The 72,089-nt window shown below is 36.8% G+C and overlaps 1 protein-coding gene across 2 annotated transcripts; it reads right to left on the bottom strand.

Annotated features, from left to right (window-relative positions):
• Positions 1–6,073: 6,073 nt before the first annotated feature.
• On the bottom strand, positions 6,074–50,083 carry AGTR1 (angiotensin II receptor type 1). Of its 2 annotated transcripts, XM_042955104.1 has the most exons (4): positions 49,818–50,083; positions 40,580–40,664; positions 29,935–29,996; positions 6,074–8,166 (listed from the first exon to the last, which is right to left on the bottom strand). In XM_042955104.1, the coding sequence occupies exon 4, from the start codon at positions 8,118–8,120 to the stop codon at positions 7,032–7,034; it is 1,089 nt and encodes a 362-aa protein (XP_042811038.1). In that variant the 5' UTR covers positions 8,121–8,166; positions 29,935–29,996; positions 40,580–40,664; positions 49,818–50,083; the 3' UTR covers positions 6,074–7,031. The 2 variants fall into 2 exon arrangements, with proteins under 2 accessions (XP_042811038.1, XP_042811037.1); XM_042955103.1 differs by lacking the exon at positions 29,935–29,996.
• Positions 50,084–72,089: the final 22,006 nt, after the last annotated feature.

Consider the following 72,089-nt stretch of genomic DNA (forward strand, 5'->3'; position numbering starts at 1 on the left):
CTGTGGGAAGGGGCGGACACTGAGTGGAGATAGGGGGCTGTTTCTGGAAGAAGGTGGAACAGATAGGGGGACTCAAGGAACAGCCATAAAAGTGATATCAGTGGAAAGTTTCCTTCTTTCCTCCCTTCCTCCCTTCCTCCCTCTCTCTTTCCCTCCCTCTCTTTTTCTTTTCTTTTCTTTTCTTTTCTTTTCTTTTCTTTTCTTTTCTTTTCTCTTTTCTTTTCTCTTTCCTTTTCTTTCTTTCTTTCTTTCTTTCTTTCTTTCTTTCTTTCTTTCTTTCACTTGTTCTTTCTACTATCCACTTGCTACACGAATGAATGAAAAACACAGTTACTTATTTGTAAGGGCATCAGATTATGTATCTGGGGACTCTCTTCTTCTTTGTTGGTGCATATCTTCAATGATTGAAATTGAGATGCAGTTTTAAAGAAATGCTCACATGTCCTCTGGCTAATATACTTTGCTTTGTGTCCATTCAATACTCCTTAGAAATGTGGCTATAACAATAGCAGCCAGGAGAATGCCAGATCAAAGAGAATCCAGATCTGTGGTCTTTCCCATCCTACGGTGCTGGCTGATTCATAGCAACTCTGCCTAGGAGTCTGCATATATGATGTTCTCCTCTCTGTGGTGAACTCTATGAGGGCTTCTTTCTGTTGGTGAACCCCAGCATGCTTTCAATCTGCCATTTAGTAGAATTGAAGCTTATTTTGTGAAAATTATCATTTAGCAGCTGTGTATACTGATATGGTACAGCAGAACTTCGTCAGGCATAGAGGTTCTGTGAGATAGATCCCAACTCATTGGGAGGTTCAGCTAGGATTACTATTTGTCATTTTGTTCAGTTTTTCAAAGGAAGCTTACTAGGACATCGAAAGAATGAAGAAATGGGCTCAGAGGCATATATGGCTCCTTACCGTTTTGATATTTGAAGCAAAATAATTATAGTAGCAAACTGGCTTTTAATAGTTTCAAAATTAACATTCATCAAATTTACATCTCTTGTGCACATAGATAAGTATTTTTCAATCATTCTGCTTGAAGGGCAAAACTTAGGGTATTTAAACTCGTAGAGGGTTATTATGCAGAGCTTAGTTGTGTATGAGTGATTTAGAATTAAACACTATTAGAGCTGAATTCTCTTCTTCTAACTTACAGTCTTTTGAAAAAAAGATAGTAATCTAATTCTGGCTCTTTCTGATTGTGAAAATTTATTCCTTTGGACCTCATTTACCTTATTTCTCAAGTAAGTTAGATCAACTCACTGAACGAAGGTCTTGTCCATTCATTGGATTTAGGGTAGGAAGTGGTACTCAGAGGTTCGATGAGATTTAGAGAACATGCAGGTCATTTGAGCTCTCAGGTGATATGGGGTGCTCATTTCCTCTCTGTACTTACCATTTCACATGGTCTAGATCATATAATTGTTTTGGCAACACAAGAGTGTTTTATCAGTGTGCCGCCTCAGGGGGAGATCTCCATTTACAATAATGTATAATAGTAAGTACTATCAATAAGTACCCTTAGTTCCATCCAACTGCAAATCCTCCTATATCACCACACCTCTTTCCCTCTAACATACACACTACGCTGGATGTCCTGTCGCCACCCTGTCATGAGGAGACCTATGAAAGAGGGACAGCCCATATGACCCCTTACTTTTTAAAATGTTTTTAAAGTTTATAAATGTTTATAAATGTTTTTAAAGTCTGTTTATTTTGAGAGAGGGGGAGAGAGCAGGGGAGGGGCAGAGAGAGAGAGAGAGAGAGAGAGAGAGAGAGAGAATCGTAAGCAGACCCCACACTGTCAGCACAGAGCCCCACGTGGAGCTTGAACTCATAAACTATGAGATCGTGACCTGAGCCGAAATCAAGACCAGATGCTTAACCAACTGAGCCACCTAGGTGCCATATGACCCTTTAAGTTAGGGACCAAGAATATATTTTGGGACCTAGACTGGTATCATTCCTGCTGGATGGCAAATGAATGATGTCCTGGCTGCTACAAAAAAGAAAAAAATACATGTTTTTAATTAAGCATTTTTTTAATTTTTAAAATTTATTTGTTAATTGAAGTATAGTTGACACACAATGTTACGTTAGTTTCAAGTGTACAACATAGTGATTCAATAAGTCTATATGTTATACTGTGCTCACCACAAGTGTAGTTACCATCTGTTACCATACAACATTATTACAGTACCATTGACTATATTCCCTATGCTGTACCTTTTGTTCCTCGGACTTATTCCATCACTAGAAACCTGTATCTTCCACTCCACTTCACCCATTTTGCCCATCCCCCTACCTACCTCCCCTCTGGCAGCCATCAGTTTATTCTCTGTATTTATGGGTCTGTTTTTCCTTTTTGTTTGTTATTTTTTAGATTCCACATATAAGTGAAATCACATAGTATTTGTCTTTCTCTGTCTGACATATTTCTCTTCGCATAATACCCTCAAGGTTCATCCATGTTGTTGCAAATAGCAAGGTTCATTCTTTTATGGCTGAATAATATTCCATTGTGTGTGTGTGTGTGTGTGTGTGTGTGTGTACACACATATATCAAATCATCTTTATCCGTATCACTGGACACTTGGGTTGCTGCCATATCTTGGCTATTATAAATAATGCTGCTGTAAACATAGTGGTGCATATATCTTTTTGAATTAGTTTTTTTTTTATTCCTTTGGGTAAATTCCCAGGGGTTTAATTACTGGATCATTTGGTATTTCTATTTTTAACTTTCTGAGGAACCTCCCTGCTGTTTTCATCAGTGGCCACACCAATTCACATATCCATCAGTGGTACATGAGGGATCCTTGTTCTCCACATCCTTGTCAACACTTGTTATTTCTAGAATCAAAAAGATTCTAGCCATTCTGATAGGTTTAAGGTGATATCTCATTGTGGTTTTGATTTGCATTTTCCTAATAATGAGTGATGTTGAGTATCTTTTCATGTGTCTTCTTGGCCATCAGAGAGGAAATTCTTATTGGTCAAGCAGGAAGGAACACATATAGATATTAGCTATGCACGCTGGTTCTGAAGTATGACATGGGCATCAGACACAGGTAGAATCAAGGACTCAAGCATCTCAGGACTTTTTGTCTTTTCTGTTAACTTCACTCTCACTGGGGACATGGTTACTAATAGATTCCAAACTTAATTTCACAAGTTTCAGCAGTGGGGAAGGACCAACTGTTCATCAGTATCTGTTTGAAGGATTCTTAGGGAAAAATATATGTAATTGGTTCACTTCAAGCCTGGGCCAATAAATGGTGGTGGTCCTGTCCTTGGGTGAGGTGGGGAAATTCCTATGATAAAGGGTGAAGGCACCCTGTGTAGATAGTTGCACAGGTGTTCACTACACAAATATATCAGACAATGGTGAATATAGTTACAGAATCATATTTTAACTTTCAAATTTTTAAATTTTAAAAATCTGACTCTCTGACCACTAGCTCAAATATTCCACCTCTTCCATTTTCTTATTCCCATTACATTTATTTCTCAGTCTTATCAAAGCCTCCAGTCTGGTTCTAGAGAGGACCTTTTCCTTCCTAACATGCAGCCTGAAATAAATAAAAATCATACAGTTGAGTGTTGCCCCATACCATTGTCTACTGTTTATAACTTGCCTCCCTCCTTAATATTTAGGTCTCATCTTCTGGTTGGTCTGGGTCCGGGGGAGGATACAACATGGCTCTGGGGACCTAAACATTCCTATGCACCTCTTTTATGAGGGTTGCATCCTGACCATTGAGGCAGTGGGTGGCTGCCTCCAGACTTCTTTTCACTCCTCAGTGTCATCAGCTCCTGATTTATTTCCTTCTCTACCCTCAGGGAAATCACCTTTTGTTCCAATATCCAAAATTCCCTGGGACTCATTTGCTTCATTCACTTCACTTTTGTGATTTGTCTGAATCTGTTTTCTCTTGTCTGGTTCCCCATTTTGGCATGTTTTCTTGGGGGAAGAAAAGTGGCCCAGTGTATAGAGTTATAAAACTGAGACTGTGGTATCAGATCTCTGTGAGTCTTTCCATGGCTGCCAATCAGGGTACTTCACACTTGGCTCGATCTCATACTGCCCATGGAAGCTGATTGAAACGTTTGCTGTTGGACTGTACATGGGGATGGGTGGGCACCTGTCTTCTGCATAGTTTTATTCCTTTATGCTTAAATTTTAAAATATCCCAGAATATGTCCATGAAGCATAAATTATGGCATCTCATCCTAACATTTTGGTAAGTAGAGTCTCCACTTCAATATTAAGTTGTTCTTACTGAAGAAGCAAGATTAATCACTGAAGTTACCAATGTCCATTTCACAAAATGGGATTGGGAAAAAAATCACAATATAATTTGATGAAATTGAAGTGAAAATGAGGCTTGGAACATGTTATTCATGCCAGTTAATAAATACATGAGATAGAGGGTATCTAAATATAGTTATCTGCCAGAAATCTTATCAACTGTAATTTATCAAATGGTTCCGCAAGTTTGAAGTACTTGTAATCACTTAGTTTGGGATGACTATTGAATAAAAAAAATGAACAGTCATATGTTTGATTTGGAGGGAATTCAAAGAGGATAAGTTTACACTATAATTTGGGATGAGCTAGAATTTATTTTTTAGAGGTAATACTTTGTGAAAATAGTAACAGAACTTTGGAGAGTTAGCGGCTGGTATTATATTAATGAAATTAAAAACAATGTAAAGGGAAAATAATATGAGACATATGTAACCACACTTATTCTCAAAATAAATTCTCTGTCCTTTGGAATGTGAATGTAATAGGCTGCTTTGTGGAGATTCTGGCCGGCCCACTAAGGGCTCTCTGAATGCCCCCCCTTGCCTGTAGCTTCCATCAACTATTTCATACATCACCCCAGTCTTTTGATCACTGTTCATTGAGTCAGATAATCACATCAGCCTGTTCCAGGTGGACTCTAAAGCCAATGATGCCTCCAGTGAGAAAAAGTAGGCAGCTTCCCAAGGGGAGCAGAAATGTTACTGTACTTTCTTTAGGGCAGGTGCATCCCTGTTTGTGCATGTAGAATGTGGATCCTTACAGTAAATTTTACTTTTCTGTTTAAATCTAGTAAATATTTCATGCTTCTGGGACTGTGGTGAGATATGTTCAGACATATAACAATTGTAAATTGTTATAAGGTTTCTGGAAAATATTTGATAAAATGTATTAAGAGTATTAAAAATGTTCATAAAGTTGTACCACATCTAGAACAATATGAGGAATTTATCACGTTCATTACTTGAACATTTACCACAGTGCAATTTATAATACCGAAAAATCAGAAAAAGCTAAATGTCCCAATTTGAGGACTAGCTAACTGTATCAGAATGTGTCTTTCTCTATTTTGTAATGTTATGCAATTATTAAAATATCTTAGGAAAATATTTAACGGTGTAGCAAGCTACTATGCTATGACATTATGGGAAAAATCTGTATACAAAGTACATATTCTGACTCCAATATCATAATTTATGTATGGATATGTGTATAATGAATACAAAAATGTAGAAGAAAATGCACCCCAATGTTAAAGATCATAATTTTTAATAAGGAGAAGTAAATATAACTTATTATTTAATACTTTCCTTATATCTTGTACATTTCCTACAATGATCATGTATGTAATCAGAAAAGTCCTACTATTAAAAATATTATGTGGGGGTGCCTGGGTGGCTCAGTTGGTTAAGCGTCTGCCTTCAGCTCAGATCATGATCTGACAGTTCATGGGTTCGAGCCTTGTGTCAGGCTCTGTGCTGACAGCTTGAAGCCTGGAGCCTGCTTTGGATTGTTTCTCCCCTTCTCTCTTTCCCTCCCCCATTTGTGTTCTGTCTGTCTGTCTCTCTCTCTCAAAAATAAACATTAAAAAAATTAAAAATAATTATGTGTAAAATAATGTTTTATTTTAGTGTTATAAAAATTAATTTTTTCTTTGTTGTATGAAAAGCTTTGAAAAACTCAAAAGGGTATATTTATTCCATGCTGTGGATATAAAATCTATAAGCAATAGTATTAAACTATCTGTTGTATTAAAAATTTAAATGGAATTGGGTTCATAATTACACTTGTTTGAAAAATAAATCAGCATATATTTTAAGCATTGAAGATTAAACACATTACAATAACAGTATTTTAATGTAAATATAACTTTGCCAGATTTTAATCAAGTAGCAACAGTTTAGAGATATAGAATACATATACAAGTAGAACATATACTTTCTAAAACATAAGGCATACTTTACGGTATACAATCTTTTTTTTACCACAAAATATCTATACTTCTCTGATATGAAACAAAACTGATATGACTGGGAAGACACTACTGCCTGGGACCAGAGTAACACTTTTACAAGTAGTTTAACTTTAATACATGACTTTAGTAATATCCGTAGACAAATAGGCCAATTAGCTGGCGTGTTTCGGCCATGTGAATCTATAAGACACTAGCCGAATTTCGCAAAAGTGTCTGAAAGTTGACAAGTACTGCTTAGCAAGTCTCTGCACAAAAAGTGCAGTGGCATGTCCAGGTGGGCCACAGCTGCTAGTAACGCCATAGGCACAAAAAAGCTTTACTGCCCCTTGGAAACTGGGCAGAGCAATCTTAAGCTCTGACCTCCTGTCGCTCCTCTCAAGGTTGAACACATTCCAAATACCTTCATGTGGAAGAGTCAAAAATAACAGAACAGGAGTCGGCTGCGGAGACGGCATTTCTGCCAGTAAAATTTTCCCAGTGAACACATTCATCTAGCTTCTGACATCATTCTTTGAGTGGCCGTCGTCTGTCTGATGCAAAATGTGGCAAAATGTGGCTTCACTTTATGTTTTGTTGCACAGGGAAAGAAAAGGTTTTGTTCAGAGCTTTAGAAAGGTTTGTTGAGACCACATAACCTTTTTCTTCTTAAATTCTGGAAAGTAGCTAATGTTCCTTTGGTAGTGAGGTGCTGTAGAGGAATGTGTTTCTTGCTTCTCCTTTCACAGGATTACTTCACAGATAGGCTTCAAGTGTGTGACTCAACCTCAATACATGAGGCAGGCTTCTTGGCGGACGTGTTTCCATTATCTGAGGGGCGGTAGGAAAGTGTGCTCATTTTTGTTGATAGGTTTGAGTGGGACTTGGCCTTTGGAGGGATGTATTTCAGAAGCTGGAGAAAATATTTTTTAAATTTTTTCCCCAGAAAGCCATAAAAGAGAGGATTCAGGCAATTGTTGAAATAAGCTATGCAAATAGTGATGGGCATGGCGGTGTCCACAATATCTGCAATTTTACAGTCATGTATGATGCCCAGCTGAATCAATACATCCAGAAAAGTGAATATTTGGTGGGGAACCCAGGAAAAGAAAAAGAAAAGCACAATTGCCATAATTATCTTGAAAATATCATCATTTCTTGGCTTGTTCTTTTGAATCTCATAAGCCCTCTTCAGAGTCTTCCAAATAAGAGTGTAACTTGTAAGAATGATCAGAAAAGGAAACAAGAAACCCAGTATATTCTTAGTTAAGCCCAGCCCAATGGGGAGGGTTGAATTTTGGGATTCATAATGGAAAGCACAAACCGTGATATTGGTGTTCTCAACGAAAAACACGTTTCGGTGGATTATAGTTGGCAAACTGGCCAAGCCAGCCAACAGCCAAATAATGATGCAGGTGACTTTGGCCATAAGCATTGTGCGCCGAAGGCGGGCTTTCATTGGATGAACAATAGCCAGGTAACGGTCGATGCTTAGACATGTGAGTAGAAACACACTGGCATAGAGGTTGAAACTGACACTGGCTGAAGCGATCTTGCACAGGTAATTGCCAAAGGGCCAGCGATATTCCATGGCAGTGTAGACAGCCCACAGTGGTAAGGTTAGTAAAAAGCATAAGTCAGCCAGTGCTAAATTCAAAAGAAAAACACTGGCCACAGTCTTCAGTTTCATGTAAAAGTAAATGACAATCACTACCAAGCTGTTTCCAAATATTCCCACCACAAAAATGATACTGTATAAAGTAGGGATCATGACAAATATGTAATTGTGCCTTCCGGCTTTGGGACAGTCATCTTGGATTCTTTTAATACCATCTTCAGTGGAAGAGTTGAGGATCATTTTGATCTCCTGGGTTAATTAGTCTTAGACACTATGCCAGATGCACCTGGAGAAAATAAAAATGAAAAGGTAAAAAAAAAAAAAAAAGAACTTTCAGTTATAAACAAATAGTTTTATTTTTCAGTCATAAATACAGTAACTCCACTTTAGTCTTAGGAAAAAAAAATAGATAATATTTTCTGGAGAAAAACTGAACCGAGAAAGGGTAGGATTACACATTTAAATTAATTTTTAGAACATATTGCTTTTCTAGAAAGTAATAAATATCCTCCAGGTAAACAAATGGGGGTGCTATGTGAATAAACTTATCTAGGTTCTTTGCATTTTTTCTAGAAGTAAATCCTAGCTTCCACGTTGATTAAAAAAGCATAGTCTGAATCTCAGAAAATGCTACTGAATTAAATTAGTTATTCAGGAAGACTTGAGTTTTTCCAGAAGCTTCTGCAAATATTTGCTTCAATATTTTACATAATCAGTAAACAAGCTATTCACTTACATGATTTAGAAAATCAACATACTCTTCCCTAGCAGAGTCCATCAGAAAACCCTTGGGAGGGAGGCTGAGGATGCTGTGGGGGTAACATCACAGGATGAGGTACAGGCCTACTCTGAGGTAAAAACTCAGCGTATGCCATAGGCAAGTCTGTCTGGGCAGGGCACGGGTGCTGGGTAAAGATCCTCTTGCCACCCCAGGAGCAGGTCCCTAGATGAGCATGGCTGTGCATTCTTTTTGTAGGAAAGTGTCCCGGGCCACATGAGGAACAGGAGTAAGACTTCCCAGGATAGCTATGCTTGGCATCCAGGAGAGCTGCATGAACACACACACCTAAGGTAGTGTCCATCTTGGTGTAAAGTGGTGCTGTGAGAGGGATGAGACTCAGGCAGCCAGGTTTTAATGTTTCGAATAATCTCATTTACTAATGTAGGCCCCAGCCAATTCCAGGGGACAGATGATACACGTCTGAGGAATAAGACAGCCAATGGATGAATGAATGAGTAAATAGCATATAACTTCAAAGCTAGGAGTATAGCATAATGAGACTAGTTTCTGTGGGGCTAATAACACAGTTTACATTTTGCTCCTGAGAGGATCAAGATAGAAAATAGTCATTGTTAACCTAGGCTTCACCTTGGATTAAAAAATCGAAACCCAAACTAAGCAAAAAAAAAAAAAAAATCCTTGGTACTTTTAGAAATATGTGGTTTCTAAAACAGAAGATGAAAAGAGGGAATAATATAATGGAAACTAGGGCTAGGCTCTCAGGGAGATATGACCTATTTCTTTCTCACCCAGAAGGATTTCCCTACATTTTGCTGATTTTTCAGTTTATTTTATTATAGTTATTGAAATTATGCCAGTTTAGAAGTATAAATTCCTTTAGGTAAACAAATATTCTCTATTAAAAACTAAATACTTCATGAAAGGTTTATGTGCTAGCAGTCATTTACACCTTAATGTGTATTAATTTACTTATTCTTCTTCTAACATCTGGTTGATTTCAGTTGGATTTTGCCTAGGAAAAAAGTGGAAATGTCAAGGTTAAAGAATCTCAAAGATTAAAAAGTAGCCTGGGTGAACTGCATAACTGAAAACCAGGGCAGAGGTAAATATTTGTTTCAGCTTGGGCACAAGGACGCTACTAACAGATAGGAAGGGATAAACTTAATGCATTGGAATCCCTTTGGTGCCCTGAGCTTGAGTGCTTGAAAGCAGGGAGGAAATTCTCCTCTTTTTCTTCTTTTCTCTCTTGAGCCTAACTCTAAGACTATATATCTCAGGCCGGTTCCACTAATACTGTATCTGGAATGAGTAGAATTTTATTGACAAGGCAAGAATTGTAACCATCATTTATTAAAAAAAAAAATCCATGGGAAAAAGTTTGCATTTGAAAGGACCAAGTTTTAAACATAGTTTTGGACTCCAATTCCATCACAATCTGAGGTCAGTTTCTTCTTCAGTTCCCATTGATCCATATCGACTAATATGTAATACATAAAAGGTTGCTCTGAACATCTAGGGGAGCATCCCTGGAAATTTTAGTAAGGAATTTATTATTTAAATGAGAATATCACTGGAGAAACTCTGGACGTCACATTAAATATACTAATAATACTTTACACAAATGTTTATATAAGTAATGACCAAGACTTCCTGCCAGGAAAGGAAACAAATTCTCACATACTGGAGGGTAGAAGAAAGGGGAGAGGAATTTTAGGTTATAGGACCAGTGGGAACAAGCACAGGGAAGCATATAAATGAAAATAGTGCATCCAGTGGGCTGTCATCCATTTATCCCATATTCATTGAACATCTACTAGGTGCTGGAGTGAGGGATGCAAAGTGAAAAAGTTCACAGTCCTTCTCCTCCTTTGAGGCATTTGAGTCTAGTTGTGGGGGGACAAGAGCTTTAAAGGCAGAATTACCTCCAGTGTTGAATACTATACCATAACAGGGTCATGTGGAATGTTCTGTATTTATCATTGACCCAGTTTGTTGGTGGGGGACTTGGGTAGTGATCAGGGGCACTTCCCAAAGAAGATGGCATTTGGACTTTGGAGGATACATGGAAAACAAAGTGGTTAGAACTTAAAGGCAACAGCTGGCCAGCTGAGGTAGAGTAGAAATTGTCATCACTTGAACTTCTCTCTCCTTACAGATGTCTGCAGCATCAGCTATGGGAGGCTGCTCTTGTAAATTTACAGATATCGCACAACCCTGTTGGCAGTGGTGTGGGGAAAATGGAACCCTTGTGACTGGTAGGCACCTATGACTGATGCTAAGTGAGTGGGAAAGAGTAGGGTTCTTTTCCCTTTGAAGCTGAAAGGATGCTGTTTTGATGAGCTGAAGGAAAGAGATGTGATCTATTAGGAACAGCAAACTTATGAGTCCCAGAAAGCAGCTACATTTCATTCTTCTCTCAGTAGAGTTTTAGGCAGGGAGGATATACTGATCAAAAACACAGGAGGATCCACCTCTCCCTATTTTTGGGTCTCACCATAGCTTTTACATAAACTCTGTGGCTTATATGAATTCCATAGCACCATTTCTTCTTGGGGAAAAGAAGGTGGGATTTGGACTCAAAATACTTATAATAGACTCTTTCTTTGCCAATTACAAATATGTATGGCTCTGGGTAAATCACCCCATTTCTCTGAACATGAGCCTCAGTTTCCTTATCTGTAAGAAGTGGGAACAGTGATTTTTATTGCACATGATTGTTGTAGGAATTAAATGAGATAGTATGAAAGTATTGGGCATATCTTTCAAAAAGTAAGTGTTTAATTAGATGTGTTTTTTAAAAATCTCTATTATTTTTTGAATGCAAGTTAAACATTGACTTAGCCATGGCTTAAAAAAACATGAAAGATTTTTTTTTTAAGGTTTATCATTGGTAAGCTCCTTCTTGTGCCATTAAAAGGCTAAAAATACCAGGATGTTGTTCTTTCAAACTGTGAGTAAAAAAATCATCTTAAGCAGCTGAATACATTGGCCATGAGTCAGGTGGGAACTTTCAGTCTGCTGTAAACACAAGGTTGGCTCCTGGTGACTGCACTATTTATCCACAGATTGCTTTCATACCAGATACCTTGTATTTCTTGACAGCTTCCCTCATTCTTAAAAACAAGCCTAAGAAAGAAGATCCCTCCCTCCCTCCCTCCCTCCCTCCCTTCCTTCCTTCATCCATCCATCCATCCTTCCAAGAATATTTCGCCAAGACTTTTGATTAGAATATTAATACCTTCTTAAGCTTTTAGGCAAGCCAAAACCAATCTAATTAAATTGTTCATTACATGCTCCTTTTTTAATGAGTTTGCAATCTAAGGAAAAAAAATACCACATAGTTTCCTATGATAATAAAGAGAGAACTAAAAGACAAAGTAATTATATTTTAGAATAATCTTCTATCAAAGTATCTTTCTCAAATATCTAAAAGAGTAGACTAGTGTTTGTAGGTCATTTGCTTGTAGTGCTGGGCAGCGCAATAAACCATCCTGTTCAAAAGTCATTGTCTTTATTGCTTTTATTTTATAATTCAGACTTTAGAAAGCAAGTGTTTCTGTTCCTGTGTGTTTTTCCCCCTCAGTAATGAATGAGGCATTCTACAGGGAGCAACTGTTAGTATCCATTTGTGAATTCACTGAATCATAGAAGTTGGCAGTAAAATTTTTATGGTTTCTACTTGTTTCTTTTTCAAATTCACTTGTTCTTATTTCTTAACCTTCTGTTCTTATTTTATGGGGTCTATTTGTACCCTTTTCTCTTTAAACATGTTGAACATCTGTATGTTAAGAGCCCCTATCAATTGCTTTACTATTTGTAGGTTGTAGTTCTTGTATGAATTCTATTTGTTTCATCCGTGGACACTCCTTCTTGGCATTTGCTTTCATCTTGGGTTTTATAATCTTTGACTACGAGTTAATCTGTAGTGGGAATTAACTTCTTTAGGAGGCCTGGCATCTGGATGGTGGTGGCCTGTGAAATTTCTGCTTGGGCATACAACACTCACTTGATCTGGAAAAGTCTTTAATGCTAGTTCTCAGCCTAGTTTCCAATGCTGTATTTTTTCTTCAGATACTGCAAATGAGGCCCCCACCCATTCTCAAATTTATGTGGTCTGCAGAAATTATCTAGTCTTTGGTCACAATAGGCAGTGATTGTCCAGTTTCTGGCTTTAACCAAGAAAGCCAGTTTCATTTGTCTTCAGTATGCGCGTCTAATGATCTTGACTTCCATCCTGGTAGACTTGTTGAAATTTTATCTTGGCTGTGTAACTGGTATTGGTTCTTTTCTGGCCCATGTGGTCTCAATTCTTATTCAGAGCTGTGATTTTCTATTTTATGTGTTTCGAGAAAGAAGGGTAGTGTTCATTATGCTTACGTTTATTGTCTTCATCTTGACTGGAATTTGTCCTACACATTATTTGGAGATAATGGTTAAATTGCTTGGACCCCCAAATCTTTAGATTATAGTCTCGCCCCTATTCATGCCCACCCAACCCCCATCATGCCTTTCAATGAATAATCCAAGCCCTTCTGGTGGTACTCTCCTCCATGGTGGTAATCCTGGCAGCCATGAAGAAGAGAGCATGGCAGAGAGCTTGGCACCATGGGGTAAATGACCAGAACTGCTTTTAAATCAGATGCATGAGAAAATGGCTGGCAATCCCAACCTAACTTCTCTATGTTGTTTTATTTTTAATTATTTTTTCATGTTTACTTATTTTGAGAGAGACAGGCAGAGAGTCAGAGAGAGAGAGAGGGAGGGAGGGAGGGAGGGAGGAAGGGGCAGAATGAGAGGGAGAGAGAATCCCAAGCAAGCTCCACACTGTCAGCACAGAGCCCAATGAGGGGCTGGATCCCATGAACCTGAGCCGAAATCAAGAGTTGGACGCTTAACCGATTGAGCCACCCAGGCGCCCCTAATCTATGTTAAATACTTTTCTTGGAGCTGATTTTGCTCACCTGTGCAATTCCTAGGTGAATGTTTCTCTTAGCACACACAATATATTTGATTACAATTACTAATGCCATACTAAATAAGTACTCAAGATTCAGTGTCCTTAATGAATGGCTGCATGATATGTGTAAGTGGTAAACGGTGGTATCTGGCCCTCTTCCCAAGTCGACAGCATCCACTATGGCCTGCCCTCACAGGAAATGAAAACAGCACAAGCTGCCATCTTATTTCTACACACACCAATTGTAACCACCTGTGGTGATGGTGGTTCAATGTCCTGTCATCCTCAACTAGCCCTCCCCTTTGCTTTCCAAAATATCCCCCAAGAATAGGAAGAACTTAGCTTTATGAAAGGAAATTCAGTAGTTCCTTCCAAGTTAGGGTATACATTTCAAGGAAAGTAAATTGTGATCCTAAATTTTTGCTTGTTAGAAATTATTCAATACTTTAATATCTAGTAATGTAACACTAAATTACAATTAAATTTCTCTCTGCTTCAGAAGCTTCTACTTATCATAAGTTATAGTTTAAGCAACCTACTTGTCATGAATATCCCAAGCCCCCAAAGAGCTCCTTTCATTCCTATGATATTTCTTCCCATTCTTTTCTATTCTAAACTCTTGGCTGTTTTTGTTGTATGCTTTTTTTTTTTTTTTTTTTTTTTTTTTCCCAAAAAGAAAAGAGAAGCAGGCAGGGATGAGATATATGTCATTAACTCTAATCATATGCTAGAAATCTTCCTCTGACATATTGGTGTTAGTAGAAAATATTGTTATGTTCAACATAGAGGCCTATTGAAGGCTTTAGTGAGCCTCAAAAGAGCTGTGCTCTGCAGACTAGGAGAAAAATAAAATAAATATAACTTGGAAAAAAAGCTTGTATATAAATAAACTCTTGTCCTCTTATACTCCCAAATTCCTCAAACTTAGGGACTTGGAGAATTTCCTCAAGGGAATTATAACCACATTTTAAAGAATCAGCATCTCCGCCATTCATCAAAGGGGAGGAAACATAATTTTTAATAATATGGCTCTTGGAGACTGTTCACAAGCTTTTCTTTTTCAACAGATGAAAAAGGCAGCTTCTATGTGGGCATCTCAGTCAACAGCTGTTTTATCTGACTTGTGAGCAAAACCCACAATTTCATATGTTAAGCCACTGCATATTTGCTTCTCTGAGACTCTAGATCAGCAGCATAAACTGCTTATCTCATTTCAGATTCCACTTTAAGGGGTATGAGGGAAGTTACTGGGAAGGAGAGGAAGCACCAATTAATTTATATTTTTAAGAAATTATGAAATTTTTATAGAATTTCTATGTGTTATGAGCTTTATGTTAGAAATTACTGGCCACATGACAATTCATTTCAGATTAAAGTTTTTAACATTTTGGAGCCCCTGGGTGGCTCAGTCAGGTACGTGTCCGACTGTAGCTCAGGTCATGATCTCGTGGTTCATGAGTTCGAGCCTTGCGTCAGGCTCTGCTGACAGCTCAGAGCCTGGAGCCTGCTTCAGATTCTGTGTCTCTCTCTCTCTGCCCCTCCCCTGCTCATGCTCTCTCTCTCTCTCTCTGTCTCTCTCTCTCAAAAATAAACATTGAAAGAGTTTTAAAAAATAAAGTTTTTAACATTATAGAAATCACATAATAATAAATTTTAAGTGAAGCTAGAAGGATCAAATATTCCCTGTATTATACATGTTTCCCCCAATTGCCCAACGTTCAAATTGGTCCTACGCAATGTATAAGGAGACTAGGGTTCTAATTTTGGTTTTCTTATTCACTAGCAAGGTGACCTTGAACCAGTCACTTAGCTTTTCTACACCTCTGCATTCTCAGGGAGCTGACACATGGCTAAAGAAATCTCCTGAAACACTGAAATTTTATAATCTTTTTTTTGGAATAGGTATTTATCTTTTGAAGATAAAGGCAATGATGGCTTGACAAGTAGAAATGACCTGATAAATCATTAAATCAGCCAAAATCTATCGATTGATATAGATGTTATTAATGCCACAATGATTTAATAACATTCTCTAGTTAGATACAAGAAGTCTTTTTCTTAAAAACAAAGTGAATTTTACCTTTTACTGGGGATAAATAAATTCCACATAAGAGTCCACGTAAGAGTATTATATTACAGTGATATCCCCCCCCCCCCCATTTTTTAGATTATCTACTTAAAGAAATGTTTTCCCAGCACAGCATTTGGATAGCTGGTTGTGACCCTAGGTTATCGAGGTCAAGGTTATCGAGGTCAACTATCTAGACTAGCTAGATTAGTTTCTAGACTGTGAATCTCTCAGGCATCCCCTGTGTTATTCATTGGCAATTCCACCTGAAAAGGTAGAGACAGATTGTTTCATGGCTGCAAATCAAAATTAGAAGCAGGCCCTGCAGTTAGGGAGTCAGAATTATGTTATTTTATGAAGAAGGTGGCAGAATGTGTTATTGTTAAAATAACTCCTACAAAACAAACCTACTTTCAGGTAATTTTTTTTTTTTTGGTGGGGAAAATACAACTTTTTAAAGTTTAGTAAATAGTTAATGTGATTCATTTGCCCAAATAAAAACACACAGATGAGGACAGAGAATTATAAAAGAACCCACGGTAATATATTATTTAGAATAACATTTTCAAGTATTTTATTAGTCAATATTTTGAAGTGCTAAGTGAACTTTTGTCCTAAGAAAATGAATTCTGTAAGGTAATGTTTGATTTTATCATAGAGTTACTTTTTGTTTTTTGAAACACAGTTTTATATGCTTCATTTTTTTTTTTTAAACATTAAAATGCTATAAAAACTGAGAGCAGAATAGTCTGGCAGAGAAAGCACTGGACTAGAGTCCGGTCAAAGAGCCTGCTCTGTCAGTAACTAGTGACACAATCAGACACAGGTAATTTAATCTCTTACTTTGTTATCTCTTAAATATTACAAAATACTTAGAATGGAAATACTAACACTTGTTCTCACCTCTGTTTCATAGGTTGTTAAAGGTAAACAGTGAGGTCTTAGGAAAAGATGAAAGCACTTTGAAAATATAAATTTTATAATATCATTTATGTAATGCAAGGGTACGTAAAATTTAATGAAAGAAAGCTCAGAACTTCAAAAATAAATAGAATTATTTTCATTCAAAAATTCAGCAGAAGTATTTTTCATTATTTTCGTCTAATGCATTTATTTCAAGCATTATAATGAGGCACTTGATGAATGTGGAAAGAAAGGTAAAATGGTGGATCTTGCATGGCTTCCACAGTTAATAGTTGCGGCAACAAATGTTTAGGTACAAAGTGGAGCCCTAAGGTTAGATCTGACCAACACATATATTTTCCTTGGCCCCCCAAAAACTCTATAATATATCTTGTGGAATTTGAATTTTCTGTAGTTTACTAACCGCTGCCACTTTCTGTTTTCTGATTCTGTTGGTCAGTGCTGTCTAAAAGAAACTTGATGTGAACCACATACATAATTAAAAATTTCCTAGTAGCCACACTAAAAAAGTAAAATCAAACTCCTAAATAGTAGACTCCTGAAATACAGCTTGGGAATTATTCATTAGACTGTGGATTTCTTTCAAACATTCAGGACTGGTATAGTTAAAGGGTGCCCAGCAGGGTGTTATCTAGTAAAATACTCCTTGCGCTCATTCATAAATGTCTAGAATTTCTTTAACTGGGATTGGGTTGGCAATACCCACTTCCATGCCTCCAAGATCTACCTGAGGAAGGAGATACACTGACTCAGATGAAAGCCAGACTAGCAGTAGAAGGGCATGGTGATGGTAACCAAAAAATCTGAAGCCGTATGTGATTTACCTCTTCTGACCTATGGGGTCTTTTGCTTTTCTCTTAACCTGTGACTCGTTTTCTTCATCTGGAAAATTATAATAATAATAATGAAGTTAATGATTATGAAGTAAGAAAAATATCTGTCTTGTCAGGCTCACAACGTTGTTGGGTACATCATGAGGTGATACATGTGGAGATATCAAAAGATCCTGTAGATTTGAGACTTTTGTTAGTGTTCTTAACTTCATACTATGGTGTAAATGACTAACTTCCCCTGTACCAGCAAATCTGGATAAGGAGAATTGGGAAATTGCACTCAGTGCTGGAAGTGGAAGAAGAGGCTAATGTACCAGAAAGAGGTAGAGAGGCTCAGAGAGGGAGGCTGATGCACTGACAAGCTACTTGGATTGGACACCTCTGCTAGCTCTAATCCTTCTCTTCAATACCTATATGATTTTTAAGTATAAATTACAATGATACTACACCACTGATTATAATGAAAAGTTTAGACCATTCTGTCTGCTGTTATATTACCACTCCATTCATTTCTATGTGGGACTACTTGTGTTTTCTAACGAAACAGCCTGTGATGGGCGGCACAAATGCTGGGCCAATAAAAGGTAACAACGCTTTGCCAATTGAAAACTACGATGAGATACTGGTGACTGCTGCTTCCTGTGAAAACTTCATTAGCAATAAATGGGTTACCAGATGTCACATGTCAGATTTGAAATTAAAATATATTCCCAGTATTTGTGTGCAGTCTGAGCGGCGGGAAAAAAACGAACTCTTTCCAAGAGAGCTGCATAAGATACTGTACCACTTTTGCCTTTGATTGTTTGTTTCTCCTCGAAATGTAAAACGAAAGCATCCCTTGGTTTGTAAAGTGGAAATATAGCATTTCTGCATAGAGGGGCTATGTACTGAAGTGGCACATTACCCGTGCAGCAACAACTCTTTAAGGACAAGGAGAGTATTTTTGAATATTCTCTGCCGCACCAAGACCACCATCTCCTCTTGTTTTGCCATAGCAATTTCTCCTTTTCTTGGCTTCCCTCTCATCAAGCCATTTCTGCTTTTATTACTGACAACAAAACTGTTTAAGTCAGCAGCTGTCAACGTTGACTCCACTCTTCCTGAACCTGCTGTAACAACAATGCTTCCCCCCTTCGTGATAGTAAAACTCTCTTCTTGTTCTTCGAGCTAGCTAAGTCACTCTGTTCTGGTCCTCAAAGTTGCAAGCCTCCAATCCGAAATCAACTGTGGTTAGGGAGGGAACCCCAGAATTGGAAATAGGACAGCACAATTGCGCTTGAACCAGCAGAAATTTCAAATGCTAAGCCGGTGTGACAGAAGTATCTAACACCCTCTAGTTTTTATAAACAAGTATTTTTGGCTAAAGAGGGTCCATGTTCCTTTGCAATTTCAAAATCTCCAGTTATTCAGTTTCAGCTGAAGACCATGGCTGTTTGAAACTATTTATTGTTTTTTTCCCCTATTTATTTTTGTTCTGTCTTCTGTAAGATAGATGAAGCTTATAAATCAAATTAAGAGGGTAAAAGTGAATTATCACTCTTAAGCATCTTCTTGGAGAAATATTTACAGTACTCCTCCCTTATTTGTTGGGATACATTCCAAGACCCCCAGTAGATTCCTGAAACCACAGATAGTATCAAACCCTATATATAGTGTGTTTTTTCCTCTACAAAATTACTTATGTTTCCTCTACAAAATTACCAATTACCTATGATAAAGTTTATAAATTAGGCATAGTGAGAGATTTACAACAATAACTAAAAATAAAATAGAACAATGATAACAATATACTGTAATAAAAGTTATGTGAATGTGGTCTCTCTCTAAAATATCTTGTACTCTATTGACTTTTCTTCTAATGATGGGAGATGATCAAGTACCCATGTGGTAAGATGAAATGACGTGAATGACATAGGCATTGTGACCTAGCATCAGGCCACTCTTGACCTTCTGATGGTATGTCAGGAGGAGGATCACTTGCTTCTGAACCACGGCTGACTGCAGGTAACTGAACTGCAGAAAGCGAATCCACATGTAAAGGGGGAACTACTGTACCTAGAATTTCTTTACACACAGAAGTTCCCCAAAGTACTTACAACTTTGTGGAACATTAATTACTCATCAGATGCTGGGGATGCAAGAGCTACTGCCCTTTGACCTTCGCATAAAGGAAGACAGAGCACCCATTAAGTGATTAGCTATGTCGGTGGGGAAAATGTCAGTTTCAACTTTTCAGTTACATAACTTCAGCACAAAGTGACACACAAGAGTTCAAATAAGCTTATTTAATGTACAGTTGTTTTATGCTCCTCTAGGATTTTACTGGTATCTGTTTCACATAGAGGACTTATAAAAGTGGCTTAGTATTAACATTAGTAATATTTATGAGTTGTGATTAATTGAATGTTTATTATGTGCCAAGCATTGTGATAATTGCTTTCATATCTGCAAGAACCCTGTTATGGACTGGATTGTGTCCTTTCAAAAGCCATAGTACCCAATGCGACTGTAATAGGTATAGATGTAATTATGGGTAAATGAGGTCATGAGGTTGGGGCCCTAATCCAATGTGACAGGTGTCTTTATAAGAGGAAGAACACATCAGGAATGTGCTTGTACAGAGCAGAAGCTATGTGAGGTTAATGAGAAGGTGGCTATCTGCAAGGGAGGGAGAGAGGTCTCACCAGAAACCAACCCTGCCAGCACCTTGATCTTGAACTTTTAGCTTCCAGAACCATGAGAAAGTAAATTTCTGTAGTTGAAGCCACCCAATCTGTGGTATTTTATTAAGGTAAACATAACAAACTACCACAAGGCCTATGAGGATAAGCACAATTATTCCCATTCTTCAGATGAGGAAACTGAGGCTTAGAGAACAGGTCCTTTTTTATCAAAAATAGAATCTGTATTTTTGAGATTTTAAAGTTTCAAGGTTCAGTTATTTTTTTGAGGGGTAAGGTCATCATTTCATATTCTAGTTCAATGCTTCTCAATGGGGGATAATTTTTCCCTCCAGGGACATTTGGCAATGTCTGGAGACACTTTTGGTTCTTACAACAGGGGGGAGTTGGGAGAGGACAACGTTACTTGCATTTAGTAACTGCTTAGATGAGATACTGCTACTCATCTTACAAGGCACAACGCATTACCCCACAACAAAAAATTATCTGGTCTAAGATGTTAATTGTGCTGCTTGAGAAACCTTATTCTAGTCCCTACTTTTTTTTTTTTTTTTTTTTTTAATTCTTGATAATCTGTAGTTCCTGTCTTTCATGGCATAAGTTAACTGTATACTATATTGGTAGTGCTTTTTTCGTGTATTACATTCATATCATCCCAGGGAAACTACAGATCAAAAGATAAAATCCTCTTGAGTAACCTTCAGATATCCAAGACCATGTTGAGTACTTAGTAGGAGCTCTGAAACTGCGAGTTAACTAAATATTTGTTGTGTCAGATCATTCTAGAAATTACCCTCTCTAAGCATTTTCCAGAACTCTAGGATTCTGCACCAGAAAAGAGAATTTGAGCTTGGATTCATTATAAGGTCTTTAACGGGTTTGATGGCTATTGTAGCGGCCCCAAAGTTGCTTCTAGAAATAGGAAGCCACCATGTCCGGAAGTCAAACCCTGCCCTCTGGTGGCATCACTGCCATAGACACTACTGGGAATCTGACAGGGCCAGAGTCAATCTGCAGTGTTAGGTTCTAAACTGACTGCAATATTTAAATGGAAATTTAACTTTATATTCACATGAGGGCTTTTCTCCCCCCTGCAGAATCACATATTAAGTGTAGTCTGTCATTGAGGCTCTCATTAGAATAAAACCAAGTACACTCATTTTTGTGAGAGAGGATGAACATACCATTAGTTACAAGTCATAGTGTGCAAGTTTGGCAACCCGAGAGTTTCAGTTACTTAGTTTGTCTTTCTTACTTGCCTCCTCTATCCAACTGCTTTTCTGATCCATAAAGGCACTAAGTAATTGTTTTTGTAGCCAAAGAAGAACATTTCTGGAAAAAGGATTTCTAAAGGAGTAATATTGATAGAGTCCCATGACCAGAATTTTAAGTATTGGTTCATGTGGTATTGTCTCTACAAATTCCTTATAGGCTAGTTCTAGAAGACAAGTACCATTGTGTTTGAAATACCAGCTAAATCTGAGGAAATTATATTGCCCCCTTTGCCCATGAAGAGCTCTATTCTCTCACTAGGAAAACACCACTGTACTTCTTATCACAGAGTGCAGCCTTTTCTGTATACTGATGCCAAACGGGTAACATTTTAGTGAGGCATTTGAAGTTGTGATATGCAACTCCATGGGAGACAAACAAGGTCATTTAGAAGGTCTTTTCATTGAGAACATCAGAGCTTTAAAAAGATGTAGGCAGCCTTTCCTGGATAATTGGGGTAAAGTAAATAAAAAAAAACAACAAAGTACAAAAATAAACAATCAGATGGAAACATTCAGAATTAAGAGTGAAATGATAGCGAATGCTAATGTCAAATCTTAATAATACATATAACCAAAAGCAATAAGTGAAAAAGCAACATAATTTAAGAAGTTGAAGAGTAGAAGTCAGATGATTGCAGGATTTAGCAAGGGTAAAAAAAGACTTAGTACAAACACTAATCTAGAACTGGGGGTAGGGGATTTGGAGGCTTTTTCTTTGTCTCTCTAGAAATTGAGACCTCAGGCAAATTATTAAACCTTCATTCAACGTTGATCTGACAAATGGGAATGAGACCATAAAGCCTCTACCTTGCCCTCGGAAGAATGTTGTTAAGATGATATGTTTAACATAATTTCCTCAAAAGACAGTATATCATACCCATTCATTATGAATAGACTAGATACAGTAAAAACAAGTTTAACACATGACTGAAGTGGAAAGCTAATGGCATATATTCAACATTTAGAATTTTAAAAGGAAGCATTAACTTTAGCAGAGTCTGTTGGCTATCAAGCACCGTAGAAAATAACCCAGAAGCTTTGCAGTCACAAAGGTCAGTTAAGATCCTGGTTTCACCTCTGACTAATCATGTAAATGGTTAAAATACTTACCCTCTTTGAGCCTTAGTCTTCTCATCTTTAAAATGGGATAAAAACTTAGTATATACTGTTATTGCGAGGATTAAATAAAACATGGCGGGGTGGGGTGGGGTGGAAGATTTCCATATAGTAAACAGTAAATGTTATCTATTGTTATTACCATTATTTATATTCTCAATATATATTCATATGTCCCCACACTAAGTAAATTACCCCATAAAATTCTACTTTACATATGTGTAATTTGTCACATAACCTATGGTTATTACACATAGCCAAGAAGCAGATTGGAATGATGTGAGGAGCCCTGTCCATACAATACAATATGGTGATACAATCTGTTATTAATACCATAAAGCAATATAAAGGACCTAGGAAGGACCCAGTTTTTAAAAGAAGTGAAAGTGTGAACATCTGAAGGGCAGATGATTTTAACATTACTTTAAGTTGGAGGAGGAAAAAATATCACACTATAGACCTTTGGTTGGTGAATCAAACCTCAACTAATTAAATGGGAAAATTTTTCCTCAAAATGAAGATTTCAGAGAAAAAAATTTCTTTGCCAGCAACTCCCCTAGTATTCATATAAGTCTCTTCCTTGAATTATCTGACTTAACATGTGGTAATTGTTGTTCTTTAATATGATTTCACGAGATTCACTTTCTAATAATTATACAACACTATTGTTTCTGGTAATAACATTTTTGGTATTACTTTATTACTATATAAAATAATGGAAAAACAAATTAGGCTAAATATTTTGTACTCAGAATAGAGCAGGCAGATTTGTGAAGTTCATTAGAACTTTGTGAGAATAACGTAATGTGATAATAATTTTGGTTATATTGATATGAAGACATCTAATTCGAAGGAAGTGTTTAGAAATCTGTTTCAGTAGGCATAGTTGTACACAGGTCAGTGATCAGTTTAAAGCCATTGTCTAGATAAACTACACGATTTATGTTATACCAACAAATTAAAATGTTCTCTTTACATAAAAAGTCATTCTGCTGTGGTCTTTCAGCAGCTTTATCTCAATGTGGATCAGAAAGTCACAGAAATTTCTACTATAGAAGGAAATTGATAAGTCATATTTATTCCTTTTCTTCTTCAGAAAAATACAGAAAATACAGAAAAATATATATGTATGCCCTTTGTCCCTGTAAAAATGCACAATTACTATACTCTAAATGGTGTTTTTGTTGTCAGGTTCTTCAAGCCAAGTCTATTTTCACCTATAATGTAGTTGAACTGTTATTATCTACAGTCTTGCTTTTATTGAAACAACTTAAGTCAGAGATTCATAACATTTTATTGCTGGAATAGTCTCTAGAAATTACATGCTCCAAGGTTCACATATGCAAATACTTACAGGGGCTGGGAATAACAGAGTTGAGTGAAGCAGTCATGTTGGTGAATGTAGGATCCTTCCTTTTTCTCAGAGGAGGTGGGGGTTGGGGAGCCTCACTTCTCAGGTGTAGCCACTTATGCTAATTATGATATGGGGAGACGCAAGCCGATTTTTTAAAAAGATGAAGCTGGAAATTTCAAATTTTATTTGAAATCTCCTATTTTGAAATGTTTTCAGTTAATGCAAATAATGATAATTAGTAGTAGTAGTAATAATAATAATAATAATAATAATAGCAGCACTGTAGAACTAAATAGAACTCTTTTGCAGATCAAGTTGGGTCCAAGGGCTGTCAATTTATAACCTAGGATCCAGGCCAACTACTTAATTTTACAACTGAGTAAACAGACTCCAACCACCAGCAAGATTCTGCAGACCCCCATATTTCAGTGTTTTTATATTACACTAAATATGTGAAGCATACCTCTTTTAGAAATCCCCCCTTCCATTTCCACATTCAACAACAATCTGTGATGGAGGAATTAGAGACAGTGGGAAAACAGAGATGCGATGGGCTGAGGTTATTGTTCATCCTTGCTCTCTTGCAGCCAGGCTGCCCCACCTGGGTGTGCAGAAGGGTAGTTCAGCTCAGAGTATGAGAGCTGTCTCGGAATGTCTAGATGTCACTACCTGCTACGCTGTTCCAGACAGAAACTTATTTTTCCCTTTTAATTGTTCCATATTGTTTAAGGTACTATTAGCATTTTAGAGCTGTTGGTGCATTTCGCCAAAGTGATGTCTCCAGATGGGTGAATACAACATTGAATCTGTGCTATTTGGGTATTCTTGCATATTACTTTAACATTTATTCAAAAAAATATCATCTAGTACCAAAAGGATGACCAATAATGAAAGGGACTGATGTTATTTCATAGAGCCATATTGACCTAATGACCCTGGTTACATAACTAGTAATGAGGTTAAATTTTAAAATATTTTTAATAAGTGCTGAAAAATATTTATCTTCATTGTCAAGTAAAGTGTTTCTAAAGTGAACTGTGATGCTCCAAGCATGGAATTATCTACACACTGGGTGTATGTGTGGTTTTACTGTTTATTTATTTTTTGAGAGAGAGAGCATGAGCAGAGGAGGGGGAGAGAGAGGGGGAGACAGAATCCGAAGCAGGCTCCGGGCTCTGAGGTGTCAGCACAGAGCCCTAGCAGGGCTTGAACTCACGAACTGTGAGATCATGACCTGAGCTGAAGTCAGACGCTTAACCGACCGAGCCACCCAGGCGCCCCTACACATTTATGTTTTTGATACTAATATATTTTCTAAATTAATTCAATACAGGTTTAAAAATACATACAAAAAGTACATAAAAAGAATATATCTGGCATTGACTGAGGGAGTTATACAGGATTAATAATGAACATGGAGTATTTCTGGTGAATGGTAACACTTGGCTAGCAGATACATTTCTTTGGCTTCTAGCCCTAATATAACTTCCTGGACAAGCTGATTTTTCACTTTTGTTGGAAAAGTAGTTTAGTTCTCGTGAGCTTGTTTTGCATTCTGTAATAAAAGGACAGCATGTGCATTTTGGGTAATTGCTTGGTTAGCTGGAAGAACACAGTTTGTGATTTTATACATAAGACCTTAGATGGGTAGAGTGAGAAGTTGGAAAAATACTAAACTGTGTTTTAATTTTATTTTGTGTGAAAAGATCAAACTTCATACTTTTTCAAACTATATAGTTTTCAAGGTAAGACAGAAAACAAATATAGAAAATGTTGGTCTGATAATGTAAACTTCCTTATAACTCAGGAGATGTCATGCTAAGGACTGTTAGCAGTTATTTTTTTGATAAATCTCTTTGCTAGAATGAAGGAGTAGCAGTCCCTGGAAGGTAGTGGAATTTGCTCCACAGGCAGAGACAGGCAGGGAGGTAGGGGGATCAAAGTGAGGCGGGAAAGGGCCACATGGCCCATGAAGGCTCTATGCCTTCAGGAATGCTGCTGTCTTTAGCTGGTAATCACTTCTTAAAGGAAACATTCACCTAAGAATTTTAGTAAATAAGCAAGCATTCAGTATTAGGCTGCTGGGATCAAACTCAGGGCCCAGGAAAGAGTATTGTGGGTACAGTGGAAGGAACATCTTAGTATCTTGAGTCTTGATGTGTGTTTTCGTCTGAGATTACTGTAGTTTTCATCTCCAGAAATGCAATTGCTGTCTTTTTTATATCTTCCATGTCTCTACCTTTGGTGTTCAAACTTTCCTCTAGCTTCTTGAACATATGAAGTACAGTTATAATAACCACTTAATATCCTTGTGTACTAATTCTATCATCTGTATCATTACTGAGTCTGTTTCCATGGATTGATTTTTTTCTCTTTATGGATTGTACTTTCCTGCTTCTTTGCTTGCCTGGTAATTTTTGAATGGGATGCTAAACACTGTGAATTTTGCCTTGTTGGTTATTGGACGTTTTGTATCTTATTAAAATTTTCCTTCTTTGTTCTGGGAAGTAGTTAAATTACTCGCAACGAGTTTGATCCCCTCAGATCTGGCTTTTATGCTTTGTCAGGTGGGACCAGAGCAGCATCTAGTCTAGGGCCATTTTTTTTTCTTATTCTGGAGGCAAAAAACCCTTCTGAGTATACTACCCGATGCCCCATGAATTATACATATGCGCTGAAATGCAAGGGGGATACTTTGCAGATTATCGGGCTCTTCCTTTGCAAAGCTCTCTACTCTCTGGTGCTCTGCCCTGTGAACTCTAGCTCCTTACCTCTCTGGACTCCCAGTTCCATCTCCTCAACTCAGGGATACCTGGGAGCTCCTTCTTAATTCTTCTTTGTGCCATGGCTGGAAACTACCCCCAGGTAGTGAGCTCGGACAATCATAGGTTTTATTTCATTTGTTTCTCATCCCTCAGAGATTACTGCCCTTTGTTGCCTGATGTATACTGTCTTGGAAACCATTGTTTCTCATATATTGTTTCATATATATATATATATATATATATATATATACACACATATACATATATATGTATATATATATACACACACATATATATATATGCATATACATATACATATATATACACACACATATATATAATATGCAATGTATATACATATATATGTATGCATATATTACATATAATATATGTATACATATATATACACACACACATATATACACACATACCATTGTTTCATATATATGTGTGTCTGTTAGACTCTATCATCCATCCATCTAGCTACCTATCTAGTTGTAGTTTTAGGTAAGAAGATAAGTCTCTGTTACTCTATCTTGATTGGAAGCAGAAGTTTCTGGGTTTGAGTTTTGACCCTACATCTTGTACGCTATTTGATTTTGGAAGAATGCTCAACCTCTTCCTCTTCTTTGTCTATTTATGACATGACGATAATAATATAATGATTAACCAATGGAATTCTATAGGGGAGAATATGTCATAGTCTATGAGATTAGGCAAAGGAGTATCTGTCCATACACTGAAAGTGAACTTAAAAAACAAAACAAAGCAAAAAAACACCTCAGTAGGATGAACTTTCTCTCTAGCACAAATCACCTGAACCTTTTTCTCTTGCCCGAACACTTGCCTTATTTTTGCCCTCACTCCAACTTAATGACCCTGCCCTTTATCTTGCAGACCTACTGGTAAGGGGTCTAAAGGCCAAAAGGCAACATGACTCCTCTGAGAACCCATGGGTCAAAAAACAGGTTTATCTGAAACATTTTGCCAAAACTACACCACCATATAATTATAGTACCATTAAGAGAGTCTGTGTAATTTGTGGTTAAAAAATTGATTTTTTTTCTTATTTCACATTAAAGTAATCACCAAATTCCTGTGAAGTAAAATGCATAAGTATAAATTGAGAACATCTGCCCACAATTATAAATATGTAGAACTCATTCAGCTTATGATCAGTATGTTGACATTTGAAAAGAAAGTGATTTTTTTTGAAAGAAAAGATATCTTTTTCTGACATATTAAAATTCCAACTCAGTAAAGTAATGTGAGGAAATAATAAAATTGTATGGTTTTCTTTATTGCATGTTTATTTAGGCCAAACCAGTATGAGGCAGCTAGATTAATTACTTTTTTTTACCGTTAAGTACTGTACATAGTTAATTATTTCATCTAAGTCATGTCTGAGCCAAACCTGTGAATTACTGTTCATGCAGGGCAATGATGATAATTTATGTACTCCCTCCATGCTATGGCTTGTTAGTATATTATTTTTGATTTGAAACTAGATGTTAAAAGTTTGCAAGAGGCTTTTAAAGACTACTCTGTGACATAAGTTCTAAAATTATGGATTTCAAAATTAAGGTTGACAACATGCTATAATAGGAAGTTATTTAGATGATGGAATTATAATACATTCTGTCTGAAAAATATATTTTCCTGTTTTCTGCTCTGATCTGTTGACTCTTATGGTTTCAGCTTGTGCTTTTTTTTCTGCCTGATTTTATGATCTAGATATTACGTTGGGCCCTTAGTAGTTTTTCAACATGCACAAAACCTGATCTCATCCACTGTCCCAATATAGCTAATCAGATATTTAACTGTGGCTACATGTGCCCAGTGACTACCAGTGCTTAGAAAGGTGCCCATAACCACCAAGAACCGACTGAGCTAAACAGATGACATGGAATCCATTTTTAAAATGTATGATCATCTTTATGAAACTTGAGTAACAGGTTCCCAGTGATAATTGTACATAGTCAAGTGAAAGAGAACTTTAAAAAGTTTTATAAATTCAAAAATTAATTTTTAACAGATGCCATTAAAGTAAAAAAAAGATAAAGCATCAGTAAAAATAAAAAGTATAATTAAAAAAAATAAAGAGAGATGTTATAAAGTCTCCTTGCTACTCCCAGAATAGTTCTGGATGAGCCACATTAGCACCACTGGGAGTTCACCAGGAAAGCCATCTCAGGTTCCATCCACCCCTACTGAGCCAGAATCTGCATTTCAACAAGATTCTGCAGGTGATTTGTGCATTTATTCAAGTTTGAGAAACCTAGTCTAGAGGGACCTTTAAGCTTGTGCATGGGTCCAGTACTTTGCCCTTCACGTAGACTGGAGAGCACCCCAATCAGTGAGCCCATTCCAGTGGAGTGTGGCTGCCCTTGAAGAGACCTGGGAACATCAAGGTAAGTTTCAGTTGTGTGAGGGTTTCTTGCATTTTCATGGGAACTTTAGAGGAAGAAGAGTCCCAGTGAGCAAAACTGTGTACCAAGGAAAAGCAATCTTTTTCACATGACACAAATATCTGTCAGGGCCATTCATATAAGAAATGAATTGTATGTTAATCTTTTAGAGGAAAATCAATACCAATCCAGACTTTTTGCTGGGACTTTGGTGGGAAGGTCCTTGCTTATTTTAGGAGAACCAAGGAGCACCGATGAGGATGGAAGGTGCCTCACGTTCCCTTGGAGCTATGCTTACCTTTTTATTGTTTGTGTGAAATATATGAATTTCATGAGTAATTTTACCTACTAGCTGTTTGTTTTCTCCTCAAAATGCCTGCACTTGCCTTGCAATTTCCTTTCCTTGCAGAGGCTTTCAAACTGTTCAACCACTAGAGGTCTGTATTACCTATTTAAAAAATCATACCCAACTGGCTGAACAGTTCAGTTCTCAATTTCAGTATATGTTTCTATTTTTTAAACTTTAAAATCTTTTTAAGACATAACACCTGGGAATTAAAAAATCACAACATTTTAGGAAATGAAGGGGAAAACCTAATAGGAACCCTTCCATTTGGAAGGGTATTGAGTCTCCCCCGCTATTTCTAATAGACAGCTGAGCACACCTTCATACTCTGAAACTCAGAACTCCATGGCCAGTCACAAATCAGAGGAACACCATTTATTTTCTGCAAAATAGTTTCCCTGATTTATTTGAAGATGTCCGTGTTTTGTAACTTTAAATTTTAAAGCATTTATTTTTCTCTTTCAACAAAAGTTATTCTCAGATTTAAGACACTGATTTTACATCTTTTATGAAGGTTTTGAAAATAAGATTTTCTTTTATTGGTCACCTGAGATTAGATGAAGAATTAATGTTCTTTCAGACTTACTTGATAAAGTTCTGCTGCAATCTTCTAAACTAACACATCAGCCTGGGTTTGCATGGTTCAAGCTGTAATAGAGGTGATGACTGTTAGTGGTACCTAGTGCAGATTGGGTCCCCCAGGTTTTCACTGTGTTCCATGTTTACCCAGGGATTTTCACTAGAATAGCCCATTTGGGTCTGCCCTCTGCCAGTAGCAGTACAGGCTCTGAACCTTCCAGAAATCTAAAAATGAGGCGTCCTGTTTACAAGACACCTGATTAATAACAGTAAAACCTTTCCATAGCCTCATAGAGCAGGCCTCCTGAAACAGAGCGCATTCATATATTCACATATTTAAATGGAGTGGTTGAAAATATTACAGACATAAAAGCTGTAATTTACAGTGTATTGCACCAGGGGTTTGGGATTCTGATGCTAGATTTTCATAGCTTCTAATTATGTCTACATTTGGAGTAAGTGGCTACATTTGTTGCCAGGCAAGGTGTAATGCTAAGAGGCTCCCTTCTTTTAAAAGGCATTATTGCATAATGTTCCTGGCCTGCACTGCTTCCAGAAGCATAAGCAGGTCTAGTGTGGCTTCTCTCTCAGTCTGTCACTTTATTAAAACACAACAATTTGCAAGTGTTATTTAGCAGATCAGCTGGGTTCATTTCAAAGGCTAATATTTAACAGAGAGGGAAATAACCCATCCCAATCCTTTTAAAAAGTATTTTCTGTGTATTCTTAGGCAAATTGCCTAGTGTCTTACATAGATCTCAAAGCTAGGATTCAAGGATAATTTTAGTAATGTCTTACCCTGCTTGCCAACATAATTCAAATGATCGATTCGATAGCAGAAGGAATCTAATTCACAGAGCACTCATTTGTACTACAGACCACATTATTTAAAGTAGTTAAATTTTTCTTCATTTCCTGTTGCATTTCTGTGTATGGCTGGTGGCATGTGAATTCACAATTAATTTCCTCACTGAAATGTGACAGAAAAATATCTGCTTTACCTTGTCTTCAGCATTCCTGTCAGAGCTTTGGACTCTCCTATTCAATATGATGCTAGCTTAAACAGGCACCTGGTATCACTATAAACAAATATTGACACGGTGTTCACTTATATACATATATGTAAAAAAAAGTGCTGATGGTGTAGCAGTTAATTAAAAGCAACAGCAGGAAGAACTCAGCCTCTGGAGAATTTGATGAGTTACATCTGGGAAAAAAATGGTCAGAACCAGGGTGTTGGAGTCAGTCCCAAATTCCAGTTCTGTTCCTGACATTGGTTAGCAAAGTGGGCCCCTTAGGCTCAGTGTCTGTGAAGAAATGAAGCCAATAAGACCACCTGGCCTATGGGGTTTGTTTGTTGGAGGATTAAGTAACAAAATGCGGATGAAGTGCGTGACCCAGTGCCTGATCCAGTAAGTGTCCAGTTAATGGATGTTAACTATTATTTTCTCTGCTTCTTTGGGTCCACATTTATAAAATAGCAATGTAAGACTATGGCAACAATCATAGTTATCTCTTAAGTGTTGCTGTGAGAAGTAAGATTATATACATGAAATAGTACCTGGCATGGTTGCTTCCCCAAACTGGTCTCCCAAAGTTTTCACCCATAAAACTAAATTGCAAGTTGGGAGAATTTCAAGGATGATTCATTCCTGAATTTGAGACTTTTTTTTTTTTTTTTTACTTTTTTGAGTGAGAAGATTTGTCATTTAGATTCTTTTAAGTTTTACTTACTTTTTCTGATCTGGATGATGACTTAAATTTGTGAGCCTACCAGATTTAGAAGATAAAATACTTCATTGAAACAATAGTTAACTAGAGACAGGAATTATTTTCAGGGAAGTTAAAAAACTGAAATTAAGAATCTGTTCAACCTCAGGGAATGGAAAGCAAAAACATGATGGTGCTTAAAATACTGTTTTCAAACCTTTCATTATTCTGGCCCTAGCAATTGAGGAAACTTTGTTTTCCCCTAAATGCTGTATAGTAAGTATCTCCTTTCAGGAGAGAAATCTGTGGGAGAGGGATTTGATGGAAGCTGTGACTAACTAGCTTTTTATTAGGGACCGAATACTGATTAAATTACAGGCATTATTTTAACTCAACTTGTCTTCCCAATACTATTGGGATTTAGAATTAGAATTGCTGTATTTTGCAATGAGTGCTGAAGAGAACAAAGACCAGCTACTGACATACAACTGAAAAGGTTTTTCTCAGCAAAGGACTAGACTTGGCAGTTTGGCCTTTATGCAGCGATTTCCAAGGACACACTGGAGTTACAAAAGAGGTACATGCTTTCTGAAATCAGAGGCACTCACCTGGGCAGAAGTCCACATCAGTTCAAACTGACTTTCATGTTTTTGTGTGAGAAAAGGAAAACCTCTCATTTAAAGTTATGTATTGGATATTCTTAAAATGTTCTAGTTCCTTGCCAGGCTGATTTTATGGGATGTCATTGACACGAGGGGTACTGGGAAATAAATTCCTGTACTGTTATAAATGAATAACTATCTGTACTATTAACTAGCCTTAGGACCTGAAATTATATCAGAAGTTCTTTTTGGATCATATTTCAGTTTAGAGAGCCAGCCACACATCAGCAGTTAAGGACTGAACCCCCATATCTTTCTGTCAACTCAGCACCACCCCATTTCCAGGAACCTCCTGAAATTACCGCCACTTTGGAAATCAAATCATCATTTCCACTTCTGAGTACATACCCTAAAACTCTCCACATGTGCAGGAGAATATACAAAAACATTCACTGTAGCGTTGTTAACCAGCCATTGAGTACTGCTTTTTTAGAATAAAGGAAGTTGCATTTTTTTTTTTTTCTCATTCTGGTCATGATCACTTTAATTTATTACTCTTGGGGAAGTCTCTAATGGAGACCTATGGAGCAGCTGGCCCATTTGGGAGAAGCGTGACATCAGAGATGCTTGTCTCTTCCTTGGCTTCATCTGCTAGAAATAGTAACTAAGTCCTTTGCCTATGCTGGTAGGAGAGGAGCTGTAGAAAATCAGATTAGCAGGAAAGAAACTATTAGTCTTCATTTTCTTGTTTCCAACCTGCAAATACAGATTGTTAAATACACTTGTTCCCTAATGCTCATTAGGAAATCTTGAAGAATAGCCGGACAGGAAAAAAGCATGGGGATTATGAGCAAACAATACCACTAAAATATAATGCAAAGTCAGGATCGTTGCTTCTCATTCAGACGATCTTACATGTTTAAGATTGGTTGAATTTGAAATTTTCCATTAAATAATTTCATACCTAGTTATATGTAGACTAATGTCACATTTACAATCCCAAATGTATCTTTTTATTCAGAGTTTTCTTTTTGTTGGACTTGAAGATAAAATAGCTGAAATGGGATAATCAATATATGAAATCATTTTACATCTGGTAGTATCCCTAGGACTCGTTAAGTTCACTGGTGTTAAGTTCACTGGAATATTTGTTTGCCTAAGAATGCAGAGCTTTTACTAAAAATAATCTAACGGCAATGTTGTGTAGCCCCAACTCTTTATTGCTTGAGGAGTTTTACTTTCAGAGACAATGGATTACAGGTTAGTGATAGGCAAAGCATTTTTGGAGTATACCAAAGGCCCCAAACATATCATTTGGGTGTCCAGGAGGAAGTGACATTAAATACAGGATTTTAATATTTAGAGTTTGAGTTATAGCCATAGAACCATCCACTGGGGATTGAATCATAGACCTGACTTCTTGTAAGATTAAAATCTTCGATATTGGAAACATTTTACTACATTTCAAAGTATGTTGTCTTTAAACCATTTAGGTTTAATCATTTGTTTCTTCTCTTGTAGCATCCATTCTTAATGTCTCTGGTTTTTACCTATTAGTCCTGCTAGCCTTTGATAACTTGATCTCCCTTTTGTTATCCATTCTTCTTTTGTGGTTTCTAAGAATATTGGCCTGTTTGCTGTGCCTTGAACTTGCTGGTGTCGTACTGCCAAGGCCTTTGCTTTTGCTTTATGCTTTGCTTCTGCCTAGAAGAGTCCTTCCCCAGATGTCCATAGAGTTCCTTCCTTCTTACTATAAGGAGGCTTTCTCTAAATATCCTTTTAAAACTGCACTTTCCCCTCTCATTTCTAGCTCTAGTCTCCATTTTATGCAACATATTGCATATTTTACTTGATTGTTTTTCTGTGTACATGCACTAGAATGTAAGTTCTGTGAGGCCAGGGGTTTTTGTCTTCTGTTCACACTTTGTCCTCAGGGCTGAGAACAGGGACTGGCATGTGGGTATCCAACAAAACTACTTATTAAATGAATCACAGCAGATTATGTTGCAAACTGCAACCCTAAATAGGAATAAATTATATTTAATTAATTCTCATTCAGAAGGATTCTTATGGTCATGACATTTGATATTTTTATTTTATTTAAAATTTTTTTAATGTTTGCTTTTTTTTTTTTTTTTTTTTTTTTTTTTTTTTTTTTAGAGAGAGAGAGACAGAGATAGAGCACTAGCAGGGGAGGGGCAGAGAGAGGGAGACACAGAATCCAAGGCAGGCTCCAGGCTCTGAGTTGTCAGCACAGAGCCCATCGCAGGGCTCAAACCCACAAACCCTAAGATCATGACCTGAACCGAAATAGGATGCTTAACCGACCGAGCCCCTGATATTTTTATTTTAGAGTCAGAGGAAAGAAACTTTACGATTAACCAATACCCATTCAATAATATGTAAGATCACAATAGTTGTAAACTGAAATGTCATCAGGATTTGGGCAGCTAAATAAATGTGTGAAGCACCCTATCAGGGAATGATGGGGTCTGTGATAAACAAGAGAGTTTATATACTGTCCTTCTTAAAGGCATTTGGATTTGAAAGAGAAATTTAAAACACAGCACTACCTGAAGGAAACGTATCTACCTGTGGTTTCAAAGGCCCGCTTCAGCTGTCAGTATGTGGCTGACAGGACCATGAAGACATTTTCTAAGTCACACTGTTTTTGAACTGCGTTTTAACTATATATTCAGGTTTGGGTATGTGCCTGACTCCACATCAGGACAGAAATACTCAACTGATCAAATCTAATTACATTTGCTTACCAACTAAATTGTGTATCACCTTCCCCTCTTGTGAGAGATATGGCCCCTCTTGGGTCCTCAGCATCTGATTATTGCAAACCTAATTGATTTGCGACATTTCATTAATAAAGTTAACTAAAACTAATTATACATATTGAATAAAAGTTTCCTGTGAAATGAATTATTCTATTTAGCTTAAGGGTTCTTAATTGGCAGAATGAATTGCTGAGGAGGACTGCAGAATTGGTTTCTCTTGGGATCTTTATATCTATCTATATCTAAAAAATATATATGTATATGTATATTTATATAAACTTAACCGATATGGGTTGATGGATAGTGACACCATAGAAAATAAAAACAGAAAAAAATTGATAAAATGTGAAAATTAAAGATGTCAGACATATTCCTAAGAAGATAAAAATCATAAAATAGGTTACATAGATCTCTTCCTTTTAAGATGTTAAATTAGGTCTGTTAAACTTGTCATATATCTTAAAGAAGCTAAAATAAATCTTTTAAAAATATTTATTTATTTTTGAGAGCGCGAGAGACAGAGAGTGTGTGAGTGGAGGAGGAGCAGAGAGGGGGAGACCCAGAATCTGAAGCAGGCTCCAGGCTCTGAGCTGTCAGTACAGATCCCAATGTGGGGTTCAAACTCGGGAAGAGCGAGATCATGACCTGAACCAAAGTAGGATGCTTAACCGACTGAGCCACCCAGGCGCCCCTAAAATAAAAATTTTTAATTTATTGACATTTATTGTTTTATTCATAATTATGAATCTTCCTTCACTTATTTGGTACATATTCTATTTCTTACTCTTTAATTCAGATGGCATGTTCTATCTAACTCACCCATCTAATTAAGTCTACATTCTAGCAGAAATCCAGGGGTTGCTTACTACTACTTCAGTTATCCCAAAGCAAGCTGATGTGCTGTGGGCAGTACTTCTCACAAATAGGGCCGTTTCCAAAGCTCCTTAATTGTTCAGCTGTATACAGATAAACATGTTCTATGTAAAATGAAGACTAGCATTCTTGGTTTAGAGATGAATAAAGTACGTCTGGTCCATTAGTGTTATATGTATCACATAAGAAGCTGTTGTCATTACCGACTTGAATTTGCATTGCTTTCACATTGCCAAAACAGGTTGGACTTTTGGCTTTACATCGCTGAGACAATTGTTTTATCCTCCTGCTCTGGACACTGACCATACTAGAGGGACCAGAAGCAGTGAAATGCCTATCTTGTTCTTCCTCTTTGACTTGGGAGCATCGCTGAGGAGCCAAGGTTCAGGGTCTATGTCAAGAGACAGCCTTTACCCACAGCCTGGTTTTATCTACAGCAGCTCTGTTTGCTTTCCGTAGTGACCCATACTGTGTATAGAAGTATTTTGGCCTTGCCTGGATGAGAGGAGGAGGAAGTCTGCTCCTGATTGGATTTTGGGCTTGAAATATGACATTGTTCCTGTCGTCCCAGGGCCCCCAGCATTTGTTTGAATTCTGGAAAGGTGCCAAAGACATAGTCCCAGATAACTGGTTACATTCTACCAGGTCTGTGCTTTATTATTACATTTCTAAGATATCCCACACCTTTCTGAAATTAAAAAAAAAAAAATTCCTATATGTATAAATCTTGTTAAAAGCCTTTTTAAAAAAATGTTTATTTATTTTGAGAGAGAGAGAGAGAGAGAGGACGAGGGAGGGAGGAGCACAGAGGGAGGGAGAGAGAGAATCCCAAACAGGCTCCATGCTCACAGCACAGAGCCTGACATGGGGCTAAATCTCACAAACCCATGAGATCATGACCTGAGCCGAAATCAAGAGTTGGACACTGACTGAACCATCCAGGTGCCTCTAAATCTTAAAAGTCTTAAAAGGAATGACTAGTTGAAGGGGAAGGATGACAATTTTTTGGTACTAATCAAAAGTTCTCCCTGCCAGCAAAATAGCCTCTACATTTAGATGCTAATTCTCTGAGTTCTTTTAATTATTATTATCTACAAAAAAAACTTTTTTAATGTTTATTTTTCAAGGAGAGAGAGACAGAGCGTGAGTGGGGGAAGGGCAGAGAGAGAGGGAGACACAGAATCTGAAGCAGGCTCCAGGCTCTGGGCTGTCAGACAAAGCCCAATGTGGGGCTTGAACTCACGGGCTGTGAGATCATGACCTGAGCTGAAGTTGGACGCTTAACCGACTGAGCCACCCAGGCACCCCTGAGCTCTTTTAATTATTAAAAATAGTAACAGTAATCCAAATGTGAGTCTCCTACCTAGTCAGTTAGGTGCTAAGCATATCTAGTTCTATTTTTTTTCAAGCTTAGGAACAGTGTTTCTATACATATATTGTAAATAATAGGTTATTTGGAGTAAACCTGTTACTCTATAAAGAAACCTTTTTTTGTTTATTTATTGAAAGAACCACCCCTCAAATGGCTACCCTTTACTTTGCCTTTTTTCATTGCTAAGACTCTAGGATTCATACTTGATAATTCCAAACTGGGTGCAAATTTCTATTATATATGCTTTTATTGAAAAATAATATTAAATGTGTAAAGGGAATATAGTGTGGATATTTAAATGCTTATCTCACAGTTAGTTATATAGCTGTTTCAAATCCTTGATGCTTCGATGACTCAAAGACAAAGTTGTTTTTAATTTTTTGCCTTGTGTAACACACAATCATTAGTCCAGGAACCAAATGTAATTGAACTACTAGGTATAAGTTTCTAGAAAGTAATTGAGACTGACATTTTAATAATGGGATCATATTAGTGGAAAAATGGTGACTAAGAACTTTAAGAATATACTATAATGGGGTGGTTACATTAATTAAAAACTGAAAACAAACTACTCTTCTCTGTGATACATATAATTTGGAAATAAAAATAGGGACTTCTAATACCTTGTACATTTCTATAAAAAGAGAAGAAAAGAAATAAGTGGTCTAATACTTATTTTTCTTGACTCTCCAATTTCTTAAAATATGTGAAGTCAGCTGTAGTTAGGTCAGTACAAATGAGACATATCTATTGCTGCAGGAAAAACAAACCTCACAGAATATACAGAATAAAAAAAATATGGGTCATTAAGATGACCCTACATCTTTTCTAGTTTTCTTTACTTGGAGTTGTCAATGATGTGGGTAAAGAACCCAACAGCTGTATATTATTAGTTCAGTATAATTACATGTACCTCTTCTCACGATTTTTAAGAAAACCAAGAACTTCTAACTTTAGAAGAGTACATAAGATACTTAATCCCATGTATCTTAATACACAAATAAATAAGAACAAGAGAAAGTTACTGCGAGAACTATATACCAGATACCCTGCAACTGAGAAAATTAGAATTTAAAAAATACTTTAAAATTTCCAAATAAGTTTAAAAGAGCATAACAATTGCTTACCAAGTAGCAGTGGAAGAGTCCACTGTGTTGTTAGTACTATCAATAGAATACTATCCAATAGAACTTTCTATGATGATAGAAATGTTGTAAATCTGTGCTGTCCACTAGAGTAACCACTGGCTGCATGTATCTACTGGAATTCTTGAAATATGCCTAGGACAACTGAGGAACTGAATTTTTAGTGTCATTGTATTATATAGTTAATTTACATTTACACTTGAGTAGCCACACATGACACAGGAATACCACACTGGATAGTGCAGGCCTACGGATTTTAAGCCACGGAATATGGTCTTTATTGATTCTTTTAAATGTCCTGGTTTTCCCCATTTGTCCTAAGTAGATTTCAACTTAAATTCTTTTGGTCCTATAAAACAAGCCCTGAAATGCTGTTTACACATTACTGGTTTAAATCAATAAGAGATCAGAGTTCTCTGGTCGTAAGTTGGTAAAAGAGACATTGCAATGTTCAGAAGGTCCTTCTGAACACACCTTTTGCATTTCAGTATAGTGCCCATGGATGGCATGGGGCCTTGGAGATTGTTTTACAGGAAACCCAAAGCAAAGTTTTGGCAGTTAGTGGCCAAATTGGTATAGCATCAGTTCTTTAGCAAACAAAAAATAACTTAGAATTAAGCATGTTTTGCTTATTCATCTGAAACTAAAAGTTTGAAAAAGTTAATTTTATGGAGGGTTTTTTTCCCCCACTGTTTTGTTATTTGTAAGCAAAAAAAATCATATTTATTTTGCTATAAATGTGTGAATGTTAGAAAGCGGGGGCTTCCAAAACACAGGAGAAGGGAGGCTGTTATATAGAAATTTCTATCAGGAACTCCCCTGGATTACTGTCTTGCTTCTTCTGTTACAAGGTTGATGGCATATTATGGACAAAGAGTTTCTTCTGTTCAGTACTCTTAGGATGTAAAATAAAGCTTCCTATCTTAGTGCCTTTCTAATTAGGACATACATTTCAGTGTACTTTTCCCAGAGCTGGATTTTTACTGAAAACATGTACAGCCCAGCTTTCTAAGCTTATCTGTACCTCAAAAACAAAAACAGAACAAAACAAAACAAAATGAAAAATCCCTAAAACCTAAAGATTTCCAGTGGCAGAACTCTGTAGAATGTACCCATTTTTGTCACCAAGATTAAAGCAGTCCTCAATAGTTTCCTAACTCCACCATGGAGTGCCTTCTAGCAACTGTTTCCTCCTTGCCAATGAAACAAAGAAGAATAAAATCAACATTTGTCTACCCACCCACTACTTATCCTATCTATCTTCTGCTTTGATAAAATATAATCCCAAGATATTCAGAAGGAGATAAGCTACTCGTTTCATTCTCCCTGGAGGGACTAGGGGATGTCTTCCCTGTTAATTTAGGAAGTTGAGGGCTTGTTCCTTGAGCTGAGTTTTTGTCAGGAGAAAAAAGGCTTTTGATCTGGAAAATCCAGGAGTCTTTTTATGAAAAATATCAGGCAGGGCCATGTGACAGGAAATGGATGGACAGAGCAGTCCCTGATTACTCATGCTGCCCTCTCAGGTTCTGACTGTAATGCCCAGCGGCATGATTCATACCTACCAGAGGGCTAGGCTATGTGGGGATTAAAGGGTACCTTGTCTCCAACTCCACATTGCCCTTTTCCCTATATCTTACTGGAGTAAGGGCAACTTTCATGAAAATAAGACTGAGAGACATCTGGATTTTCTGAAGGTGAGCAGGTCAAGTTTTAAGGTTTATGTTCTTTGGACATATGGTCTTTGGGCATGGCTTTTGGAAGTGAGTGCTTCACAGAGCCCCATTGGGTGGCTGAGGAGAGAATACAATCTCCTGTTTCTCTTAAAGCCCTACATAGTGTGAAGAGTACCGTTCAGAGCAATCCATCCGTGGCCACAAGGAGATCCTTGCCGAGGGGTTGCAGATCTCTCATATGGTTTATATTAATACATGAATATCTTGGTAATATTCTAACATGGTTTACCTTTAAAATCATATAAATATATGCTCTTAGGCTGCATATAAGGAATGAGATTAAGAGTGGAATTTCATTTTTTTCTGCATCCTCTGTTTCTGTCACTAGACAATGATATATTGTCTATTGTCAGTGACTTGTGCTGCCTCCACTATTGACACATTAGAGAAAACAACCGCCCAATACCGTGCTATAAGTGTAAGACATTTACCTGGATGCAGAACTTCTAGGATGGCTTCAGTGTCTTATTCAGATGAAAACTCGGCCATTTTAGACCAATTTACCATGTATTAAATCTGGAAAGACAAAAAGATTAATGTGATTCACTGAATATGGCCAGATTTTCATTTTTTAATTGACAGAGTAAGTATTAACACTACATCTTAAAAATGTTTTTGAAGGGAATGAAACCATCTGGTCCACATCAAGAATATATTTTTCCTTATGTAGAGTTAGGCCGTACTAAGTGGCAGTCTGTCGTGGGGTTACGTCCTCTTCCTGGTTGTAGTCGACGTCTTCCCTCATACCCTTGTAGATACTCACCGGAGAAGGAGAAAACGTGTTTTTGGGTAAAATAGTGCAATCTTATTCTAAGACACTTCTGTGGACATAGCTCCTAGTATAAGAAGTATCATAATAGATTAGATTTTTCGTTGTGAATCTACAGGTAAACTTTGATAAATGATCCTTTTTAATATAAACCTATATGAGTGTTATTTTACCATAATTTAAAAAATCTTCTTAAAAAGAGATCTTTTTTCTGTATTTCTGTTTTTATTTTTCATTGTAGTAATACATACATGTGGTTTAAATGTCAAGTTACAAAGGAGTGTAAAATCAAAGTACGTGTCTCCTAGCTGTCTGTAATGGTCTCTCTAGATCCACTTCCTAGAGATCCTTACTACTAATAGTTTCACGTGTATCCTTTTAAGACTTTTAAAAATGTATACACATGCATACAGATGTGTATATCCACGGTTTTTCATTTTACACCTCCTACTATTCTGTTGTGTGTGTTTTTTTTTTAACTTAACATGGCTAGATCTGTAATATATGCATAAATCTACCTCGTTTATTTTGATGACTACACAGTATTCATTGCACTGATTCATGATAATTTATTTAACCAGCCCCCTGTTAATGGATCTTAAGGTTTTCTTTTTTTAGTTTCTCATTTTGGCTGCTTAAAAACATGCGTCAATGATTCTATTTATATGTGTGCATTTTTTAAGTGGTATACCAGTAGAAAAGTTTCAAATGTGATTGTTAAAGCAAACTGCATACTCCAAGTTTTCGAAAGATACTTAAAAATGTCCTGTACAAAGGCCATACCAATTTTTGATACCCCAAATCTGGCTTTTATCAAATCTTAAATTTTTTTTGTCAGTCTTATAAATGAAAAGTACATATTTGTCCTGATTTGCATTTCTTTAGTTATAAATGAGGTTGAGCTTTTTCTGTTGTTGTTGTTTCCTTATTGTATGTAGTTACTCTTCTACTAGTTTGCCCATTAATGGCCTTTGCTTATTTATTTTTTTTTAAGTTTATTTATTTTGAGAGATGGGAGAGCGGGGAGGAACAAAGAGAAAGGGAGAGAGAGAAATCCAAGCGGCTGTGTGTGCAGTCAGCGTTCCTGAGTGGAAATCAAACCTTAACTGACTGAACCACCCACACACCTGGGTTTTGCTTATTTCTTAGTTGGGCTGTTCATTGCTTCTCATGTTAAAGAGCTCACGTTCTATTCAGGAAACTGGCATTTTACATGTAATGTGTGGCAAGTAGCTTTCTCAAGTTCCTGTTTCTCTTTTGACTTTGTTTATGGGTCCTTTTTACCATATGATATTTTAATTTTCTTATGTAGCCAAATTAAGCAATATTTGTCATTATGGATTTGGGGGACACTTTTCAGTAAGAATATTATTAAAGCTGAAAAGTTATTCAGGAAGACTATAGGTGTGGTGTAGGTTACCTTTTAAACCACAGTGTATACCAACTTTACTATAATGGTGTTATATGGAAGGATTTTGGCCTTAGAGAATCTCTTTTTATCCCTATATTTCAGTGGTTTTGTTGTTATAGCAAAAGAAATTTCCCATAAGATTATTTCTCTCTTAAAAATACTACCATGATATTAATTATCTAAATTCTTGTAGGGCACTAGTGTCCCTCAGGAAAAAAAAAATTAGAGAAAGTATCAGATTTACCAATTATCATTCTCTACACAGTTAATGGCAGTTGTCTAAAGATCTGAAATCTAGAGTGGGTTAGATTGAAAGTAGTAGTAATTCCGAGACAAACTGAAAGCACATACAAAAAAAAGGAAAGAAAAAAGTCACTTTTGATCTTAGCCTTGATCTTAATAACCCTCAAAAGCTTCTAAGATTTGTTATATATTTTTCCTAGTCTTATCTGGTTCACAGTGATGCAGACATTTAAAAAAATATATCGGTTATTTTAATCACAAATCAGTGCTAATAGAACTGTTTCCATTAGAATACCAATGACCCAAGTAAGGCCTTAATGGCAACTTGACAGTAATCTAAACACCCACACGCACACACTGGACCACACTCATGATTTGTGTTTTCATATTGCTCTATAGTGATTATCTTTCCTTGCCATTAAATATTATTAAATATGTAAAAATGGCTATATGATGTCACATCATATGGCTTAACCTAACAGAAATGTAAAAGAATAGATTTGTGTTCCTCTCAAAAATGTATTCTGTTAACTCAGTAGACCAAATGCCACAACACATTCAAGAAATCATTACGTAGGAATCACATCAGATTCTTTTCCATTCCTGATAAAGTGGCAGCAATTAACTGTGTGAAGGTTAAGGGCTGGGATCCATCATGGTACAACATGTTTTACGTGAAGTGACATCATTTGAATGGAAAGATTACTAAAGCTGGGTTAATGGAACATTCTTGTTCTAGCAGCATACTACACAGATTTAGAAACATGTAAAATACATTTAATTGGATATCGAGAAGAGTTTGGGTCAAAAAGTGAAGGGAATAATAAAAGTATAAATGTATAAAGTTTACTAGAAGAAATGCTGTGAGGTCATTCATTCATTCATTCATTCAATTTGTTTAGGAAAAAACCTGGTGCAGATTCTATGCAGCCCCAGTCACAAATATTTGGGCTCACTGAGACCAGCAGGACTGTAAAAGGTCATAAGACAGTCACTGCTGTATCATTTATCACTTATTAGCTTTAAGAAACTCTGCTGCTACATGCAGGATGTCTCCTGGGCACTACCGCCCCTCTAAGCCCCAGGTGCTTGGCATTATGGCAGCCTGGGTTGGTTGTGTCCTAAGCCTTAAGTTACAAATTAGACACTGTACTGTTAGGGCTGCTTAAAGTTCTCGATCTAAGCAGCTGGTGAAGTTCCATCTCCCAAGGATGTCCCTTTATCACTGAGAAAATTATAGCTGCTCAGTCCTGTTGACACACCTCTCCTCTCAAACGTGATCACAGGGAACCCAGACTCACTTCAGTCTTTTGACCAACATCAATGAGCCCCTGTCAGAACAACAGGCTTTTGGCCAAATCCAACTGACAGCTCTCAGAAAATCTACATGCACTGGGAGAAATCGTTCAGAGACTGAATCATCTGGGGAGTCACTGGCTTAACATAAGTCACCATTTGCTTGCAAACTGACTAGTAAGTAACTATATTCAACTAGTTTTGTGAACCATGCTTGTAGATAAGTGTTTATATTAAAAGCTGAAAGAGTGATATATAATTTGAGTTGGAAGGCTTAATAGTTTGTATACGTAGGGAATGACTTGTTCAAGAGAAAACATTTTTTATAGCATCAGAATACTCAAAGATAAAATGAGTAAATTATAGGTAAGTTATGAGAAAAACAGAGATATTGAATCTTAAGTTTTAAATAATGAGCTTTCATAATTTTAGTATTTATTTCCCAACTAAAGAAAGAATTTTTAGAATTCTCCATTATTTCACTTAAAGGTGAATATGACAGGCAAATGTTGCAACTAAAATAGAATAGATCTTATTTTTTCTATGAGGGAAACAGAACTTGATTTCAAATGATAATGTGAAATAAATTCTCAAATAATTAGTTGGCCTTAAAAAGCAGGCAGTGTAGTGTAGAGCAGACAGTGCGGCGTGGCAGGTAAGAGGACAGGAATCAAAATTCCTGTGTTTCAATCTTGACTCTACCAGTTACCACATTTGGGTGAGTTTCTTATCTTGTTATTACTCAGTATCCCAGCCTATAAAATGAGGATAAAGCAGTGATTATTTCATAGGGATGTTGTGAGGATTATATAAAAACAATATTAAAGGCTGAACATTGTGTCTGGCATATTATTATATGTGCTCAATAAATGTTAGCTTTATGTAAAAATGTTAATTTATTAAAAAGCCAATATAACCTCTAGGCAATTATTCCTAACAAGTCCTGGGTGCTGTATGCACACTTGGACTTCTCTAACTTCATTTTGCATTTGAATCACTTGGGGTTTTTGTTAAAAATGCAGATTTCAATGGGTCTGGGTGGAGTCAGAAAGTCTGCATTTCTCACAAGTTCCCACGTGTTGCCCACAAGGCTGGTCTTTGCCTTAACACCTGAGACAATGGTGGATGGTTGCTTCTAATTTATAATACAGTGGTTCTCAGTAGGGAAAATGGGAATAAGGGAAGTGTAGACAATATGTACAGATTTAAAATCCCAAGTGATTGTAATATGCTTGCCTTGCCTTTTCCCTATTGCCTAAAGAACCACTGATTTGCTATTTCAACTTCTATTTTGTTTCTCCATTTCTTACTCTATTCTCTACTTTCCCCCTTGCCATTATTGTTTTAGACTAAAAAAACAGTATTAATAATTCCCCAGTTACTAAGAATAAAGCATCAATTTCAAGCCATTTTATTGTGTATAATAGGATACTCTACTCAAATGAGATTAGACAAATGGTTTCTCTCTAATATATCTCTTCTAAACTATAGGGATCTGAAAAATATATTTTCCATAGCTTTAGCTGAAAACAAACAGACAACAAACAGGCAAGAAAGTGATGTGTGGAGTATTCAGTAATAGAATACAAAGATGAATTGGATGTGGTTCATAGTATCAAAGGAGGTGTACTCCCATAAGGAAGGGAAAGTTGTGGTAGATATTATGGAAGTGGCTGAAATCAAACAGTGTGACCCCAGCATACGTTCTACCTGCTCTGAAAGGTAGGACAGAAGGAGGCTTATTTTTAAATGGCTTTCCACCCCAGTGGCACTAAGATGTTTGGAGAGACTCATAGCCAAATATATACTCAGTTTGACCAACATCTCTCTAGGGCCAAGACCATTTTTATACTTTCATGTGTTCGTAAGGATCTAACATCACTCAGATCCATAGTATTCCCTCTGTAAGTATCTTCTACATATAATTCTTTATTTCCCAAGTTGGATAAGAGGAGCTTTGATTAATATTAATTGGTAAATAGCTAAAGACATCTTAGAGAGCAAATTAGCAATCATAAACTCTCTTTAATAGTACACAAACATGTATTTGACTCCAATATTCCTACTCTGAAGTTAACCAAAGTATTAAATCCACTGATCTAAATAAGTTTTAACATAATTTGGTGAAGAATAAAACAGCTTATATGTGTATAAAAGGAACAAGAAATCACATAAAATTTCACCCCAACTGAAGGATTATTAATCTATAATTTTAAATTTTAAGGACATTTAAACCTAGGACTTTGAATATGAAGGCTCAATGTGATTAGGAAAAACAAAGCATACCCATTTCTTCACCCATTTTCTAAACTAGTAAATGTTAGAAAAATAATTAAATGTGATACTAGCAACACAATTTAAAATACTCTTAGATCTATGAAGGAAACTCTAATGATCATTTGCAAATTCTAGACATTTATTTCCACTTAAGACATTTGAATGATGCACCTATTTAGGAACCAGACAAATAAAATCTCTTTTAAACTGAGCTATAAGAATAACGTAAAATATAGCAGTCATACAATATTTACAGCATGTAGTGAATTCTATGTTAGTAAAATATTTGAAAGATGATTTTGTTTTTAATACTCAATGGAATCTTCTTCCCTTGTGACCATATGCTATGAAGAGAAGGAATCAAAAATCAGCAAAACTTTTAATGTTAATACAACTACTAATATCAAGATTCACTTATTTCCATTTCTATCACTGTTCTAGATATAAACTTTTGTTTTCTATTTCCACTTGTCAAATATCATTAAAATTATCACTGACTAATAAAACATTTGGCAAATTTATAGCTTTTTTTTTCTTTTTTTGATGTCATTTATTTTGGATGTGTTTTAGAGCTTTAAGAGGATAATGGTGGTCATTTGCCAGTTCAGTTAAATAGTACTTTAAATCCCTAACGGACTACTTGATTTAAGATGGTTTTATGTATTAAGCTATCAAAAAGTTGAATTTTGGTAGCTAAAATTCACATAATGAATAAAATATAAAATAATAGCTAAATTTAGGCTAGAAATGGAACAAAACTTACTTTTACTTATGGGAACTATGGCATACTATTTTAATAAGTACCTACATGACAAGATACACAAACCATGTAATCCAATGACTTTAGGCAGTTTTGTAAGGGAACCCTTAGACATAATTTGAAGAAAAATAATAGCACTTTCCAGTGGTAATGAATTTAATAGGTGATTTACCCGGTTTACTAGATAACCTGGGAGAAGAGCATTCCTAACCTGGCCTTGACTGCTTTGTCATAGTTTGCTGGTCTGGCTCTATATTTGTTTATTGCCACAGTGTGTCTTCAGGACAGCTTTCCAACCCTCACAACACTTGGATTTACGTCCAACAGCTAAGTAAAATTCCTAATTTGCTAGCTTACTTGGGAGACTCTCTGGCATAGCCCAGTCATGACTGAGTAAGGCAAAACACTAGGTAAACTAATGAGTGTGGGGCCAGAGGCCGGGAGCCTGCATCAGGCAGCCAAAACATGCAAGCATTATGGGACTGGTCTAGGTCCCTGTAACAAATTTGAAAACAAAACATAGCAAGTCCGTTATCTGTTTGAAAAGGACATGGAGATATTCACCATATGATTAAACTCTTAGTTTTAAATGCCTCTCAGCTAAGTATTTTACCTGGGCTTTTGTTAAGTAGCAGATTAAATTTTCTTTCATTTATTTTCCCTCTCGAATTGGGCAAATTATTAGTGATAGTAACAACAACAGTAATAAGCAGCAGCAACAGACCAAAAAATGCACACACACCCCCACACCCACACACTTCTTACCTCAAACTAGAACACACACACACACACACACACACACACACGGCAAGAAACCTGAACAATCCGTAAATTTGCTTTTTTTTTTTTTTTTTTTTTTTTTTTTAACACAACCAGGGTTAGAGAATGACAGTAAAGATTTAAGCTCAGAACTCTTGAGATGGGGAGCATTGGCAAAGCAATGTAGTGACTGAAAGACATTTTATAAATCTCAAGGAAGGTAATTCTTTCTTTGGCATCAGTGGAACCAGTAGAAGAACACTAGGTTTCTTCTGAGTTGGATGATGGGGCAAGTGATTCAGTTTAAGATCAAAGAAGAGCCGAACCAGGAATCGAGGCTTCGGGATGGCCACAAAGAACAAGGAAGTCAGGAAAAAAAGGGAGAGACAGAGTAGATGACAGACTCGACACTCATAAATGTGAAACTTTAGCAAATGCTGAGACCTGGCAACTTAGGGTACACTCCCTGAGCTTTACACCACGTTATGGGAACTGCCAGCCATTATCAGGAGGGATGGACTTTTGGAGCCAGCGCTGGAAACCTAATGGTTTTCCAGAATAGGTAATATACCAGGAGAGTTATTTAGAGAGTTTTGAGGGTCCTAAGCATGGGCAAAAGGGTAATTATTTTAGACTACTATTTTTTAAGCAAATAAATAGGAAACAAAAGGAATCAAGGAATTTTATCACTGGAGGGAACCTTATGGTCAGGGACCTGAGGTTCAGGGTTGTGAAATAACTCTCCTGAAAGCAAGCAGCCAGTTAAGTGGGTCTCTCCATTCACCGGCTTCCTGTGCTTCCCTGCCCCTGCACTGTCTGCCAGGAGGGTGGCAGAATCCACCACAGCCTGAGACAGATGACCTAGGTGGGGCCTTTAGAGCTAGGGAAACACTACAGGAGGCAGGGGAGCAGGCAGTTTCTTCGAGAAGACTTACAAAAGGGTTATAGCTAATGCTAAAGGAAATAAACACCCGGGGACCCAGGCCACTCAGATGGTGTCTATCAAGAGAATCATGTTGGGGATGAGGTACCTAATAGGAGAAACAAGTTGCTCAACAAAGTTATAAAACAGAACAGTGTGTGCCAGATTTCTTGCATCCTTCACTGTTACTTTCTCTTCTCTGAATGACACTAGACATAAATATAGCCAACTCCCAAATTTGATCCCAGGGGAAAATGAGCACCCAAACTTTTACTGAGAAGAGGAGGCTCGGAGGGCTCCAGTAGTGGGATTCTGATACACCGCCAGAAAACAAAGATTAGGTAAAGAAGCCCTAGATGGATACAATAACGGGGTTTCTACTGGGTGCCCAAAGACGATGGGGCAGGAGACACTTTGGGAAAGACTCGCTGAGGTCTTGGGGAGAAGTAGCAGGCTGGCGCTGTAGAGAGACTGGGCTGCACAGTTAAGAGAATTGGAGAATGGGGTGCTAGATAGGTGGTGTGGAGGGAAGGGGCCAACCAGAAGCTTCTCTTAAAATCGCGCCTCAGTTACAAATGTGGACTGACCAGGGCTATGGAGATTGGGGTGTCGAGACACCCCAGCTTCTCCCCCTCACCAATCTGATGAATCAGAGGGCACCTGGGGACACCTGAAGGTGGGACAGTTTGTCCCTGGTGGGGGCGGCGCACAGTACCAAGGACACACAGGGTTTGAGGGGAGGGGTGAGGGCAAGAAGAGCCATGCTGGGCGTTTCCTGGGAAGCAGAGGGGGAGGGTGGGACACTCTTAACTTCACCTTCGGAGTAGCGTAACTTTTAAATGGACGCCCCGCGGAGTTCTACCAGCTTCTTACTCAGGACACGGTTAAAGGACAAGAGTTAGCTAAAAGCCTCGGGAAGAAAGTTTATTTGGTTGGATCCCATTTCTGCAGATTTCTGGCTTGTAGTCGAAAGAGTCTGGTCAAATCAGAATGACCTTTTGGGGGCACGCAGCGAGCAATCTCAAATTGTTCCCTGCAACCCAGGCGCCCCTCACCTGATTTGGGGAAAGGCAGCCAGTTCCCGGTGGGCGCCGACCGGAACTGAGCTCTCTCTCTCCTTCGTCCCCGGGAGCCCACCAGCACAGCACCCGCGGTGAGGACACCTTGACAGGAAACTGACCAGCCCCGCCCCGCGGCCCCCGAATCTGCCTGGGCAGTCCTGGTAGACTTACCCGCGCCCGGGGCCCTGAGCTCACGTCGGACAGCGAGTTGGCAGCGCTGGTGCGGGGCTTCCGCCCGCGTCTTCCGCGTCCCGGCGGTGCGCCCTCACTCCCGGGGTTCGCTCGGGCTGCTCCCCATCAGTCACCGTCCCAGCCCGAAACAGATGCTCGCCGTGCCTGCCACCACTGCCTGGGGCCCTGGGCTGACAAGCGCGCTGGAATCATCCGCGACGCGGCAGCTCTGAATTTATAGCGAGGGGCGTTGCTGCTCGGTAGGTTCCAGGGATGAGGCACTGTTTTGCATTCTCTCCTCCTCCGCCCCGCCCCTGGAGACCCTCTTGGCCCAACCCCCTCCCTCTCCAGATGCTGACGGAAGCGGGAGGATGCCACAGTCATCCCCAGTGTCACCTACCAGATCCCTGCGCACGAGGCTCGGAGCCCTGCGTTGGGGAGGGTCGCTAAATGGAAGAGAACTGGGGGTACAGGAGAAACAGTTCATGCCCGAGATAAATGTTTCCCTACTGTCTCTCTCTCTCTTTTTAACTTGGAAAACTTTTTAAGGACGAATTCGGGGACTTCTTTTTCCTGTGACTAACTCAAACTTTGACAATAGGGTTGTGGATCATAAATGCCATAGATTAATTTCAGGTTTACAGAGTGAAAGAGTGGACATTTATATCCTCCCATTGGGCATGCTATCAGAGTTGCATGTTTAAAACTGTAAAAATAGAAAAACTTGAAGAACAAAATATGACCAAATATTTAAGGAAGAATTAGTATAATTTCTTCACAAGCTATTCCAAAAAACAAAAGAGGATCATTTCCCAACTCATGCTATGAGGCCAGTATTGCCCTGATCCTAAAACCAGATAAGACATTAGGAAAAAAAGAAAACTCAAACAAATTATTTTTTATGAATGTAGATTCAAATCCTCAATAAAATCAACAAATCAAATCTAGTAACATATAAAAATACCCATGATCAGGTGAGATTTATCCCAGGACTGCAAGATGAGTTTACTGAAAATCAATTGAGGGACTGCATCATATCAATAGAATAAAGGACAAAAACCACGGGATCATCTTAATCAGAAGAAGCATTTGACAAAACTCATCACCCTTTCATGATAAAAATACTCAACAAACTAGGACTGGAAAGGAACTTTCTCAGTCTGTAAAGTCCACCTGTGAAAAACTAACATGATACTTAGTGGTGAAAACTGAATGTTTTTGTATCTAAGATCAAGAATAAGACAAGGATGTTGGTTCTCCTCACTTCTATTCACCATTGTTCTAGCCAGGGCAATTGGGCAAGAAAAATAAATAAAAGCCATCTATGTGAGAGTGGAAGTAAAAGTATTTTTATGTGTAAATGACATGATCTTATATTTAGAAAATCCTAAGGAATCAGTGAAAAAAAAAAACTAGTAGAGCTAATAAGTTCAGCAAGGCTTTCAGATATAAGATCAATATACAAAATCAGTTGTGTTTCTGTGCACCAACAATGAACAATACAAAAGTGAAATTAAGAAAAATTGCATTTACCACAGATCAGAAAAAATAAAATACTTAGGAATAATTTAACAAAAACGGTAGAAAACTTATATTCTAAAGACCGTAAGACATTGAAAAAAATTAAATTAGACCTAAACAAATGGAATGACATTCTATGTTCATGAATTGGAAGATTTCATATTGTTAAAATGGTAATACTCTCTAAATAATATACAGATTAAACAGAATTTGTATAAAAATCCCAACAATCTGTTTTTGAAGAAATTAACAAGATGATCCTAAAATTCGCCTGGAAGTACAAGGGACCCAGAATCACCAAAACAATCCTGAAGAAGAAGAGCAAATTTGGAGGACTCATTTTCCTGGTTTCCAAATTTACTATGAAGCTGTAATAATGAAAACAGTGTTTTACTGTCATAACGATTGATATACAGATCAATAGAATAAGAATTGAGTCCAGAAATTCTAGCATATTAATGGTCAATTTTTGACAAAGGTACCAAGACAATTCAATGGGGAATGAATAGTCTTTTCAACAGTGTGACGACCAGTGCCAGTCTGTGAGTGAAATTTGGAAATGCTCCTGTAATTATTGTGTGAGATTCAGGACTGCTTTATATCTTTATATCTAAATTTAGTGCTATAAATAATTAACCATAGTCCGATCTGTACTAAATTCCAGCTTAGTTTTAGAAATGATGATATTTTTGAGGACCAGAAGTCTCTTAGAGAGTCAGCTGTTTTGGGTGCAACCTCTTCAAAGGGTGGGCTTTGCTCTTAGGAATATTATATTATCAGAAACAAGCAGATGAGAAGGAAAAGTTCCCAAGAAATTAATGGCATCGTTATTACTGTGATCAATCAGCTGAGTAATGGTATGGTTTAAGCATTGGCTTTTCTGGATGTAATAACACATTAATACTATTCAAAAAGATGGACATTAGAGTTCAGTAGAGACAAGGATTTGAAGCCCAGCTGCAAATATATATATGCATGCATATGCATAGAAAAAAATGAATGTACTTTCAGTAAAATGCATGCAGTGGTTGTTCTGAAGTTAGTACTTATGGAAAATTTTAGATTATATTTGCTTTTTATGCTTGTGTTTATTACCCAAATTTTTTATAACAAATATACCAGTATATCAGGGTAGACTAGAAGGCAGGGAGCTTAGCATAGGAACTATTTGGAGAGCAAGGAATGTCTATGTGGACACGTTTTGCTCCCACTAAACTTGAAGGTCTGATGGCTGCAACCACATGAGTATGCCTATACCTGAACTTTAGGGTATTCCTGTAGAATATGCAATTGGTTCAATCACTTATGACAATTCAGTACTTAGCATTTATATAAGGAGGAAGTGTTATAAACCTATGTAAATATTCACAATATTCAGGTTTGTTTCCAAATAGAGGTCCATCCTTGTGACTGTAGAGTAGTCTATTCTAAGAGAATAGAGCCAGGCTTTTGACATGGATACCATGGCAGACATTAACCTAGTCTGCTATTGCATGTGCTTCAGCTTATTGTCTCAGAGAGAATATTGGGTAAGACTGATGACATTATATACTCTTATCCTATGTGTACTTTCAAATGAATTCATAGTATATATCTGCTGGTGATTGTAAATTGGAACTCACACATATGGCCACTTACATTACTCAAAATGGAAAAAAAGAACATTTTCTGTATTTCTCTTATTCTAAAATTTAATATATCATTAAGCCTCATCAACTTTAAACTTACCGAAGGAACTTCATTCCAACTTCTCTGTCTCCACTTTTTAAAATTTTTACCTCTATGCCTAGATTCTCTCAGATGCCTTTCACATCTCTTCAGGTTTTTTATTTCCATCATTTTGCCCATGATGATCCATTTCTAGACTACCTTCCGATCTTTGCCACTTGAAAACTTGCCTATCCTCAAAGACTCAGATCACATGCCAGTTTTTAATTTTCCCACTCACATCTGCCAGAAGTTACCACTCTCTCCTTTGAACTTTGTGTGACTGTTTCTGAAAATATAAAGTAGCATGAATTTATGGAAAGAGATGTTCACTAGATGTTTAGAGACCTGGAGTCCATTTTCTATTCTCTCAAGAGGTATCAGTGAAGGTTGGCCAAACCAATGGATATCTAGATCTTTCCTTAGATTTAGTTTTTCCGATATCCAGTTTACAAGTTATGTGAACTTGGGCAACATATTTAACCTTTTTATGCTTCAGTTTAATTATTAGTAAAATGTGAGTACCAATAGACCTAATTCATTGTGAATGAGGATCAAATGAATTAATACATGTAAAGCAAATAGAACAATGCCCGTTCTATATTAGTGCTTAAAAAAATGTTAGCTTTAAAAGAGAATAGCCCCAATAATTCTAAACAGGTGTGTTGTCCAATTATCCAAAAATAGTCCCTACTCTAAGAAATATTTTTGATAAGATAGGGATCTTACTCAATGTACTTTATCACAATTGATACCCCTGCTTTTTAAATAGTTTTATAGGAATATAGAGAAAGAGAAGACTATGACAACAAAAGAACATTGTTGAGTATTTTTTTTTTCATTGTTGAATATTCTTGATTGGGGCATGTAGATAGCCTCATTAAGTATAACTAAGTTTTACAATGCTATGTATTATAGTGAGGATCTATGTCTCAGGAAGTTTATTTAAATTGTTCATATGGTGTTTTCACTCTTATGTGGATCCTGAGAAACTTAACAGAAACCCATGGGGGAGGGGAAGGAAAAAAAAAAGAGGTTAGAGTGGGAGAGAGCCAAAGCATATGAGACTCTTAAAAACTGAGAACAAACTGGGGGTTGATGGGGGGTGGGAGGGAGGGGAGGGTGGGTGATGGGTATTGAAGAGGGCATCTTTTGGGGTGAGCACTGGGTGTTGTATGGAAACCAATTTGACAATAAATTTCATATGTTGAAAAAAAAATTGTCCATATGGTATACTGTAAGGAACTAATATGTAGAGTGAGTAAACAACTGTTTTACCCCTCTTATTTTCTATGTTTTACTTAAGTAACTTCTTAAAAAAACAAATTATAAATATCACATCTCATTAACTAGACAACTTTTCTACTATTTCTTATCACCTTCATTTATAAAGAGAGAATGGACATTTGCAAGGTTCTGTAACTCACTAGAATATAAGGGTATTCCAGTAATTGTTATTCAGTAAGTTGGCGAGTGTGATATAATCTGTAGAGGCTTGGAACAGTCTAAAAGAGTAAAATATTTTATTCTAAGTTATATTTGGCTTTATGAGTAAGACATTTAGCAATTATTTAAATATTCACAAGGAATGAGGGAACAACTCATAGGAATAAAACTATTCTTAACTTTAGAGATAAACTCAGGTGTAGTAAATGAAGATGGATCAATTTAGTACTGAATTAATTTCACTTTCTAAAAAAAAAAAAAAGACAAGGTTAGTAAACTCACCAATAAAAGTGTTGATAGATGATAGGAAAGAATGAAAAAATACTACACAAAGTTCCCAACAAGAGACTTGTAATATGCGTTTTAAATCTATGAACATCATTATTAATAATCATTGAATAAATACATGCTCGGAATAAATGAACTGACACACATAAGAATTATATCAATTTATTAAATATTTAATTGAAAAGAAGGAAGTTTTATATAATTGCTAAAAAGATGGAGGTGCTGAGAAATGAAGTGTCTGGGAAGAACAAGGTAAGTGTTTAGGGTGGCAAACAGGCTATATTTTGACCCATATAAAGAATTCAACAGACTTTCAGATTAAAAACTATAGAAAAATGAATGACATTTGTAGAATTGTGTTTGAATTTAACTGGTTGAGGAAAGATAAGGAGATTAGGCTATCTCAACTTTATTTAAATTCTCATTGTCTTCAGAATAGTATAATCTAAATATTTCCCACCATATTTCTTATTTTGGTTCCATTTTGGTGGTTGGCCCCTTATTTACTGTCAGATTGTTCACTCACACAATCCTGCTGGCTGTCCTTTACTCACCACAGAGGTCATGATATCAGGCTGCCCACTTGGCTGCTGCTTCTTTGGCATCCAGCCACCGTGACAACACCCATGTTGGCCCAGGATATGCTCCCACCCTGCTGATTGAGCTGCAGGATTCCTGGTCCAAGCAGAAGGCTCCTCCCTGACCAGTGAAGGGCATGTCTTTGACAAGGGAGATGCTTATAGCTGATCTGAGCTCCACTGGGTTAGAGACAATTCCTAAAGTATGAAGCTTCCTCTGGCCCATTTAGAATTTTTAACTTGACCATGCAGTCCAAAAATACTTCCCTATACATAAGCCAGTTATCCTTAAAAGAGTAAAACTTGATGCACTCACCTGCCACCCCTGTGTTGCTAACAGCTGTCATTTGTCAGGATTTCATCTATACTAGGTTACATGCTGGAGGCATTCACAAAGACAGCCTATATAAAAAGTCCACATTTGGAGGGCTTGAAAACCACTTGTTAGCAAAGTTTGAGCAATTGTTTGTTGGGAGATGGAGTAAGAGTACTGAAGTAATACCATCAGCACTCATATGTACCACTTGGAGTCCAATGGTGGAAATGTGGTTGGTGGAAGGTATCTTCTGGCTAGCAGATTTTTTGTTTTTTGTTTTTTTTTTTTATTTTTTAAATTAAGTCCTTTCTTTTCTAGTATATCAGCCAAAAGTTCATTTTATATTCATCCTTGTAGGATTATTTTAAGACACTTTTTCAATGGCTATTGTATAATTTTAAAGGGACAAATTCAGGTTCCTTTGGCTGACTCTGCTTGTACTCACACTTTCTGTCTGGTTAATATTCCACAATCTTTCTACATGAACTCATGCTGCTAGTTGTTCATTAAATTGTTCTTGCCTAAGTACTTCTTGATCAATTCTATTATTATTTGTTCTTATTCTTTCCTAGTATTGATGTTAACTGCTCAGTAATTTCCTGGATCTCCCCTTTGGCACATCTTAAAGATTAGAATAGTTATTATTATAATTATTTTCTTGAATCTTTCTGCAGCCCATCCATCATTTTCTTATTTTCTGCATTGTTTATGACTTGAAGATATACAGGATGTAAATATGTTATTCATGTAAAACAAATATCTTACTGTGAGGATAATATTCTCAAATATTTTTTATCAAAGAGATGTATACTTTATTAAAATATACTTTGAACATACTAGAATAAGAAATAAAGTTAGCAGATAAAAATTAAGGATTAACAGCTAAAATATACTATTATAGGCAAATTATTTGGCTTTTCCTGAGTGAACAAAATGTAAAAGTAAAATTCTTGAAATTAATTACTTAAAAATGTAAATAAAGTACTATTTTATTCATATCAATTATCCTTGAGCAACATATGTTGTCTCTTTAAATATTTTCTTACTATTTGATTTTTTTTTCATATACAGCCTATTATAGTATAGACATAAAGCAGTTTGGGGTCTTTAGTCACAGAAGAGACATAATTAATTAATCAGAGTACCTATGATAACTGCTGCATTAGGCATGAGGACATCAGTAAGACACAGCTATTGAATGTAAAGTGTTCATAGTGCAGGGAGGTACAGTTAGCAGGGATGTATAACACTATGTTTAAATATTAAAGATATGTTCAGAGAATGCAAAGAAGTCTAGGATTAACTCTGATAGCCACAAGCTAGAGAAAGTTACCATGCCGATGGAGATGTTTGAGCTATGCTTTGGTGAGGGCGTTCTAGACAGAGGTCACTACATGTGCAGATGACACTATGACCGTTGGGTCTCTTCCATTATGGGTAGAAGGGAAATGGTTCTTTTTTCTAAATCTTGATCTCTTCTTCTGGGTCAGAATCTCCCAGCAAGCGAAGATTGTGGTGACTTTGTTTACTCCTGTCCCCATAGTCTGGCATAGCAGTTGGCACATAGCACTTGCTTAGTAAATGTTTGTTGAAGGGATGAATGGATGAGGTGAGGGTAAGATTTTGAAAGGCCAGGTTCAAGATTTGGACTTACCCTATGGGTAATGAGAGTCATGGGGGTCATTGGGGAGTGAGTCCTATGATCTCATTGGTTATGTCAGAAGGTAAAAAGTAATTCTAGTGGAAATAGAAAGGATACATCCAAATGGGACCAGATTGTGGGCCCAATGAGTTAGAAATTCCAGGAGATGAATTAAAACTATTAGAAGAAAAACGAAGAGGACTTAAACTAACGTGGTAGCTCTATGGATGGGGGAAAAAGCTTCTGAAATGCAGTGGAAATAATTCATTGACTGACTAGTTGGATATGAAGGGTGAGAAAGAGACAGAAAGGAAACAATGAAATTTCTGGGTTGGAAGGTTGGGTGGATGGCATTGCTATTAACTGAGATCAGGAATACCAAAAGGGAACATATTTTAGAGAAGGGATGAATTTAATTTTGGATGTGTGCAGCTTGTTTTCTTGAAGGGCATCCAAATAAAGCAGAATCTGGGCTGAGATATGTAGTTTGGGGACTCACGAGTGTGGAAATGATGCTTGAGGTTATGGGAGAAAATGAGGTATACAGAAGAGAGTGAAGACAAAAGGGAGGATAAAAATGAAGATGAAATCCAGGAACACACATCTAAATGATAGACAGAGGGGGGAAGAGTCGGCAGACAAGAGAGCTAACATTGATTTGAACACAAACTGTGAGACAGATGCTGTCTTAGTTACTTTGCATATGTTGTCTAGTTTAATCTTCACAACAACTCTGGGAGAGCTTATCAGAAGAGTAGGAGCTTTTCCAGGAAAGGCATCCAGAAACCTTGGTTGGAGTAAATTTTAAGTAGGTATTGGCAAACTTTTTCTCCAAAGGACCAGATAGTAAATATTTTAAGCTTATCAGACAAACTCTGAGGTGCCTGGGAAGCCATAGATAAGCAAGTAGGTATGACTGTGTTCCAATAAAACTTTATTTATGGACACTGACATTCAAATTTCTTATAATTTTCATATGTCAAAATGTTATTCTTCTTTTGATTTCTTAGAACCATTTTAAAATGTGAAAACTATTCTAGGCTCATGGGTCCTATAAAAACAAGGAGCAGGCTGCGGTTTAAAGAAAAAGCGCTGTTAAGTGTGGGATGCAAACATGTGAGCCCAAGAAATATCACTGAATTTTGCAAATAGGAGGTAGTTGATGACCCAGAAAAACTGGTTTTGGTAGAAGGAAGGGGCAAAACACCATTGTAACAGGTTGGGGAATAACCAGGAGGTTGACAGAATAAGTATAAACTTTCTTAACAAGTTTGTCATGAAAGGAAAAGACAGTGTTAAGGTGATACCTTAAGGGAAAGGTGATGACTAAGGGAGTATTTTTGTGTTATTTTTTCATCTTAGGATTTGGTTTCTAGGGTAAGTCATTTAAAAGAAAAATATGATTTTTGTAAAAATACGAAAAAAGTTGGGACTACATCAAAATAAAAAGCTTCTGCACAGCAAAGGAAATGGTCAACAAAACTAAAAGGCAGCCTACTGAATGGGAAATGATATTTGCAAAGGCTTAGTATCCAAAATATGTAAAATATAAAACTCAACACCCCAAAACAAATAATCCCATTAAAAATGGGCAGAAGACATGAACAGACATTTCTCCAAAGAAGACATACAGGTGGACAACAGACACATGAAAAGAGACTCAACATCTCTGATCATCAGGGAAATGCAAATCAAAACTACAATGAAATATCACCTCACATCTGTCAGAATATATAAAATAAAAAAAAAAAAAACACAAGAAAAAACAAGTGTTGGTGAGGATGTAGAAAAAAAGGAACCCTCTTGTAGTTGGTGGGAATGCAAACTGGTGCAGCCACTGTGGAAAACAACTTGGAGATTCTTCAAAAAGTTAAAAATAGAACTACCCTATGATTCAGGAATCACACTACTGGCTATTTACCCACAAAATATAAAAACACTAAATCAAAGGGATACATGCTCCCATATGTTTATTGCAGCATTATTTACAGATTATGAAAGCAGCCCAAGTGTCCATTGATAGATGAATGGATAAAGAAGATGTGGTGTATATATACAATAGCATATTATTCAGCCATAAAAAAGAATGAAATCTTGCCATTTACAACAACATGTATAGAGTTAGAGAGTATAATGCTAAGCAACATAAGTCAGTCAGAGAAAGACAAATGCTATCTGGTCGTACTCACATGTAGAGTTTAACAAACAAAACAAATGAACAAAGGGGAAAAAAAGAGGACAAACCAAGAAACAAATTATTTTTTAAGTTTTATTTATTTTGAGAGAGAGAGAGTGCACCCATGGGCACAAGGTCCTCAAGTGGGTGAGGGGCAGAGAGAGAAGGAGAGACAGAATCCCAAGTGACTCGGCTTAATCTCATGAATCCCTGAGCTTGATCTCAGGAACCTGTGAGATCATGACCTGAGCAGAAATCAAGAGTTGGTTGCTTAACTGACTGAGCCACCAGGTGCCCCAGAAGGATTATTAACTATAGAGAACAAACTGGTGGTTACTTGAGTGAAATAGGTGGTGGTGATTAAGGAGTGCACTTACCATGATGAGCACTGAGTAATATATAGAATTATTGAATGATTATATTGTACACCTGAAACTAATATTACACTGTATGTTAACTATGCTGGAATTAAAATTAAAAGTGCAAAAAAAAAGTTAAAGAAAATTGACAGAAAAGGTTAATACTCAAGCCCTCTAAATTATTACTTCAGTATTTCTTATTACCTATAATATATGACATCTCCAACATGCTTGCATATGAAAGGAAAATAATGTCAAGGTGAATTAGAACTTTTCTAAATTTCAAGGAATAGAAATCAAATATGTCATATTAAGCCTAGATTATTCTTTGAATAAATTATTTCACAGCTCTAATTAAGACTAAGTTACATTTAATTTCAGAAGTCCTTTTCCTCCTGCCCTAGAGTTGCTTTCTCTCCGCTTCTCTGTCCCTGAGGACATCACCTTCTCATCAGTAAGCTTGACCCTCACTGTGATAAATCCCAGTCCAAAGTCACCCAAAACCAACTTTTATATATATTTGGCACATTGGTATTATTTTAATTATTATTTATGATGTTTTTACACTATAATTCTTCCCTTCTGAGATTAAACCATGCAGTTATATTTTCTATGCTGTATCTCCTTCCAAAAACAGCTGTTTTGCACACGTGTTCTGGGACAGTCTTCATTGATAAAGATATACCTATGATGTCTTTCCCAAAGAGGTTTCAGAAACAAAATGTTTTGGATTTTTCCTTCTAATTTATTACATCTGGGGAGTGCTCTAATTAAAGATTAGGAACCAAAGGAAATTATTTCAAAGCATAAAATTTCCTGGAAAGGAATTATCTAATTAAGAAGAAATCTCTTTATTGTAAAACTCAAAATATTCAAGTAAAAGAAACTCAGGTAATAATTTAAAAAACAATTTTGTTGTGAAATGTTACACACGTATAGAAGAATACATAAAATAAACATACACTGTAGTGAATAAATATAAAGCAAACATCCACGTAAGGACCATCAGTTATGACACTGAACTTTGTTCTCCCAAAATTCGTATGTTGACCCCCTTACCCCAGTGTGACGGTATTTGGAGATAGAGCCAACAAGTAGGTAATAAAAGTGAGGTCATAAGGGTGGGGCCTTAATCCAATATGACTGGTGTCCTTACAAGAAGGAGGAAAGGCACAAGAGAGCTCTGTCCCCCTCCATGAGTACACAGAGGAAAGGCCATGTGAGGACACAGTGAGAAGGCAGACCTATAAAAGCCAGGAAGAGGGAGGCCTTAATCAATTCTGACAGCACCTTAATCTTGGACTTTCAGCCTCCAGAATTATGAGAAAATAAATGTCTGTTATTTAAGCCACCAAGTCTGTGGTATTTTGTTAAGGCATCCCTAGCTAACCAATACACCAAGCAAGCAAAAACAGTACATTGCCAGAATGTCAGAAGCCCTCAGTGTGTCTCCTTTTTATCAGATTCCCTTTAGAGGTCACCAGCATGCTGATCTTTATGGTAATTGTTACCTTGTGTTACTTTATACTTTTTCCACATATGAATGTATCTTTAAACAATTTAGATTTTAAACTTCGTATAGATAGAACCATATGTATTTGCCTACATCTTTCTACTTTTGCTCGCATAAAGTTGGTATGAATTTTCCATGTTGCTATGTATAATGGTAGTCTGTTCATTTTCATTATGATAGAGTATTTCAATGTGTGAATGTACCTACCACATGAATTCTTCTGTGGCTAGCTATTTTGATTGGCATTTTGGCTAATATGAATATTATTTGAATGAACATCTTGTATATGGCTCCACTTACATACACATTTCTCAAGGGTGCATACCTAGAATGGAATAAGCTGGCTCACAGGGTCTGTTGAAGTAATTTTCAAGTACAAATTATTTTAGAAATGTGACTTCATACTTACGTTCTTCACACCAGAAGGTGGTAAAAGCATTGATTTTAGTTTGGCCATTTTGTGATAGGTTTGTATAACCACTCTCTTAGGGAATAAATTTGAATGCTTTTTCTCTTCATGCTGTTGTCACTTTATGTGAACTCCATAAAGGACCCTGTTAATGTCTCCAATTGCTGTTTTAAATCTAAGGTCACTTAGCTATCCTAATGTGAAGATTAATCTCCATTTGCAACCCTAAACCACTCAAATCCATTTTGTGTCCTTCTCTATCCTGTTCTATGCCTGGGGAGATTCACTACTACTGGAGACATCATCTCGGTCTTCTGACTGGCTGATGGGCTTTTGGTTAAAATTGGTCAATGATAGATTGGGTTTGGCTCCTGGTTCCGGCACGTTGTTGGATTAGGTTAAGAGGGGGCATAGGCAGGAAATCTGAGGGGTGAGAGGTTGGGATATTTCTTCTCAGCTCCCTCCCTGTTTTGGTATTGAGTCTCTGGCATTAGTGCCACTCCTTCATGTGTCTAGTTCATTATGGGAGACTCCTTTTTTATGTCTCCAGTTTTCACTTGGTTCCAGGACCACCATTTCCTTTTCATCTCTTTAGTCCTAGAGGTGGTAATGGTTTCCTACTATTGATTGTCTCTAAGTACCTTATTTGTTCCTTACTCCTACCCACACTTCTGTAAGGAATTTGAAAGTCTTCATTGATCCTTCTAGGGAAAATTCTGTTTCTTACTGGGACCCTGCCTGGTAACGTGTATTTTAAATTTCTATTAAATAGAAATTGTGTTTCTTTAAACACAATGCCTATTCAAATTTTCTGAATAGTTGTCACATTTTATTTTAGGTTTAAGTAGAAAGTGTTGCTAAAAATGAAAAACCATCCAAATATAAAGAGATATCAGAGACTGACTAGTGTATAATTAAACATTAGGTGACGTGCATGAAAGTGAATCAAAATATGAAATATATGATTTAATCTAGAATCATAAATCAGAGCCCATATGCCTTGTCTGAAAGTTGGTGACTAATCAAATTATTCATGGTTTTCTAAATCTCTAATACTCAGGTTTTATCATTTGCCCCACTTTTATAATTGTGTTTAAGAGACTTTTTTTGAGACCAACTAAATTATTCCCCTGCATTTTATCTAATGTCCTTTTGTTCTGGTCTCCGAAGAGAGTAGCAAAGCTGAAACTGTGGAAAGAACCACAATTTTCAACATTTCACTGGTCATAGATTCAACCTCAGTTTTCCAGCATTTAAGCTTGGAAGAGGGAAATATGCACAGCCTTTCCAGAATTCCTGCTCTGTTGACCTTAGAAGAGCATATAATCCTAGTTTAGCTTTCATAGGCATTGGGGTTGATAGCTCTGAGCTTGGTAGGAATTCTTAAGTCTACACTGAGGAAACACATGCTTGCTAATCTGTTTTTGTTTTGGATATTTTGATTTTATCAAATTTTAGCCAAATGGTTAAAAGAATTAATTTTAAAAAAACAGTTATAGTTTAATTTGAACATAATATAAAACACTCTCTTTTCCTATCACTATTATGTTACATCAAATGTATAAGCATACAAACATGAAATATTTAAGCACAAACACTCAAAGGCTGTAGACCTTTATAGGAAGCAAAACCAAAAATAAGGGTGAGTCTATTCATTTGACTCCAGAGGTACTGTTTTACTCTTGGGTAGGTATAAGTGGTGAAGATTTTATTTGTTGAAATAATTTAGTTGACTGCCTTTGAATACATAAACCTGAGTAAAACTGAAACAATAGAAGAAACCTTGGTCTTGGCATGTTATTGCCAAGGAAAAGGATGGTATAATATTGCCCTTGATATTCCTGTTGCTCAGAACAGTGCCTGGCACGTGTTAGATGCTTCATAAAGACCATATGTTGTTGAGAAAGCCAAATGTCATCAGTTCATTGAAGAGATCCATTCTGATTCTTTATACCTGCTAAATATTTATTAATATACAAGCCTCATTTGCTGTTCTAACAGTTCTGTTGCTTATAGCTTTAGTGTTTTGCATGCAGTTTGAAACAGATTGTAAAGAAGAACTCCTATGGAATATGTTGTGATTGAGGCTAATTCCCAAACACCAAGATGTTGTTTGTATTGTTTAATAGCCTTTGAAATCAGTGTGAGACTAATGTACAGTTAATAATTTTACAACTGTCCTTTCCTAACACAAAACACAAGGCTTTTAAATAAAGAGAACAAGTTTAAATATAATTTGCATTAACACATGATAGTAAGATTTGTACCTAGGGAAAAGATAAAAAATGAAATGGGTTTTAATGCATACTGCAGTATGAATAGATGCTCAGTGTTGCTTTGACATTGCAGTATCTTTACAGTTTTCAAAATTAATTGTTTTTCCTTTTCTATTAACTTTTAATTGCTTAAAATTCTAAATAAGTGAAATTTCTGAGCATTTAGAATGCATCTATTGTTTTCTATGTGTGTGGAGTGTGTGTGTGGGTATGTGTATGTAAATATATATATATATATATATATGTATGCATCTATCTATATCTGTATCTCTCCCTATATATATAATTTTTAATGCTACGTAATTACTGACTCTGGTTTCTGATCCTTGACTATATTTTAATTGAATGTGTTCAGTACGTTGAAAAATACATGATGAAACCAATTAACATCATAGAAAAAAATCAGTACTAAGGTAAGATGCCAAAGCGAAAGTAGAGCATAATTAACATTGGCAATGGAAGGAGCAGGTTTAGCAGTACCCAATCATCATTTCCAGGTGAACTGATTAAAGTTCTTGGGATGATTTTGATCTGTATGACATGAGAGTATGCATAGGAAAACATTTAGTACAGTATCTGAAAAATAGGAAGAGCTCAATGCATTGTTAGCAACATCCCTCTCCCTTCTTTTAGGGGGACAATATTCCATCAATGTGATATGTTGTAGTTAACCCATACATTCTTTAAAAGTTCCCTGTTGAATACATTTGTATAGATTTCTTTCTTTACTTGCCACGAACTTAGTAAAGCACATGGAAAGTGTCCTATTAAAATATACTAATTTATCACAATTCTTAGAGCTGTAGGGAGCTGAAAGAATTTAGAGGACCCTCACATTATATAGGTGAGAAGATTGAAGCCGAGAGCAGTGAATGACTCATCCAGATTCACTTGTTACTGATAAAACCAGGACCAGGAGTCAAATCTTCTAAAGAATTATAATTGATCAGAAAATACTCTATTTTTATCATAAAGGTTTTAATTCCCAACCTGACCCCCATATGCATTATTAGAGTGTAAATATCTTCACACATGCAAAAAGAAGCACTAAATGAAATGAGTAAATCCTGGATATTTTAAAGGAAACAGCGTGATTTGACCAGGAAATAAGAATTTACACTATATCCATGCATTTCACAGGTTGATAATTTCAACTTCTTTTATAAGGAAGCAGAATATAGAAGAAGGAATGCAGATCGGAAGAAAACTGGAGTTCTTGTCCTGGATTTATCACATCTCAGCTGTTAGACTTTGGAAAGGTTACTTAACTTTTCTGAGTCTCAGCAACTTCAGTTTGAAATTGGATATATTTACTTCTTGGTTTGGTGAGATTATGTGATAGCATTTTGTAAACTGCCAAGCATCACATAATGTTATTATGACATGGCAGACCACAGTAGTTGAGAGTGACCTTTGAGCTACACCATCTGTGTTGTAGTAGTGTTTTGCCATTTTTTGTCAAGTAACTTCCCTAGGCCCCGGTTTCCTCATCTATAAAATGGACGTAATAATAGTACGTTCAGATTTTATGAAGAATAAATTGGTTAATTAACATGAAACTAACATAGTGCCATGATATTTTCTATTTGTAATACAATTTTATATATTAGCTTTATGTGTGAAGAGCTAAAACAACTTGAAACAACTGAAATGTCTATCCACAAGCAGGTACGTAAATAAACAATTTGTGGTATATCAAGACAGTAGAATACTGGTTTGCAAAAAAGGAAAAGAAGCTATTGTTGATGATTTTATTGGTGGTTGATCATGATTGAGAAGGATAATTATCAATACTGATATTAAGATAAATCTTCATTTCCAGTTTATTGAGAAATAATTGACATATTACTGTATAAGCTCGAGTTGTACAGTATGAGGTTTGACTTACAAATATTGTGAAATGATAACCACAATAGATTTAATCAACTTCTGTCATCTCATATAGATACAATAAAAACAAAAAATAAATTCTCCTTTTGATGAGAACTCTTTGGATCTACTCTTTTAACAATTTTCCTATACACCATGTAGTGTGTTAACTATCGTCATCATGTACTTCATCTAATAACTGGAAGTTTGTATCTTTTGACCACCTTCCTCCAATTCTCCTTCCCTCCACCCAGTGTCACTGTGTTTTCAACATATTGATAATGACCTCAAAATGTTTTTATATTTTAAAATCAATTTTAACTGACTAATTAATAATATGATATCATGAGGGTAGTTATTAATAAATAAAAATATTAAATATTCTAAAATGGCTTACCTATTAAAATATATGAAATATTGGCAAAAATTAAGCAAAAGAGGAATTTCCTTCAATAAATTCATGTAGAGTGCTTTGAGGATGCACATGGCTATTTAAAAATCAGGCTAATAACTATCCTTGTGTATCATTCTTCTCATTTCTTGGCTTAAGTGACTGTTATAAACTTTTTGGTCTTAAGGTAATTCCTCATTTTATTCTTAGCTCTTCACTATGTCCCAGAATTATAGAGGAGAAAAAGTTGACAGATTTTGGCCTAAGTCCAGTGTTCAGAGAGAGCAATTAAACATGTGAAGATTAGTAAAGCAGTTTGTACTTTGCATCTGAAAAAGAAGGAAATCAGAATCAATAAGCAACAGGTAAATAGGATTTTAAATAGAGCAGTGAGATTTTTGATTGCTGGATAAATCTGCCTCCATAGTTTACCACTATAACCTATTTAGTTTAACTTTTTTCATACAAAAGATACATATTTTTAAAATGTTTATTTATTTTGAGTGAGAGTGTGTGTGTGTGTGTGTGTGTGTGTGTGTGAGCACAAGCAGAGGAGAGGAGAGAAAGAGAGAGAGCGAGAGAGAGAGAATGAACCCCAAACAGACTCCATGCTCAATGCAGAGCCTGATGCAGGACTTGATCTCAGGACCCTGAGGTCATGACCTGAGCCAAAATCCAGAGTAGGATGCTCAAGTGACTGAGCCACCCAGCTGCCCCACAAAAGATATTCTGAATAGGGAGAAAGACATTCAGTTTGCAGAAGAGAAGTGTCAGGAACTCAGACTGAAAAGTCTTTGAATTGATAGAAGTATAGATTCTTTAATTTGGGGGAAATCATATACTTGCTTGAGATCTTTTTAGTGAACAATCATGAAAATATTATCCTCAATGCAATTTTAGGAAATTTTAATTCTTAATTGACTCATTATAGTTCATTGATTTTGAAAGAACACATTGTTGGGCAAAGAAGGGGCAGTTTTCTGTGAGCACACACTAGGCCTCAGAGAGGGGCACTTATTTGAGGAAACTCACAGCGATAGGACACGTGCAGGCGTGTTGCTCCTGGCAGCCCGAGGAAGCACACAGGGATCTAGCAGTATCGTATGCTATTGCCAGACTCTAAGAGAAGGAACCTTGGGCTGAGGACTTTTTGTTTTTTAATGTTTTTATTTATTTTTGAAACAGAGAGAGACAGAACATGAGCAGGGGAGGGGCAGAGAGAGAGGGAGACACAGAATCGGAAGCAGGCTCCAGGCTCTGAGCTGTCAGCACGGAGCCCGATGTGGGGCTCGAACTCACAGACTGTGAGATCATGACCTGAGCTGAAGTTGGACGCTCAACCGACTGAGCCACCCAGGCGCCCCTGGGCTGAGGACTTTTAAACTGAGTGATTAGAAAACTGGCCCTCACAATGCCATAAGTAGGAGCTGAATAAACATCCCTCAAAGACTGTGAAAGGACTTCACATTCTCTTTTCAGTTGTGCATGGGATAGTCCTATCGTATTAGCTGGAATTATGGCTTTGCTATTATCTTTATTTGGAAGTTAAATATGGTTTAAAGGTGTGTATGAGTGCCATAATGACAAGGGATAGACTGCGGTGTCTTTGTGAATTGTCAGCTTGGCCAGGCTCAGCTTTATTTCTTAGAATTCCCTTCACCACGTTTCCAGTAGGGATGAGCCACAGGAGACTTTGCAAGGTTTGGAGGCTGGAAGAGCAGCGCGCTTATTGCTTTTATGCTCAGGAGGTCAGTGCAGGTGCCATTATGGCTCACTCCTGTTGTCAGTGGCTGGTATGGGGCAGCGACCTGTCCTACAGCCACTTCACCTTCCTCTGTATCCTCTTTCAGCTTCCTCAACTCCTGGGCAACATACATGTTGAGTTCCATGATGAAGAGCTCTAGCTTTTTTTGTAAGACATTATCAAAGTCAGGGGTAGTCAGAGCCTGATTGGGTTGCAGTCCTCTTGGGTTCCAGTTTGAGCTTGTGGATTACAGTTTCTCCTCTCTCTCCCTCATTTTACATCCATCTTCTTAATAGCTTGCCCTGTAGACTTCAACCACCAATATCAGAGGTGAAGACCAACTCCTACAATTGCATAAAATCACATTCTGTCATAAATCATATATATCTCATAGTGTTTCTGCTTCTTGTATTAAACTCTGGTTGATACAGAATTTAGTACCAAGAGTGGAATATATTTTGGAAGAATTATGCTCCCTGTAGAGGGGCAGAGAAATGATTTGATGTCAGAGAGAGTGAGATGTGCTCCAAATAATTTATCTAGAATGTTCAGGAGATAAAGAGATTAGTTTGGGCAGGCACCAGAAAATACTCCTTGGGAAGGACAGTATTTAAGCTGTCCCTGAACTGTTTGTACTTAGACATATAACGTTAGAGGAGTATAACATTTTAATAGAGGGAATAGCATTAGTAAAGTGACAGAATACTTCCTGTTTTTTCTTCTTATATTTTCTACTGTATATCTAGTCACTCAGACCAGTGGGAATTGTTTTTGATTTCTCTTCTCCATTGAAGTAACAAGATAGTCAAACTCAGAGGGGGAGGGGACCATAAAATTACAGCTCAAAGGGCTGAGTACAGGAAGATCAATTACTGGAGCCATCAGTATCATGAGTGTACCATTCTATATATCTAATCAAGCCATTAAACCCAATTGATTATATCTTCTCCAACTCTCTTGAACCTATTTCCTTATTTTTGGTTCCCTGTCACTACTTTAGTTTTAACCCATTCTCATCTTTTAACTGGGATATTGCAATAGCTCCTGTACTGGGTTTAATAATGTCCCTCCCAAATTCATGTTCACCCAGAGACTCAGAATGTAACCTTATGGGGAAAGAAGATCTTGCAGATGTAATCAAGTTAACTCATACTGGATTAGGGTGGGCCCTGATCCAATGACTGATGTTCTTATAAGGAGAGGGAAATGTGGACACAGACACAGATAGGAGAGAATGTCAATTAAAGATAGAGACACAGGAAAACTGTCATGTGGAGATGAGATAGCGTTTGGAGTTATGCATTTGTAAGCCAAGGAATATCCGGGATTGCTGGCAACAGACTAGAAGCTAGGAAGAAACAAGGAAAGATCCACTTCTAGAGGCTTCAGAGAGAGAATGCAGCTCTGACACCTTGATTTTAAACTTCTATTCTTCAGAAAAGTGAGAAAATACGTTTCTGTTCTTTTAAGTTACCTGGTTTGTCTTAGTTTGCTATGGCAGCCCTAGCAAATTAATACAGCTATGAAACTACTCTTCTTCCCTCCAGTTTTACCCTTGGTGTGTCTGAGAATCCGTCCTCTACATTACCTAAAATGGAACTTCCCAAAATAGAAATCTTTTCATGGGATTCCTCTACTTCAGCATTTTGTTGGAGATTTCAGAAAAACTATCATATCCTTAGCATGGCATGGAGAGACCTTCATAATTAAGTCTTCAACAAACCTCTCCAGTTGTGACTCTTTCCACACCTATGCAAACATCCTAAGGCCTACCCATTCCTAAAGATACTAGCAATTCATCACATACTCTCAACTCCTGGTCAGTTTTAAGATCAGCTCAAGAATCCCTTGTGGATTTTCTTGGATCATTTAAGATTGGCCGAGATCTTTATACCATTTTAATGGAACATTTTATATTGTACTTTAATTTTTCAATTACTTCTTTGTCTCACACACCAGAAACTAGGCTTTTTGGCATCTGATATTCTTGAATATAGTATGAGTTCAATAAGCAGTTTTTGTTTGAAGACACATAAATAGATGGATGGGATTACATGGGAAATGGAGCACAGCTTGGTTTGGCTGAGGAATCAGAGTCTTCCTTGGGAACTCTCCAGATTGTCTCTTTATTTTCTTCTGTGAGATAAAATTAGTACATAAGTCTACCCAATATTCTGCCCTTAAGGGACTTCAGCTTAGTCCTGTTTCTTGCAAAAATGCTAAAATTTTTAAAACATTGGAACAAATGTTTTTTTTTTCCTCACAGATATGCAGTGATTTCTTCATAATGCTTAGGAATTAGCCAAGTGGAGTGGTCATTCTCCTCAGGCTCGAATCCCCAATAGGATTTTACTTATTTACTGATGTCTTCCCAGCACACAGAACCACACCTGGCATATAGGGGACACTCAATAAGTATTTGTGCAATGATAACTTTGCTCATTATGCTGTTTTGACTTTATTAATGAGATTGAATTGTTAAATTTTTTTAAAGAGAAGTTTGATTTTTTGGTTCTATTTTAGGGTTCTTATAGTCTACTTTTTCATGTTTAATAACCTTTGGGGGGCTTATAAGTCTAATTGAGGACAGCTTTTATTAAATAGAGACACACAGCAGCATGCCATTTTGTAGACTGGTGTTTGAAGTAGACTTACTCCCTTTCTGTTGATATTTTCAATCATAGCAGATATATTATGTTACTTTAGAAAGTGGAGTCTGATTTTCAACCTTTTTTTTCTTTTGTTTTTCATGTAGGGGTGTATGTCTATGTGTATACATACCTTTCTGTGTGTGTGTGTGTGTGTGTGTGTGTGTGTGTGTGTGTTAGGGAGGAACAGACTAGTTACAGGAGAACATCAAAATGTGGCAATAGTTATTTCATAGTTAACACACATTTTTGCTAAGTCATCCTGTCACCTTGCCTTTGCTATATTTAAATTCATGAACAATCATATATACCTGGTCAGCACTTAAAATTCAATGAATACACAATTATAAAAGTTCTTCACAGAAACAAGTATGAATCATTGAGAATCTCTCTCATTTTTAAATTACTTAATTCATTCATTTTTTATATGTTCTACTTGAAACTAATTCATATAATTTTACTCACCCATGTGCTATGTATTTATAAATTGGTAAGTTGTATTTTCTTAGAATTAGGATGTCACTGTAAACAAGTTATCAGTAAAACTAAGCACCCACAGTGCTAGTAATTTATTCATAAAATGCTTAAGGTCTTTAGGTTTATGTGTAAAGTCTCAGAGACTTGAAAGATGGACAGCTCCCTAGGATGTAGATCATTTCTTACCCTGCAGTAATAAAACTCTGCCTTGGAGAAACAAAATAAGTTGTGAAAATTCAGGAAATAAAGTCACTTATCAAAAATTTCTCCTTTATTGCTTTCTTAGGATTCTCTCCTCCAATATCATCACTGCAGTCATATAGATCATATGTCACTTCTTATAGGCAGAGTGACTAGAGATATCCCAAGATTATAATTTGCTTTATCCATCATTCATCCATCCATCAATCTATCTGTCCATCCCTCCCTCCCTCCATCTATCCATTTTGCTTGCTTATTAGTTAACTGCAAATATTTATTAGGCACAAGCTGTATGCCAAGCACTGTACTAGGGACTTTTTATCTCATTTAATCTTTATAAAAACTTAATACCCATCCATTTTACAGATGAGGAAACTGAGGCTCAGAATGGTCAAGTAATTTGTCTGAGGTCCTAGTCTATGAGCACTTGAGCTGGGATTAAATTCAGGTATGTCTGACACCAGACACTACACATAAAAAAAGGAGATCAGCAGTAGTTTGACTGGATCAACTTGTCTCAAATGTTTTTGAGTTGGAGGTTCAGCACTGGATTATGAATTATGTCTTTGTATTATTTATATTATGCCTTTGTATTAATTAGAAAAAGCTACTTCTTCCTCTAAGCCAGAGCATACAGGTCAGAGAGCAGAGCAGGCCCACTCAATTCTTGCTTGCCCCTACTTACTTCCTTGCTAGGTGCTCTTTTGCATG

Source organism: Panthera leo, chromosome C2, assembly GCF_018350215.1.
Source record: "Panthera leo isolate Ple1 chromosome C2, P.leo_Ple1_pat1.1, whole genome shotgun sequence".
In the NCBI taxonomy this organism is placed as follows: domain Eukaryota; kingdom Metazoa; phylum Chordata; class Mammalia; order Carnivora; family Felidae; genus Panthera; species Panthera leo.

Coding starts and splice junctions, on each gene's coding strand:
- AGTR1 (XM_042955103.1), bottom strand. CDS start 8,120: ATGATCCTCAACTCTTCCACTGAAGATGGTATTAAAAGAATCCAAGAT.